The sequence below is a fragment of the Anolis sagrei genome, chromosome 3 (assembly GCF_037176765.1).
Source record: "Anolis sagrei isolate rAnoSag1 chromosome 3, rAnoSag1.mat, whole genome shotgun sequence".
NCBI classification, from domain to species: domain Eukaryota; kingdom Metazoa; phylum Chordata; class Lepidosauria; order Squamata; family Dactyloidae; genus Anolis; species Anolis sagrei.
In genome coordinates this window covers 163,251,714-163,323,802 of record NC_090023.1, presented here as the reverse complement: position 1 = coordinate 163,323,802, position 72,089 = coordinate 163,251,714, and positions in this window count along the sequence as shown.

Below are 72,089 nucleotides of genomic sequence, written 5' to 3'. Positions count from 1 at the left end.
ATGCTTTACCGCAATGAGTAGGCTGAGAATTGCGGTATATAAGCGAAGTAAATAAATAAATAAATAAATAAATTTAGGTTCAGATTGTAACAATAAAAATACATTCTGCACATCAGATATTTACATTGCGATTCATAACAGTAGCAAAATAAGACATGTGCAGTGTGCATAAGAATTTGGTCATCTTTTTTAAAGAAACTATAGTCCAGCCCTCCAACGGTCTGAGGGACAGTAATCTGGCCCCCCGTTTAAAAAGTTTGAGGACCCCTGGTCTGGAGGAATGTCATTTTCCAGGTTTTGGTTACTTTCCTTAATAGTTATAGGTCAGAATTATTTTTTCTCTGTGCCATTTTGATTTGTAGTTTACCATTTTGTCTGGCTGAGGCTTTTCATGAGAGGTTAAGGCAATGTAATACTCTTTCTTGCAGCGTAAAGCTCTTCTCTTTGCAACTTGAGGCCTGGCTGTTAAAATTAGCATGCCTTTGCAATGGGGATGAGTAACATATTTGCTTCCAGAAGTTGTTGCACTGCAGTTCCCATTAGCCCTAGTCAGTTCTAAATGGTGATGAATGAGATGAATGATAGGAATTGTAATATATTTAGTCTTGCTTTCCACATCCTATCCAATTTACCTGATTATTAAAACTCTCCCCTTTTCTGTACATATCATATAATTTGTTGATTTGTGGAAAACTAGTATTGTGTAGTTGTTGGAGCCTTTAACTGGGAACCAGAAGTTCCAGATTCTAGCAATCACCGAGCCACAAAACTGGTTGAATTTGTACCAGGCATGCTTCTCTGATAGGATTGTTGTGAGAAAGAAGTGAGGCATATATGCCCTTTTGATCATTCTTGAGCAAAAATTGGATACACATGTAATTAAAACATAAAACTTTTTCCTTCTTCTCTGACAATGCAAAAAGTTCCATTTAATCATGCACAGGAATGTCTATGTATGAGATACTGGCAGGTGAGCAAACTTATGTGCTACACTTATGTTTTTAACACATATGTGGTTTTTTAAGATCTTTAGACCTGGGGAGGGGGGGAGTTGAGGTCAAGCATGCATAGTCTGTGTGTGTATCACACACATTATGCCAAACAGGGAGGAAGCACATCAATAAAAACTAGCACTGCTATTGCTGTAAATTCAAATTTTGAAATTCAGTTGGCCCTCAACCTTCATGCAGATTAGGTGTGCAGCATCCCCATGAAAGTGGAAACAAACATGAATCTAAATCTAGTTTTTTTTTAACCAAGAAGACATTTCTCTAGGTCCCAAGTATGATAAAATATTATCAATGTCTGCCAGAAGCTGACTGAAGAATTGATTACCAAGAAATTCCCAGAGAAGTGTTATCTCTAAGCATTTCTAGGTTCTCCAGCATGATTCTATGATCAACCTTTAGCAGATGTTGGACATAGATACAAGCTAAAGGACCTAGAAATGACAAGAGATAATGTATTTAGTTTAGGTTCAAATCAAAGCAAATCATAGACCTGCCCAGGAAAGAGAAGTCACAGTTTCATACAAACTTGGTACGTTTAGTACATTAAAAATATAAATATAAATACTGAAGTACATTAGGGGTGAGGGAGCGGAAGGGGAAACAGGGTAAAAACATACAATGCACAGGTTCATCAGCAAATTATAGATTTGGGAAAGATGATTACTGGATACACAGTTAATTTTTGGGACTAGTCATCCCCTGATGGATTTTGTATGCTGCTGCACAGAACTTTGTAACATTGTAGGTTGTAGCTGAATTAGTATCTACTAGGGCTGGGCGGTTTCGTTTCGTTAATTCGTAATTTGTTAATAATTCGTTAATTTTTTTGATTACGAAGCGATAACGAACCATTCTGGAGCAATTTTTTTAAAAAACAAATTTTTAAATACGTTTTGTAAATGCTTCGTATTTCGTTATGTATTAGTTTCGTTATCGTTTTGAGGTCGTTTCGTTATTATTTCCGCATGTCTGGGGCAAGTTTTATAGTTGTTTTTTGTTTAATTAGTAAAAAAAAATTATAATATCACACCAACAGTCAACAACAGAGGGAGAGGGAAGCTTCAGAAGTTCCCCCTGTTCCATTTGGAGGTTTTTTAGCGTATTTCGCGGTCGCGTCCGCCATTAACGAATCGATTCGTTATTGTTTCGGAAATCGATTCGTTATTGTTTTGTAATTTTTTCACATTTACGAAATTTCGTAAATATCGAACTTTTTTAAAGGAAAATTTTGTAATTATTTTAAATAACGAAACGCAAAACCCCCCAAAAAACGAATCGATTTTAGAAACAAATTTTTCTGTTGTTACCCAGGCCTAGTATCTACAAGTAGCATGGAGGTATAACATTGTCCTGAATGGCCTGGGTGCTTGTATATCAGAGGTAAGATAAGCCTGGCATGGATATCCCTGTCGAACGGTCACTGAAGGAGCACATGTTCTATTGTTTCTATATGACTCAAGTCACAAGGGCAGAATCTATCTGGGAAAGGGATCTTTCGGTAGCGGCCTTTGAGTACAGCTGATGGGAGAGCGTGGCATCGAGCCAGGGTGAAAGCTCTTCGATGGATAGGAACCTCTAAGTTTGTTAAATATGCCATAGGGGAGGCAAGATATCTGCTGTCTTCATTGATAAGGAAGGTTGGAACCAAGGCCAGATCTAATTGGTGCACTGTGTCTGTGATACATTTTTTAATAAATGCTTTGGCTTGATTGTAATCCATAGTGAATAGTAGACCTGGAGAAAATCCCAATGAGGAGATTTTTGGATGTTACCGCCTGCTTCCATGTGGATTGGAAGTCTGAGCCAGAGGCTCTCCAGCATGATTCAATGGTCAACCTTTAGGAGATGTTGGACATAGATACAAATTGAAGGACCTAGAAATGACAAGAGATAATGTATTAGTTTAGGTTGTGTTTAGGGCAGAAGGGAGGTTGCCTGCCTGGTATAGATGAGCTTGTTGCATCTTCCACTTCTGTCTTGGAGGAGGAGTTGGAAAAGGGGAAGGCTGAAGAGGAAGGGGCTGGAGATTTTGGGCAGATGGTCAGGCTGGGTGACCTAGCCAATTCCTAGATATACCCATTTAGGAGTTTTTAGGTTCCTCAAAGGAGATACTTAATAGGGCTTGCCATTATATATGTTTCCCGCTTTCATGATCAGTCCACATAGGCATCCCCCATGAATAAGGGAGCTGTATCGCTTTTGTGATTTAAAAGCATTTTCAAAACTAATGTATCTGACTTGTGTTGAAGTATGTAATGCTAGCTGGTGAATTTGGCTTCGCTTCCTCCTCCTGCTTTAAATATCAGAACCATTAAACATACTACAGTGTGTCCTTTTTAATGCAAGCTAATTTGATTATTATTAGAGGAACAGGGATAGGGAAATCAGTTAAAAAAGGGTTAAGCATTTATGTAGTCTTTAATAAACATAAACTATCTGATTCAGATGAATTTACATTTGAATCCCTTCATTTTATTGATTTCCATGGGGTTCCCAAAATATTAAAATATTCAAAATTCAGGAACCATCTTGATTGGAAAAATGACCACTTCCCTTCAAAATGCTGTCAGGAGTGACTTGAGAAATTGCAAGTTGGTTTTGGTGTGAGAGAATTGGCCGTCTGCAAGGACACCAGGGGATGCCCACATGTTTTGATGTATTACCATCCTTGCGGGAGGCTTCTCGCATGGGGAGCTGGAGCTGACAGAGGGAGCTCATCCCTGCTCTCCCCGGATTCGAACCTAAGACCAGTTGGTCCTCAGTCCTGCCAGCACAAGGGCTCCTTACACAAACTATCATATTCAAAAAATGAACTAATATGAGTGCTTTGGGTCTTGTGGCATAGATCTTATCTTTCCCTAACCCTGCAGGATTAACAAAAAGCAAGATGTCGTTTTACAAACATCTGGCTTTTGAAAAGCACTCCCTCACGTTCAGTTAACTGATAACTTAAAGAATAACTTAATTCTGGAATTAAGTTCATGCTGCCATTACAAATTAAGTCAATCAAGTTCAAACAAATGACATTTAATTAAGTTGTCCTTTTCTGTTATAAGATCCCCATGTTATCAGATTATGTCATTGATTCTAACTATTACAATCCTATTTAGGAGAGGAATGTTAACACAATTAAACTAAATTGTAGGAAAACAAAGGCAAAATAAGAAGAAGTCGAGTCTCCAGGCCTGAGCCTCATGTCCTTCAACATAAAGGAGACCAGATTGTTTTCTCAAGCTGGTAAATACTTTGTTCCCAGTTTGAGTCCAAAAGGGACAGGAAAATGTTTTGTATTATATCACCATTTTCCATGTTTGGTTAAACATGCATATAAGAAAACAAGGAAGAGTTGCGAAATTTATTTCATTTAAGTGGGTTGTTGTAGGTTTTTTCGGGCTATATGGCCATGCTCTAGAGGCATTCTCTCCTGACGCTTCGCCTTCATCTATGGCAAGCATCCTCAGAGGTAGTGAGATCTGTTGGAACTAGGAAAATGGGTTTATATATCTGTGGAATGACCAGGGTCAGACAAAGGACTCTTGTCTGGTGGAGCTAGGTGTGAATGTTTCAACTGACCACCTTGATTAGCATATAATGACCTGACAGTACCTAGAGCAAAACTTTGTTGAGAGGTGATTAGATGTCCTTGTTTGTTTCATCTCTGTTGTTGTGCTGTTTTTTCCTCGTTCCAACAGACCTCACTACCTCTGAGGATGCTTGCCAAAGATGCAGGCGAAACGCCAGGAGAGAATGCCTCTAGAACAGGGCCATATAGCCCGAAAAAACCTACAACAACACAGTGATTCCGGCCATGAAAGCCGGAATCACTGCTTGAAAATACTGTATTATTATCAGTAATGTGATTACTAAAGTGCAAATCTAATCTTTTATCACTAGATGGCACCAGCAGTATTTCAGATCTTAGCTACTTGTTCTTGGCTGACTTTTGCTGTAAATGACTTTTCTGTCTTCAAAATGCAAATTGCTGTCTAGAAAACAGAATCTAAAAATATTAGGGTAAAACATCATTGTTTCAGAACTTTTGCTTTTGTGTCTTTCTTCTGATTGTTTCGTCTTATACAACCAGAAGGAAATAGTTGCATGTAGCGTACAAGGTTCCCTTTGCTGATTTGAAATGGAAGATGAGTCAGAAAAATGTGTATTGAAAAAAAGTTTGGATTTTTACAAAATGGTGGCTTTATATATGTGAAGTATTATATTGAAGGGACAGGTATTATGGCATTTCCTTTTTAAATACTGCAACATCCTTTTGGTATGTAAATGCAGAGATCATATTCCATTCATAGAGATGATAATAATAATAATAATAATAATAATAATAATAATAATAATAATCCTTTATTTATACCCCGCTAGCTTCTCCTGAAGGACTCGGTGCAGCTTACAAGAGGCCGAGCCCAAATACATCAGTAAAAAAGCAGCAACAACAATACAGACAATAAATAAACTCATAAACAAAGCAATAAACAGTAACAATAACACCATGACGCATTAAAAACCTATGGCAGGGCCAAATGTAATAATTCAAAATTCAAAAATGCTGGGCAAGACAAGGTGACATATAACTAGGATAGGTATTTGGAGAGACATGGAGTGAGCAGAGATGTGTATGATAGATCAAAACTCCCATTAGAGCAAATGCAATGCCTAAAAGTTACTTTTTAAGATAAATAAAACTGATGAACTTGCTCAGTGTTTCTCAACCTGAGGGTCAGGACCCCTTGGGGGGTCATGAGGGGGATTTCAGAGGGGTCACCAAAGACCATCAGAAAACACATATTTCAGATGGTCTTAGGAACCCCTTTGTCAGAGAAGGCTGAAGATCTTTCAACCTTTTTGGAAACAGATGGCTAATCCTCCTACCAAAAGCCCTTCTCCTGCTCCCTGGATGTAGATGAACTACAACTCCCAAACTCAAGGTATTTTCTGGATAATACTTCCAGTATTTTCTGTTGGTTGTGGGAGTTCTGTGTGCCACGTTTGGTTCAATTCCATCATTGGTGGAGTTCAGAATGCTCTTTGATTGTAGGTGAACTATAAATCCCGGCAACTACAACTCCCAAATATCAAGATCTATTTTTTTCCCAAACTCCACCAGTGTTCAGATTTGGACATGTTGAGTATCCGTGCCAAGTTTGGTCCAGATCTATCATTGTTTGAGTCCTCGGTGCTCTCTGGATATAGATTAACTACAACTCCCAAACTCAAGGTCAATGCCCACTACACCCTTCCAATATTATCCGTTGGTCATGGGAGTTCTGTGTGCCAAGTTTGGTTCAATTCCATCATTGGTGGAGTTGAGAATGCTCTTTGAATGTAGGTGAACTATAAATCCCAGCAACTACAACTCCCAAATGTCAAGATGTATTTTCCCAAACTCCACCAGTGTTCAGATTTGGACATGTTGAGTATCCGTGCCAAGTTTGGTCCAGATCTATCATTGTTTGAGTCCTCGGTGCTCTCTGGATATAGATTAACTACAACCCCCAAACTCAAGGTCAATGCCCACTACACTCTTCCAGTATTTTCTGTTGGTCATGGGAGTTCTCTGTGCCAAGTTTGGTTCAATTCCATCATTGGTGGAGTTGAGAATACTCTTTGAATGTAGGTGAACTATAAATCCCAACAACTCTGTCAAGGGTGATCTGAATGCAATATTCCTGCTTCTTGGAAGGGGGTTGGACTGGATGGCCCATGAGGTCTCTTCCAACTCTTTGATTCTATGATTCTATGATTCTATGAACTACAACTCCCAAATGACAAAATCAATCCCCCTCCCAACCCCACCAGTACTCAAATTTGAGCGTATTGGATATTTGGGCCAAATTTGGTCCAGTGAATGAAAATATATTGGGCATATCAGATGTTTACATTGAGATTCATGACAGTAGCAAAATTACAGTTATGAAGAAGCAACAAAAATAATTTTATGGTGGGGGTCACCTCAGCATGAGGAACTGTATTAAGGGGGTCATGGCATTAGGAAGGTTGAGAACCACTGTGCGAAATGAATATAAAGACACCCTTTGATAGCCTAGATAGGAACACATTTAACTTGTCACCATATTTATTTGTCATAAACATAAGATCTCCAAGCTCTGATTTGTCATAAATGTAAGCTTTCCAAGTTATTATGAGGACATGGGAGACTGACGTCAGAGACCAAGGGCAAGGAATCAATGGTGAAAACAGATTGTCCCATTGCCATGACATAAAGATACTGCTGCATCTGTTACAAAGTATGGTATTAGTATCTGGCACACGCTGAGGGTTTTCGCGAGGCAGAGTGAAGCAGCTGCCCAAGCAGCAGATTTTGGCTTTCATGAAAGGGCAGCAGATGATTTTAATGGATGCTTACTATATTTTCACTTCCAGGGATAGGGAGAGGAGCTTTTCCAATTTTCTGCCTCACATGCCAATCTAATGTGCCTGGTTTGAGGTGATATGTGCCTTGATGTAGGTGAAGGCATGGGTGCTATTTGCTGTTTTGCCTCGGCCAGACAAACTTCAAGGCCTCGAAGCATGTCTGTCTAGTTGCTCATAGATAAAGATTTTGAGTCTGAAGACCCATTGATATCCATCTTATTCAGCATTTCCCAGGAGAAGTTACACCATTAGAAATTGAACAACTTTGCCGTGGTGGTCCATGCCTTAGTTACCTCCAGATTGGACTATTGCAATGCACTCTACATGGGGCTGCCCTTGAAGACGGCCTGGAAATTTCAGTTGGTCCAATGGGTGGCAGCCAGACTACTAACTGGAGCGAATTACAGGGGTGAACCCCCCTGTTCAAGGAGCTCCATTGGCTGCCATTCATTTTCTGGTCTAAATAAGCTGAAGATCAATCCCGACAAGACAGAGGTCCTCCTGGTCGATCGTAAACCGGATTGGGGTATAGGGTGGCAACCTGTGCTGGACCGTGTTACACTCCCCCTGAAGTCACAGGTCCGCAGTTTGGGAGTCCTCCTGGATTCATCACTTACACTTGAGGCTCAGGTGTCGGCGGTGGCCGGGAGGACTTTTGCACAACTGAGACTCGTGCGCCAACTGCGACCGTACCTCGTGAAGGCGGATCTGGCCAGGATGGTCCACGCCTTAGTCACTTCCAGATTGGATTACTGTAATGCACTCTACGTGGGGCTGCCCTTGAAAATGGCCCAGAAATTTCAATTGGTCCAACGGGCGGCGGCCAGGCTGTTAACTGGTGCCCCTTACAGGGAGAGGTCAACCCTTCTGTTTAAGGAGCTCCACTGGCTGCCATTCATTTTCTGGTCCCAATTCAAGGTGCAGGTGCTTACCTACAAAGCCCTAAACTGTTTGGGACCCGCCTACCTTCGTGACCGCATTTCAGTGTATGAACCCACACGATCCCTTTGATCATCTGGAGAGGCCCTGCTCACGATCTCACCGGCATCGCAGGCGCGATTGGTGGGGACAAGGGATAGGGCTTTCTCGGTAGTGGCCCCTCGACTCTGGAAGTCTCTCCCTAAGGACATTAGGCAGGCCCTGTTGCTAGCAATCTTTAGGAGGAGCTTGAAAACATGGATGTTCCGGTGTGCCTTTCCAGAATAAGGAATCTCCTAGCATTATGTCCCAACGCACTTTATTCAGAGATCTAGAATATCTGCATGCCCACCCCCCTTCAAACACCCCACCTGTCATGCTCAGCACTTTTTAATTTTAATTTTAATTATTACATTTGGCCCGGCCATTGTTTTTAACTGCGTCATTACATGTTGTTGATGTTATTGCTTGTTTTTGCTTTATTTTGCTGTATCATTGTTGTTGTTGTTTTATTGTTGTTTTTGGGCTCGGCCCCTTGTAAGTCGCACTGAGTCCTTCGGTGGTACAAATAAAGGATTATTATTATTATTATTATTATTATTATTATTATTATTATTATTATTATGATTGGCTGTTCTAGTGCACCTTCAATGAATGAATGAACTATAATACCCTGACATGACCTACGTTTTGTAAAAATGCCCTCAGTAGCACTTTATTTTACCTGCTGTGCAATCTCACCCTACTCTATTTTGTCGGATCCCCTGTCCAGATACATTACACTACTGTTTCACCCAGTGTTTTTAAATCCATTGAAATTGGCCCATCCAATATGACCAATCTCTGTGTTTTAAATGTTGTGATTTTATATTGTTGATGTGTTCTTAAAATGGTTTTGTATTGTACTTTATTTTATTTTTATATTTTTGCTGTGTTCTGTTGTATATTGTTTTACTGTATTGCTGGGCTTGGCCTCATGTAAGCCACCCTGAGTCCCCTTGGGGAGATGGTGGTGGAGTATAAATAAAGGTTATCATTAGGTTCTTGTGGGTTTTTTCGGGCTATAGAGCCATGTTCTAGAGGCATTTCTCCTGACGTTTCGCCTGCATCTATGGCAAGCATCCTCAGAGGTATGAGGATGCTTGCCATAGATGCAGGCGAAACGTCAGGAGAAATGCCTCTAGAACATGGCTCTATAGCCCGAAAAAAACCCACAAGAACCTAGTGATTCCAGCCATGAAAGCCTTCGACAATACAAAGGTTATCATCATCATCATCATCATCAACAACAACAACATCATCATCATCATGTTCCTGAAGCAAGGGGAGAAGCTATTTGTAAGCTACTATCCACAAAACTCATGCCTTTGGATAAAAAGGATCTGCTTTTCCAGGAGTAGAGAACTCCTCAAAAATAGGAACAAATTCATAATTGGGTTGTTGTAAGTTTTTCTGGGCTATATGGTCATGTTCTAGAGGCATTTTCTCCTGACGCTTCACCTGCATCTATGGCAAGCATCTTCAGAGGTAGTGAGATAGATTGGCTCTGAAATCCCAGTTTATATAATCCTTCCATTCTGGTTCATCAACCACTGAAATAACACAGGTCCTAAACTCTCTATAACACAACTGCTCATGAAACAGATCACATAGCTACAAGGCATTTATCTTGTTTCAGAAAGCATAAAATGGTTTCATCTATTTAGATAATGACCTTGTTTTTGGATCGCAGCCTCCTTTTCATTTCCATTCCAGGTGTAAACCTTAACCTTTGTGTGAAACTCTGCATTTTAGATTGCTTTGTCTCCTAAGCCATCATGGTCTGTTGGGCCTAATGCCAATCTGAGAATTCAGTATAATCCATGGGGTGGGGTGACAAATATATATCTGAATGCTGAATGGTCAGCTGTTTTATTATGGGGGGAAATCAATGTATTTCAGCTTGTATGTATGCCAATGATATGCTTACATATTATCCTTTTAAATTATAGAATCATAGAGTTGGAAGAGACCTCATGGGCCATCCAGTCCAAGCCCCTGCCAAGAAGCAGGAATATTGCATTCAAATCACCCTTGACAGATGGCCATCCAGCCTCTGTTTAAAAGCTTCCAAAGAAGGAGCCTCCACCACACTCCGAGGCAGAGAGTTCCACTGCTGAACGGCTCTCACAGACAGGAAGTTCATGTTCAGATAGAATCTCCTTTCTTGTAGTTTGAAGCCATTGTTCCGTGTCCTAGTCTTCAAGGAAGCAGAAAACAAGCTTGCTCCCTCCTCCCTTTGACTGCCTCTCACATATTTATACATGGCTATCATATCTCAGCCTTCTCTTCTTCAGTCTTCAGGCTGTTAAATTTATATTTATTTTACAATTACATTGTTTTTATGTAGCCCCTGAACAGCCGATTTTACACACAGCTTTTTCCAAAATAAAACTGTCATCTGTTGAATACTTGGGTCATGTCTACACTTACCCAATAATCGGGAGTAAACTGCTCTGTGGCTGCCCTGATATAGCCCAGGAACATCACTGGAGCCCTTTTGGCTTCTTGGCCACGGTGGTACACGCTCTGGTTACATCCTGTACTGCAACGCTCTCTACATGGGGTTGCCTCTGAAGACTGCCCAGAAGCTACAACTAGTCCAACGAGCAGCAGCCAGACTACTAACAGGAGTGGGGTACAGGGAGCATATGACTCCTCTGTTGCGTCAGCTCCACTGGCTGCCAATCAGCTTCCGAGCACAATTCAAAGTGCTGGTGTTGACCTATAAATCCCTAAACGGTTCTGGCCCAATTTACCTGTCCGAACGGATTCTCCCCTATGAACCATCAAGGTTGTTAAGATCTTCTGGAGGGGCCCTGCTCTCAGTCCCACCTCTTTCCCAATCGCGTTTGGCGGGAACGAGGGACAGGGCCTTCTCGGTGGTGGCCCCTTGGCTCTGGAACTCCCTCCCGATGGAGATTAGATCTGCCTCTTCCCTCCTAACCTTTAGAAAGCTGGTAAAATCGTGGCTTTGGGACACTGCATTTGCATATTGATGACTGAGTCAATAACTGTTGACCTACTGGCGGATGGCGATGAATTTGTCATTTGTGATTTCACTCTGACAAACTGATTTTTTTGTAAATGGTATGAATTGTATTTTAATGTGTTTTATATTGAAGAGGAATAATTGCTTTATCTTATTGTATTGAATCCTCTGTTGTTAGCCGGCCTGAGTCCCTCTCCGGAGGTTGAGAAGACCGGGTTATAAAAACTCTAAATAAATAAATAATAAATAAATAGATGATTGGCCAGGCCATGAGCACATTGAAGCTGCCACCACTGTTGTGTCACCGGCCATAAGCTGCTCCTTTCCTGACAACATTGGCTTTCCTGATTACATGGCAGAGTTCTTATTGTGACATCACCAGAAGAGACATCACCAGCAAGCATATGGCCAGCCACACAGTGGTGGATTTAAGGGACATGTGGACAATGGATCAGACCAGATCCATGCTGGAAGCTCCAGAGTAAATCCTGTTTCCCTGTTTTATGGCTAGATGTAGCACTTCTGCTCTGAATTCAGCTGCACATTGTGTGGACTCTCCACAACAGATGGCAGGTGAATCCACATTATATGGTCCATTTAGAAATGGCCTAAGTAATATGTCTCTTAATTACTGTGCATCCTGGATACCTGCTAATGCATCAACAAGATCCATGGGGCTTTCCCTCTGGTACTATATCTCCAAGCAATATTGGGCTTAGCTTCCAGGAATATTTATAATACACCCCCCCCCCCCAGATATAACATGCCTCGGAATCATTGTATGGATTTGAAATGGTATGTAGACTTGGTCAGCTAGCATTGCTCAGTTATAAATCTGCTAGAACCAGTTGGTGAAGGTTTCCATTAGAGGTTGTCCTTAGTCTGCCACTGCCACCTATTTTACAACAGGTGACAGACTACTGTAGTCTTTATGACCAGGATGTACTCAGAATGTGGATCTGGCCAAAGTGGTCCACACCTTAGTCACCTCTAAACTGGATTACTGCAATGCACTTTACGTGGGGCTGTCCTTGAAAACGGTCTGGAAATTTCAGATGATCCAACAGGCAGCAGCCAGGTTGTTAACTGGGGCTCCTTACAGGGAGCGGTCATCCCTCCTGTTCAAGGAGCTCCACTGGCTGCCATTCATCTACTGGACCCAATTCAAGGTGCAGGTTCTTACTTACAAAGCCCTGAACAGTTTGGGACCCGCCTACCTGCGTGACCGCATCTCCGTATACGAACCCACACGATCCCTTCGATTATCCGGAGAGGCCCTGCTCTCGATCCCACCAGCATCGCAGGCGTGATTGGTGGGGACGAGAGAGAGGGCCTTCTCGGTGGTGGCCCCTCGACTCTGGAACTCACTCCCTAAAGACATCAGACAGGCCCCAACTTTGGCAGTCTTCAGGAGGAGCTTGAAGACATGGCTGTTCCAGTGTACCTTCCCGGAATAATGATCCCATAGCACTTTGTCCTCTGAAGCACTTTACATTTCTCTAGGTCTGCTCATATGCCCTTTCACAAACACCACTATCTCCTTTCGTCCATGTCCCAACATTATTTCCAATTTAACTTTACATTTGGCCTTCCCACTGTTTTTTTATTGTGTGTTGTCTTAATGATAATGTTGTATTTTAATTGTTTGTGTTTTTATTTTTAATTGCTTGTATTGTTGTTAAATGCCTGTATTGTGTTTTCGGGCTCGGCCTTATGTAAGCCGCACCGAGTCCCTTGGGGAGATGGTAGCGGGGTATAAATAAAGTGTAATAATAATAATAATAATAATAATAATAATAATAATGTATATTTATCTGCGCCCCCCCCCCCCCTCCTTGGAGCTTGTGATTTTAGGAATTGTCAAGGTAGAAGAGCTGTTGCTAAGATAGCTGCTCAAGTCACGAGTCTGGACTTGGGTCCAGATTCATGTTATCAACTAAATAGTTGCCCCCTCTTAGCTTGTGGGCTGGGTACACAGGTGCTATGGTAAGGCGACGTTGGTTATAACCTATAAAACCACTCATTTTCTGAAAGGTTTATAATAATTAACACTAATGCCAGGCTCATTGATTAAGTGACTAACCTGGGGACTCAGCAGAAGTGACCTTCCAACCTTATTATTAAATTTCCCGTTTCTTGTTTGTTCTCCTTTCTTTTCTTCCTTCCCTTCTTTTTTTGGGTCATTGTCTTAAATTCAAAAATCAATTCCTGTCAGAGAACTGCATTATGTGATGGGTATTATCTTTAGAATAAATAAATAAAATAAAATAAAACGGAGCAGATGCATTAATCAAAGGAGCAGAGTACTGAAGGAAATGTCAGAGCTAATAGCTGGTATTGACGCAGTCATCGGTGACAGAAAAGCTGCTTTCAGCTAATTTGCATGGTTTCGGTGACACTAATTAAAAGACCTGATACCTTTTATAATGTAATAAAAGGGAAAATCACTCAATGGGTGGGAATTATGCTCAGGGAGGAGGGAAGAGATCCTGAGATAATGGCTACTCCGGGATCCTGAATACACAAGGTCCATTGTGTACATTGTAGAATTAACGTAGGTTACCCCATTTCAGTGACTATGGCTGTCTATGGGATGCTGGGATTTCTCTCCCTCTTCGTCACACTTCCCACACCAGCAGTTGCTTCTGATGGTTCAAGCTCAACAGTGCCTGTGAAAATAACAGAAATATGCCCCATTTGCTCAGTGACATAGGAAGAATCATGAGCTGTTTTGTTTTTGGGTCTTGTGAGTGATTAGGGAAGCCAATCCTTGGAGAGCGTCATCCATCATGGAGTCTTCCTTTTAATTCACTATTTAAATGAGATGTCCAATCTACTGAGTTTCTGAGTATTCATGAAAACATTGGCAATGCAGCTATGAAGAAGATTTTTATAAAAGGGGGGGGGGGGGAATCGGAGGCATTTAAATCTCAATGAAACGAAATTCTATATTCTATATTTTATGAAGACAACAAGGCTGCAGATCATGTATGCTGAAACCATTTTGTCTCTTTTTTTTCAAATATTTTATTGGTTTTCTTAGAATACATCAATACATCAATACCTTCAATAATCTTATATTCCATCCTCAATCCATCAACCAAAGTGTATTTATTTATTTATTTATTTATTTATTTATTTATTTTGCTTATATACCGCTGTATCTCAAGCCCGAAGGCGACTCACAGCGGTTCACAAACAGTAAAAACAGTAGAAACAGCAGTGGTTCCATACAACATATAACAATTGACTTAACACATTATCCATAAATTACCAATAAGCAATTACAATGCACAATTATTACAAAAAACAACCGTACCCAATCTTCTCATCATCCAAGGTTCGTCGTCCATTGTTCCATTCCTATGTTCCATTACCATATATATATCTTGTATATTTTCCCCCCACCTCTGTGCCCCACCCCCCTTCCAAGCCACTTCAATTTGCATTCTCTTTCCAAAATACCATTTCTTCTTGTGGAGGTAATTTCCCATCTGCTTCTTTTAAGCTGGAGCCCCCGGTGGCACAGTGGATTAAAGCACTGAGCTGCTGAGCTTGTTGATCAAAAGGTCACAGGTTCGATTCCGGGGAGCGGCGTGAGCTTCCGCTGTCAGCCCTAGCTTCTGCCAACCTAGCAGTTCGAAAACATGCAAATGTGAGTAGATCAATAGGTACCGCTCCGGCGGGAAGGTAACGGCACTCCATGCAGTCATGCCGGCCACATGAACTTGGAGGTGTCTACAGACAACGCTGGCTCTTCGGCTTAGAAATGGAGATGAGCACCACACCCCAGAGTCAGACATGACTGGACTTAATGTCAGGGGACTACCTTTATCTTTACCTTTACCTCTTTTAAGCCATTCTCAATAAATTTTCCCCAAACTTTATCAAAATCATTTTTCTTCCATACCCCTTTCCTGACTCAACCTACATGTCAATTTATCATTTATTGCTATTTTCCATAATTCTTTATACCATTCTTCAATTGATATATTTATTTTACCTTTCCAATTCTTCACTATCAGTAATCTTGCTGCAGTTAACATGTTATCTATTGCATCTTTCTCTGGGTTTTTTTTCAATTTCTTAACATTATATAGTGACAACAATGCAATACTTGCACTTTTCCCTATCTTCATATCCATTATAGCTTCTATCTCTCCAAATACCTTCCTCCAAAATTCATTTACATATTTACATTGCCACCACATATGTATATATGTACCCACCTCCTGGCAACCTCTCCAACAATTTTTTGTGGAATTCTTATTAATATTTGCAATTTTTACTGGTGTTAAGTACCATTTACAAACCAATTTGTAATAATTTTCTTTAACATGTATCGATAAGTTCTTTAAATATCTTTGATCCCATAATTGTACCCAATCCGCTTCTTTTATTCTAATCCCTAGATCTTCCTCCCATATCTCTCTTAATGTTACGTCCTTTATTTTTCCCCCCTTAATATCAATTATTATCTTACACAATTTGCTAGTTACTCCTTTCAGCTTGTGGTATCCTCCCGTAGCTCTTTCTTTTTGTATCATTTGTTCAACTTGTGTACGTTTGCCTCCTTCCCCATTTTTTTATCCTATTCTTGAACCATTGCTCTAACTGTAGACAATGGAACCATGAGAGTTTAATACCTCTAAATTCTCTCAATATAGTTTCCTTCCTCATGATTGCTTTTAGCAAATCTCCATTTTGTCTCAATTTCACTGTATTACTCTCAAAACTACCTACATTATCTTTTCCTCCTTGTTTCATAATTGGTGCAAAAAGATGCAGATAGAAAGTGAAAGAAAGAATGAGAGAGGTTGAGAACTAGTCTTTTGACAAAGTAGTATGAAGGCACAATGTTTTGAAAATGACCAAGAGCTGTACAAATGTCAATATATGCCTTATTTTTAAAATATAAATATAATTTTTTTATTCTGAAGGAAAAAAAAATTGTAGTGATACAATAAAAGAGGGGGAACATTTCATGAGTATAGAAAAGTGAGAAATAAAGTGAGAAATGAAGAAATAAAACTAATTTCTAAAAGAAGAAGAGAAAAAGAAGAAAAAAGGAAAAGAAAAAAAATCCCTAAAATAGAGCAAGAGTGGAACAAAAATTTGGTACTTCCTATCTTCACCTTGAATAATTATTATCTAAGGTAAAGGTAAAAAAGAGTTATTTATATATTACTAGTCCTTTTAAAGTTTGAATTCAATCGTTCCATGTGTTTCATATAAAAATTTCTTCTATTATTTCCAGATTTTTGTTTTTTGAAAAACGTTTCAGGGGTGTCCAGTCCGTTTTCTTTTTGGGATTTGGGGAGTGATATGAGATTTGATACGTTAATATGTCCATATTCATTATATCTAATAATCTTAGTACCCATAGTGTTCTGGTTGGAGTGATTTCTTGTTTCCATAGTTTTGCATATGTTAGTCTTGCTGCTGTCATCATGTAGGTCAAAAGTTTGCCTTGGTTTTGATCTAAAACAAAGTCAAACATACCTAATAAAAAGTGGTTTGTACTTAAATCTTATTTTCAAAACTTGTTGTAATGGTTTATGAATATCCTTCCAGAAATATCTAGCTTTTACACAGTTCCACCACACATGTAGAAAGAAACCAGTGTGTGCTTTGCATTTCCAGCATCAGCTGTCACTATTTTTTTTTAATTTAGACAATTGTTGTGGGGTTAAATACCACTAGTAGAACATTTTTATCCAGTTTTCTTTTAAGTCATAGTTTTTTGCTCCATATTTCTTCCCACTTGTCTAGTTGTATAGTATAGGTAAAGGTAGTCCCCTGACATTAAGTCCAGTCATGTCTGACTCTGGGGTGTGGTGCTCATCTCCATTTCTAAGCCGAAGAGCCAGCGTTGTCCGTAGACAACTCCAAGGTCATGTGGCCGGCATGACTGCATGGAGCATCATTACCTTCCCGCCGGGGCGGTACCTATTGATCTACTCACATTTGCATGTTTTCGAACTGCTAGGTTGGCAGAAGCTAGGGCTGACAGCGGAAGCTCACGCTGCTCCCCGGAATCGAACCTGCGACCTTTCGATCAACAAGCTCGGCAGCTCAGTACTTTAACCCACTGCGCCACCGGGGGCTCCGGTTGTATAGTATATGCCTTATTTATTTTGAAAAGAGACCGTGGTACAAAGATGGGCAATGCCAAGAAGACTATATGTGTGTGTGTGTAATTTCTACTCCCAGAGATTGTACAGCTGCACACTCAAAAATGGCCAAGGGGGCTGAAAATAGTCTTTAAACTGTGTTTACCCATCTCTTTTCTGGCCTGTCCACCCTTTTCCTAGAGAAGTGGGACATGGAGAATTAGATGATGAAAGCTCAGGAGACAGAGAGTGTGTGTGCATGTGTATGTGAGAAATACCGTATGTAAGGATCTTGCTGGGAAAATAAGCCAGAGTGAAGAATTATAGAGAGAAAGGTTCTGTCTTTTGTATGAATGAGAGTGGTAAAATTAAACGCTTATACTTCCCATCTTAGTAGAGAGCCGAGACATCACACTGGCAACAAAGATCCGCCTAGTCAAAGCCATGGTATTCCCTGTAGTAACCTACGGATGTGAGAGCTGGACCTTAGGGAAGGCTGAGCGAAGGAAGATAGATGCTTTTGAGCTGTGGTGTTGGAGGAAAGTTCTGAGAGTGCCTTGGACTGCGAGAAGATCCAACCAGTCCATCCTCCAGGAAATAAAGCCCGACTGCTCACTGGAGGGAAGGATAGTAGAGACAAAGTTGTATTTTGGCCACATCATGAGGAGACAGCAAAGCCTAGAGAAGACAATTATGCTGCGGAAAGTAGAAGGTAAAAGGAAGAGGGGCCAACCAAGGGCAAGATGGATGGATGGCATCCTTGAAGTGACTGCACTGACCTTGAAGGAGCTGGGGGTGGTGACAGCCGACAGGGAGCTCTGGCGTGGGCTGGTCCATGAGGTCACGAAGAGTCGGAGACGACTGAACGAATGAACAACAACAACACTTCCCATCTGGATTATTACCTAGTTTGCTGTGCTACAGTCGTTGTTATTTCCGTCACAGCAATACTGTACAAACTTACCAAAGGAAATGGAGGAAACGGAAGAAACAAATTCCACGCACAAGTCTACTATTTGGCAGAAAAGGTTAAAGACCTTATGAAATTACAACTCCATAGCATTGAGCCATGGCAGTACAAGTGGTGTCAAACTTTATTAATTTGACAGTGTAGATACATCCTTAGCACTTGGGCGGTTTGGTCATCATGAGTCATGGTGGGGAACTAACTCTTCTTAATTACCATAGTAAGTTGCAAATCTGGAATGATAAATTCCGATGACAGCTCAGTGTTATTACAATTGTTCTAATTATCCTTGAATATTTGCATATACACATCACTGAAGTCAGGCATGTAGCTGGGGGGGGGGGGCTTGGGGGGCTTCAGACCCCCCCCCCCCCCGAAATTCTCATGGTAGTTCGCGAAAAGGCCTTACCGGTGCATTATTTAAACTGTTATGTTTATTCATATCATGATCTGATCATGTGTTCAATATATCCCATATGCATGGGGGTATTGGGGTAACAATACAAAAGGTTTGCTAGGGTAGACCCTCTTTCACTCGGACTCAGCCCCCATTGAATCGAAATCCTGGCTACGGGCCTGACTGAAGTGTATAATGAAAACAAGGGTGTGCCACATTGCAATGTTTATTTCTGCCCCACACATATGTCATAATGCATCACAACATCTTTCTCTTGCTGGCTGTTGCTACGTTAGCTTTTCTCTTTTTTATATCAATCAGGACTGGAACTTGAATGAAAAGTGGCAGAGTTTGCTACTTCATCCTGCAAAATGTGGATGCAAATGTCTGGATTAATTCACAATCAATCTCAATTTGGCTTATTCAAATATTAAAGTTTGTTGTAAGGGAGTCAGGTCTCCCAGTGTGTTCAAGATTTGATTGACAAGCCAACTGATTTCAAGCTCTGGCAGTATCAGTGACGGCGAGAATTAACTAAAGGAGTTATTTATAATACATTTACAACATAAATTCCGAACAGAATTCTGTCAAAGTCAATATTCTTTGCTATGAAAGAGTAAAGTATCCTCACACAGGACAAAAACAGTCTGAACATCAAGAGAAATTACTTTTTCTGATTTGATTGTCCACAAAGAAGGGAGTGATCTCTCCCTACATCGACATCACTTCAAACTGTTTTAGCAAACAATAGCATATTGACAAAATGTAGGCCTGTGACTCTAACATTGGAGTTTATCACAGGAGGCAAACAAATTGCAGTGACAGTAGGAGACAGTAAGAAGGCATTTCTTTAAAAAAAAGGGAGTCATTAACAGGTTATTTCTGTTAGTAAAAACAACAACATTGTTTTGTACCAGGAGGGCAGTTGCAATGGAATGACATTATGAGATAAATTGAAGGCAAAATTGTTGTTGTCCTGCTGTAATTGTGATTTGCCTGTCTTGTGTAATAAACTCTATTGTAACTTTTCTTCTCCTGTAGAATTTATAATACCTTTCCCTAATGAAGAGCTCCAAAAGCTTCCATGATGCATTTTTTGGTTTTTTTATAGTTTTTATTGAATTTATGTGCTTTACAACAAAAACAGGGGAAGGGAGAGTGGGGGCAGGAATGGAGAGTGAAATGGGGGGGGGGGGGGGTAAAAGGGGAAAATTGGAGAAAAGAAAGAAAAGGAAAAAAAAAGAAAAGGAGGAGAGGAGGGGGAGGGTCTTTCACCCGTGGTTGTTTCCTCACACCCCAAGTCCTATCGTGCCCATACCCGACTTCCCAAAATCCTCTGAGAGTATCACACAAATAAAAGAAGAGCGATGCCTTCTTCTTGTATTCTTCTTTTGTTGTTCTCCGGTCCTTTCTCCGGCTTAGCTTCCTTTATTGATGTTCTTTAAATGTTGGACTGTTCTATAAATAAAGGAACTTCCCTTTTTGAAATAAAGTCTTTAAATCCTGACCAGTCCGTCTTTTTGGGTATTCCTTTTAATCTTTGGGATAGGCCTTCCATTTGAATAATGTCAAATGATTTCAGAATCCAATCTTCGATATTTGGTATCTCTCTTTGTTTCCATAGCCTTGCCAGTACTATTCTTGCTGCAGTGCTTAATAAGAATAAAATTTTGTCCTGATTTTTATTTAACTTTTGTGGGGTTATGCCTAGTAGGTATGTCTCTGGTGTTTGAGGGAAGTTGGGTTTTAGTATTTTTTGGACTGCCTGGTGAATATTATTCCAGTATTTTTTGGTTTTTTTTACAGGACCACCATAAGTGGAAGAAGGATCCCTTCTCCTTACCACATTTCCAACAGCTGCTTGAGATATTTTTATTAAATTTTGCCAATTTTTCTAGTGTATAATACCACCAGTAAAACATTTTGTACCAGTTCTTGCGTAGATCACTCGCGATTGTATATTTTAGTTTGGTGTTCCATATTTCTTCCCATTGTTTTATCAATATACTTTGTTTTATGTCCTTAGCCCATTTTATTTGACATTCTTTTACTTGTTCTTCTTCCGTGTACCAGCCTAGTAGCATTTGATTTAGGATTTTGAATAACTTTTTATTTTTCCATTAAGATTAAATCCCAAATGCCTTTGTCCTGACTGAATCCATTTTTCTCATCTTCTTTAAATCCCTGTAAAATTTGGTAATATTGCAGCCATGTTGTTTTGGTCTCTAGCTGTTTAATTTCTTCTAAAGATTTTAATTCACATTTCCCATCCTTTTTCTTATTTAAAATTTGGTGGTAGGTTAGCCAATTATCTTCTCCCAATTCCCTTTTATGCCTTGCCTCCATTGGTGATATCCATAATGGTGTTCTGTTATATAGTCTAGATTTATATTTTTCCCAGGTTTTTATTAATGATGCTCTAATAAAATGATGGCTGAATTTTTTCCCCGTTTTTCTTTTATTATACCACATGTAACCATGCCACCCACTCCTCAGGTCGTGGCCTTTGAGAGTTAATAACTTTGTATTTTTTAGAGTTGCCCATTCTTTTTTCCCAACCAAATTGCACGCTTCATAATATGCCTTATAGTTGGGGAGGCCTAGACCTCCTCTTTTTTTTTTCATCTGTTAGAATTTTAGTACTGATTCTTGGCTTTCCATTTTTCCAAATGAATTTAATAGTGTCCAAATTCCATTTTTAAAAAGAAAATCGTTCCTAATAATTGGAAGAGTTTGGAAGAGAAATAAGAGTTGCGGGAGTATGGTCATTTTTATTATTGCAATTCTTCCCAGCAATGAGATGCTTTGGTTTTTCCACCTTTCTAAGTCTTTTTGTGTCTTTTTCCATAGGGCCTCGTAATTATTTTTTTTATGCATTTTGTGCAATTTTGGTTGCTATTTTATGTATTTCGGATTGTTGTGTATTTTGCTGTAAGGCTAGCACAGCTATTAGGCCTGGGCGGTTTCGTTTCGTTAATTTGTAATTCGTTAATAATTCGTTAATTTTTCCAATTATAAAACGATAACGAACCATTCTGGAGCAATTATTAAAAAAAAACGAATTTTTAAACACGTTTTGTAAATGCTTCGTATTTCGTTATTGTATTTGTTTCGTTATTGTTCTGAGGTCGTTTTGTTATTATTTCCGCATGTCTGGGCCAGTTTTATGGTTTAATTAGTGAAAAAAAATTATAATATCACACCAACAGTCAAGAACAGAGGGAGAGGGAAGCTTCAGAAGTTTTTGGAGGTTTTTTAGCGTATTTCGCGGTCGCGTCCGCCATTAACGAATCGATTCGTTATTGTTTCGGAAATCGATTCATTAATTTTTTACCATTTACGAAATTTCGTAAATATCGAACTTTTTAAAAGGAAAATTTTGTAATTATTTTAAATATCGAAACAAAAAAAAAAACCCAAATACAAATCGATTTTAGAAACAAATTTTTCCATTGTTACCCAGGCCTAACAGTTATCTCTAGATATACTTTATGTGATTCTCTGTTAATTTTATATTGTGTTCTTTAGATACTATATACTATATACTTCATTGCGTTCTCAAGAAGTTCAGGAAGTTTTTTACCTTAAAGGATTATACATTTCCATGTTTAACCTCCTCTGAACTCTTTGAATTGGGTCTCTTTAGGTTCAGGCTCTTGCTATGGCACTGTAAACAGATAGTGAATTCCTTTGAGCCCAAGCAGGAGGATGGAAAAGACACACCATTACTGACTGATCCACTTAACATGATGTGATGAAAAGGCTGAATCTCAGAATATGTAATGGAAAGTTTTTACTTTACCATCTTGCCCAAATTTATGGAAATAAACTTTTAAATATATCTACACCTTGAGATTGAGTCTATCCTCCTCCAGAGGTGATGTTTCCAGTTCCTTCTGCTTTCGGTCTACTGAACAGGAGGTTGCCTAGCTGTTGCTCCTAATACTTAGCAGCTTCAAAAACTTTGGGAGGCATCAAGGTCAAGGAAACTGTTAACAGCTTGAGGTCACTCTCTAAATGCATGACAGGAAAATATAGCTTAGAAAGATGGGGATCTTTTTAATGCATCTGCTTATATAAGGAGTGATTAAAAGCTTCTGACATGCAAGTCTGCATACCTTTCAGCTCATAATGTAAATTTAGTCCATTAGAAGTATGATGATAGCAGGGATGGGGATGGGGCTCTCAAATCAACCTGTTTCTTCTATGACCTTATCAAACAGGAGAGCCCCCTTCCCGGTGATATTTCACCAGTAGAAGTAATCCCTCGCACTGTAGCAATGCTTTCCCCACCATGCAGGGAAGGTATTGCCCAAACAGGGCAGAAGTTGGCTCCACTGGAGGCAGTACAACACGGGAAGCCTCCCGTATTGTGGGGAAAGTATCTGACCACAGCCAAAAAACCGCCATGAGTCTCCCTCGGGCTGAGAATGGTGGTATAGAAGCATATTATTATTATTATTATTATTATTATTATTATTTATTTATTTACTACATTTGTAGACCACCCTTCTCAGCCCTAGGGCGACTCACGGCGGTGTACAACATATAAAACCAGGTACAATTTCAACAAAGCAATTACATAACAACAATAAACAACAACACTATCAATAATACATTTATACTAAAGCATTCACCACGTCTCATCGTTGAATCATAATCCGAATCTCATTGTCCATGTTCCATTCTAATCGTCATTGCCAATTGTTGCAGCACTTACACAAACGCTTTCTCAAAGAGCCACGTCTTTAGTTTCTTGCGGAATGTCATGAGGGAGGGCGCCACTCTGATGTCCACAGGGAGGGTGTTCCACAGCCGGGGGGCCACCACCGAGAAGGCCCTATCCCTAGTCCCTGCCAGGCGTGCCTGAGAGGCGGGCGGGATCGAGAGAAGGGCCTCCCCGGACGATCTCAAAGTCCTCGTGGGTTCATAGGCCGAGATGCGGACGGACAGGTATTTTGGGCAGGTATTTATTTACTTTATTTGTATACCGCTCTTCTCAGCCCTTAGGCGACTCAGAGCAGTTTACAACAGTTTAGATATACAAAATACAACATCATTAGGCATTTAAAAGCAATAGCATCACAAGTCATGAAACATCAGCATCAATACATCAATACATCAATATAACAAATGCATCAGGTCTCATCAATGAAGTCAGAATCCAAACCCGTTATCCATTATTCCGTGTTCCGATAATCAGTCAATCAATCACACTGCTTAGTCGAATGCCTGTTCAAACAGCCAGGTCTTTACTTTCCTCCAGAATGCCAGCAAGGAGGGGGTCGATCTAATATCTGCAGGAAGGGCGTTCCACAGCCGAGGGGCCACCACTGAGAAGACCCTGTCTCTCGTCCCCGCCAGGCGTGCTTGTGAAGCCAGCAGGATCAAGAGCAGGGCCTCCCCAGACGATCTTAATGTCCTAGTAAATAAATAAATAAATAAATAAATAGATAGATAAATAATAAATAAATCTGCTTGGCACCTTGAAGTGACTGGGAAACCTCTCAAGGAGATAACAGGTTCAAGAAGAGGACTGTCCTATCTATAGTAGGATACATTTCTATTAGAGATTCATGCAAATGATTGTAGGTAGTAATGTTAGTCCGGCACAAACAACACAGACTCAGAGGTTTAAATCTGATTTCTTCTTCACAGTTTGGATAAAGGTAATGTTAAATAAATGTTACATAATGTTACATAAACCTCTGATTTTTCAGACTTTCCCATCATGCTCAGCTGCCTTTCTCTCCACTTTTCCTCATTGAGGCTTAAAATAGAGTTCCATTGCTACCCTTGTTGTTCAGGACTTTTCGAACTTCTGAGAGGAACACATTACCTCCAAGTCTTCCTAATGTGCCCAAAGAAGTGACATTGGATTTTTCAGTGCGAGTGCCATAATGAGATCCTCATCTCAGAACAGGAGATGATAGGTGAAGGGCAAAACTTCTACTTGGAAGTCCATCAGTAATATTTTGGGGAATCAGACTTGAAGGACCAGGAAATGAATAAATGATAACGTCACCTGGTGCTGTAAGAATATTACCTGACAGTTGCTAAATTAATACTTACTTTTAGCAAGGAGGAAATTGGCTATTCCTAAAAGTGTTTTATGCTTCCTTGAAAAAAATAATAACAATTCTGAGCTCTTTCAGTTGATGGAGTGAGAATGGGGGAAACAAGCCAAATGGTAAAATAACAAATCAAACATTTTAACAACTCCTTCAATATGTGTTGAAGTCTAATTGAACACCACAAAGGTATTTATAAAACCCATTAATGCATTCAGATTGCCCTTCAGGATCGTTGCTTTAGGTTAGTCCAGATTTACATAAAGAAGAGGGTCAATCTTAAAAAAGACCAAGGCACTAAATAATTTCTAGAAACGTCCATCAAATGAGCAATCTGGTCACTTTGGAACAAGTTTTCTCAATTGAGGCCTTTCTCCTTTACTCAAAGGACAAAAATATGTTCACTAAATAAACTTTTGTTTTCTCTTGCCTTTCCTGTGAGAAATGTAATGGATCTACTCTAAATACAAAAAATAAATTCATTGCAAAAATTTTGGTGCTAAATGTGTAGTACTTATCAATGCAAAATGAGAAAAAATGGATAGGGTAAAGAGCAAGGAAAACAAACTATCTCTATAAGGGACCCAGCATGAAGGCAGTAAAAAGAGGCACAGGTAGGAAGAGCCTCTTAGCACAGCCCTACTGCCTCTCCCTTGCCCAAATGGGGTTGAAGACTAGGCTTGAGCCCAGATGTGTTTTTAGCCATTTTCTTCGGCCAATCTGATTTCTTCCGTTTGTTTGAGTGCCAGTAATAGCAACAACTGCTCATTGGAGGGAAGGATACTAGAGACAAAGTTGAAGTACTTTGGCCACATCATGAGGAGACAGCAAAGTCTGGAGAAGACAATTATGCTGGGGAAGGTGGAAGGTAAAAGGAAGAGGGGCCGACCAAGGGCAAGATGGATGGGTGGCATCCTTGAAGTGACTGGACTGACCTTGAAGGAGCTGGGGGTGGTGACGGCCGACAGGGAGCTCTGGCGTGGGCTGGTCCATGAGGTCACGAAGAGTCGGAGACGACTGAACGAATGAACAACAATAGCAATGGACCAGCCGTCACAGATTCCTGTCTGAAACAGGATCACTTGGCAGCCAATCTTGGCTCTTCTTCCTCTATTTGGAACCATTGTTGTTGTTCATTCGTTCAGTCGTCTCCGACTCTTCGTGACCTCATGGACCAGCCTACGCCAGAGCTCCCTGTCGGCCGTTACCACCCCCAGCTCCCTCAAGGTCAGTCCAGTCACTTCAAGGATGCCATCCATCCATCTTGCCCTTGGTCGGCCCCTCTTCCTTTTGCCTTCCACTTTCTCCAGCATAATTGTCTTCTCTAGGCTTTCCTGTCTCCTCATGATGTGACCAAAGTACTTCAACTTTGTCTCTAGTATCTTTCCCTCCAGTGAGCAGTCGGGCTTTATTTCCTGGAGGATGGACTGGTTGGATCTTCTCGCAGTCCAAGGCACTCTCAGCACTTTGGAACCATAGTTTAATCTTTTTTATTTTCCTTGATTTTTAAATTCTTTTTATTGATCGGGAGTTGGGGATGTGCGGAGATGTGTGGGTGGGGGGCTTGGGAGAGTCACCCTTTTAGCTTTTTCCTCTCCTTCCTCTCCTTCAAATACTTCTAAAAGATAAGAATAATTATTAATCCCAGAAAACAAAAAGAAAAACTTCATTTTCTGAAAACAGCTACCACCTGGTTACCTCTCCTCTAGATGAGAACATAAAACCAGCTTTAAAGGAAGCATTAAACCCGGAGATTGAAGAGTGCCCACTTCAGATAGGGCCTGCAGAAGAGCAAAAAGAGGGTTTTTTTAAAGGAAGCCCAGAGAGATAGCTACAGTTTGATTGATCTTTCTTCCCTGGGAAGTGGGAAGCCTCCTTAAATGCCTTGGAAAGCTGTATGCAGGAAGAGAGCATGCATGCCTGTAGCCTGTCTCCTCTAGAATAGAAAGAAACAGCTTTAACGAAGCATCAAACTTGGTCTCCTCTACAGAAAGAAGGGAAACAATCACAGAAAGAGTGTTGTCTTAACTCTGATTCTTTTAATCCAGGTCTCAATGAAGGATATGGAAGGGGAGCCTGTGGGAAGTCCCTCCCCCAAAGTAAGTTGTATAGGGTGCTTTCTTAACCCTCTTGCTGACAGCCTCCCTTGAAGGAAAAAAGGAAAGGATCCCAGGAATGGAAACAAGTGCCTTGTAAGTTCCCCAGTGCCGCCAATGGGTTGGATCTAGCCACATTTTTTGGCTGAGGACCGAAAATGGCTATCCTGTTACCCACCCATTTTCAGGAGTCATAAAAAAATGGGTATGGGCATCTACGGGTATCTGGCCAGCAGAAATGGATTGAGGTTTAGCCAGAATGCACAAGGCTATTGAAGCTCTTGTCTTTTTAAAAATATTTTATTAGAATATTATAAAGTTGCAGCGAAAGAGGGGGAATATATAAAACAAGATAGAAAAGTAGGAAATAAAGAGAAAAAAAGAGAATAAAAAAGAAGCAAAATCACCCACATCCCACCAACCAGGCATGTAGCCGGGGAGGGGGGGGGGGCTCGAGGGGCTTCAGCCCCCCCCCCCCACCAAATTCTCATGGTGGTTCACGAAAAGACCTTACTGGTGCATTATTTAAACTGTTATGTTTATTCATATCATGATCTGATCACCATACTCAAAATATCCCTTATGCATGGGGGTATTGGGGTAACAATACAAAAGGTTGGCTAGGTTAGACCCTCTTTCACTCAGACTCTCCCCCCCCCCGAATCAAACTCAGCCCCCCCCCCAAATCGAAATCCTGGCTACGGGCTGCCACCAACAGTCCTACCCCCAAAAAAGAAAAAAAAACACAGAGACACAAAATATCAAAAATAATAAAAAAATGACTTCCATCTTGTCCTCAGGTTTTTAGTCTCATTTAGTTATCCATTTTTTTCAAAACAAAAACCATTTCCTCTTATTCTTTTCTTTCTTTCTCATATTCACCAAAGAGAGACCAATCTGTCCTCTTTATCGATTTCCTGGTATTTTTCTTCAAGAAAAAAGTTAGTTCATCCATTTCTCTTATATCTCTAATTTTTCACAACCATTCATCCATGGTTGGAATACTGTCTTGCTTCCAAAATTTTGCTAAAGATATTCTCGCCGCAGTCGTAAAGTATGTAAATAATTTGTCCTCATTTTCATTTAATTGTAATTCCAAATCTGTAAAACCTAATAAGTGATATTCTGGTTTCTTTTTAGATGTTCTCTTCAGAATTTTTTGTGTTTTTGTGAAGTTCTTGTTAATATCAGCCCTGGAAAATCATTTTGCCGATAACTGAGATGAGATGGACCTTGTTCCTCTAGTAATCACTCTGCTCATGTTCAAGCACCCAAAATGGTGGGGAGCACAAAGCTCATCAAACCATCTTCATTATCATCTGTTTCCAAAATCGGCCCATTGAAAAGTTTTTTGGCTAAATTTTTAGACTCATTTTTTCAACTTACTGTTGAATTTACACAGCAGTTAATAAAAGGGAAAAAAGGGACTTCAGATGTGATGGGAAAGTGCTTTAGCTTTTCCAAGATGTTGTTGTTGTTCATTCGTTCAATCGTCTCTGACTCTTCGTGACCTCATGGACCAGCCCACACCAGAGCTCCCTGTTGGCCGTCACCACCCCCAGCTCCTTCAAGGTCAGTCCAGTCACTTCAAGGATGTCATCCATCCATCTTGCCGTTGGTCGGCCCCTCTTCCTTTTGCCTTCCACTTTCCCCAGCATAATTGTCTTCTCTAGGCTTTGCTGTCTCCTCATGATGTGGCCAAAGTACTTCAACTTTGTCTCTAGTATCCTTTAGTTTTCTTGGCAAGGATACTGGGGTGGTTTGCTATTGCCTTTCCCAGGGATCACGCTTGGTCTGACCTCTCTGCCACGACTTTCCCGTCTTGGGTGGCCCTTCACGGTTTCCAAGATGAGCTAAGTTCAAAAACTGAACATATCTATCTAAAGATTAATTTTTAAAATTAATGCCCTCAATAGTCTAGAACCAGATTAGGTAGAAAAAGTCTTGAAGTCTTGAATCTGTCATCTATATATCATAGTTATCTACATCCTTTCAATAACAGCATATTTCTTTGTTTTATCAAATGCCTTTTACTTCCACTCTGGGATCCAATGCTGACAGGTATCTTGTGAAAGGAGTTGAAAGCCAGAATGGAATTTACAACATTAGAATTGCAAATGGGGGGTCTTGATGTTTTATAGAAGAGGGTCTCTCTCTAAATCTTTGGTTGATTTATTGTATGACAAGCAAATATAATTCTTTGGAATGAAATGTAGATTCTACGAAAATTGTCTTCATTCTACACAACCATTAAAAATATCTGGGCCTCACAGCAGAATGATTTGTATTGTTGCACATTCTTCAACATAAATGCTAAGTGTGCATAGTTTCAATAGAAAAAAACAGCTTTCAGTTCTAGTTTATGGTATGAACCAATGTACTGACATTCAGCTCTAAGAAGTAAATGCAAGGGACCAGCCATCAGGGAAATGTCATCATTTTTGGTACTATAAAAAGTATTAGATCCAAAGCCAGAATCAATGCAGTGTGACCATCACTTTAACTGCTAGCACTCAATGCTATGGAATCATGGGAGTTAAACCTCTGTGCCGACAGGAGTGAAGACCTACAGGTCGCTGGTTCGAATCCGGGGAGAGGCGGATGAGCTCCCTCTATCAGCTCCAGCTCCTCATACGGGGACATGAGAGAAGCCTCCCACAAGGATGATAAAAACATCAAATCATCCAGGCGTCCCCTGGGCAACGTCCTTGCAGACTGCCAATTCTCTCACACCAGAAGTGACTTGCAGTTTCTCAAGTCGCTCCTGACACAAAAAAAGGGAGTTATTGTTTGCTGAAGCACCAGCACTATTTGGGAGTTATCATTTGCTGAAGCTAAAGACTTTGTAAAGCTACAACATCCATAGCATTGAACCATGGCAGCTAAAGAGATATCAAATTGTATTAATTCTATAGTGTAGAATTGCTCAAATGAGGTATGTATGTGTTTATTTCAGTTTATTTTTACTATTTTTTCAATTCTTTAATTTTCCAACATTTGGGAAGATTTTGCAGTTGTTACTTATATTTTTCAGTAAAAAGCTACAAAATCTTTAAATACGCCACTGCATACATTTGTCCTGGTGTTTCCACATTACTGGAAAAGTAAATCTGTTCTGCCTTCATGAGAGATAGATTAGATATATATTCAGGGACAGGGATCAGCAGAAGAGGTATCTTTTATAAAGTTTGTACTAAAACCCAGATGACATTCTACTATATACATCAATTACTGCCTAACATACAGATTTTTTGCAAGTAGTTTCCCCTTATGTTAGAACTGGAAATCCTTTTTGGTCCAATGGTTGAATTACCATTCAGAAGAACAAATGGGGGTCCAAGCCGAGTGGGAAGATTCAAAAGTAATTCTGATTCATTTCCTCAACAAGCATATTACCTGCAGTTCAGCTCTATGCATGTCTATTTGTGTCTGACCCAGTAAAGCCACATTCATTCTTGCAAAACTCATCTCATTTCTATGTAACAGTTTTCCTGCCTGTAATGTTTTGTTCTAAGCAATGTATTTATAGGTTTTATAGGCCTATGATGTATTTATAGGCCCAATTCAAGGTGCAGGTGCTTACCTACAAAGCCCTAAACGGTTTGGGACACATCTACCTGTATGACCGCATTTCTGTATACGAATCCACACGATCTCTTTGTTCATCTGGAGAGGCCCTGCTCACAATCCCACCTGCTTTGCAAACTCGATTGGTGGGGACGAGAGACAGGGTCTTCTCTGTGGTGGCCCCACAACTCTGGAACTCCCTCCCCAAGGACATCAGGCAGGCCCCAACGTTGGCAGTCTTTGGAAGGAGCTTGAAGACGTGGATGTTCCAGTGTGCCTTCCCAGAATAAGGAACCCTAAGCAATACGTCCTAAATGCACTTTACGAGAGACTTCGAATTGTCTGCACGCCCACCTATCCCAAAATATCCCTCCTATTTCCCTTGGACATGCCCAGCATTTTAACTTTTTAAATTCTTACATTTGGCCCTGCCACAGGTTTTTAAAATGTGTCATGTTATTATTGTATTGTTTTTGCTTTTATGAGTTATTTATTGTTGTTTTGTTGTTGTTATGTTTTATGATGTATTTGGGCTCGGCCTCTTGTAAGCCGCACCGAGTCCTGCGGGAGATGGTAGCGGGATATTATTATTATTATTATTATTATTTTCATTAAATTCAGCTCTAACATCCTGCACCCTTATCCTAGGGTTTCTTATCAAGATATATTCAGAAGAGGTTTTGGACTGTGACCTGTAACCTCATCACAACTTTTCGGCGGCATACTTTTGTAACGGAGCTCACTGGCTCCCATCTCATGACACAGAGCAAATTTTGGTGGAGCTCAGAAGCAAACACAGAATAACTGGTGCTTGCTGCCACGGTGGCAACATCAGAAGCTTTCATGCCACAGGTAGCACCCATGAGGTTCCCCATCCTTGCTTGATTTGATGCTTTCAGGCACGTCCCTCTGATGTATATGTTTTCATGTGCCTTTTTCCCATTTATATATTTTTTTGTTTACTTGGAGAAACATATTAGAAAATTCTAATGAGTGCAAATACCTAGTGATAAATCTACTCCTATTTGCAAATTGATTTAGAAAGTAAACATTTTATTAGCTTGTGTCAAAATGCAAACTGAAAAAAATCCTCCCTCTGCCCCTGCATGTGGAGCTTGAGATAGAGCAGCATATGGTGCTTCGTTTACATTCCAAGAGTCAGGTGTAGAATGCCACTAGCCATTGAAGTTATCTTGGTACATGTGGCCAAAAATCTCTCATGGACCTTTCCCTTTGCTAGCAATATTTATTTATCGTATCAGGAGTGAACCAATGTTTTGCTAGCAATAAGAATATAAGGATCATAAATTAAAGAATAGTTTCCTTCTCTTTCAAGATACCTCAAATCAAATGTTGGTAACTGGCTCATCCTACCTACAGTTGGATGACTTAGATGAAGGGCTAGAAGGCAGGATCATCAAGTTTACAGACGACACCAAATTGGGAGGGATAGCCAATACTCCAGAGGACAGGAGCAGGATTCAAAACGATCTTGACAGATTAGAGAAATGGGCCAAAACTAACAAAATGAAGTTCAACAGTGACAAATGCAAGATACTCCACTTTGGCAGGAAAAATGAAATGAAAAGATACAGAATGGGGGACAATGCCTGGCTCGAAAGCAGTATGTGTGAAAAGGATCTTGGAGTCCTCGTGGACAACAAGTTAAACATGAGCCAACAATGTGATTTGGCGGCAAAAAAAGCCAATGGGATTTTGGCCTGCATCAATAGGAGCATAGTATCTAGATCTAGGGAAGGATTGCTACCCCTCTATTCTGCTTTGGTTAGACCACACCTGGAATAATGTGTCCAATTCTGGGCACCACAATTCAAGAGAAATAGTTACAAGCTGGAATGTGTCCAGAGGAGGGTGACTAAAATGATCAAGGGTCTGGAGAACAAGCCCTATGAGGAGCGGCTTAAGGAGCTGGGCATGTTTAGCCTGAAGAATAGAAGGCTGAGAGGAGATGTGATAGCCATGTATAAATATATGAGAGGAAGCCACAGGGAGGAGGGAGCAAGCTTGTTTTCTGCTTCCCTGGAGACTAGGACGCGAAACAATGGCTTCAAACTACAAGAAAGGAGATTCCATCTGAACATGAGGAAAAACTTCCTGACTTTGAGAGTGTTCAGCAGTGGAACTCTCTGCCCTGAAGTGTGGTGGAGGCTCCTTCTTTGGAAGCTTTTAAACAGAGGCTGGATGGCCATCTTTCAGGGGTGATTTGAATGCAAAATTCCTGCTTCTTGGCAGGGGGTTGGACTGGATGGCCCATGAGGTCTCTTCCAACTCTTTGATTCTATGATTCTATGGAACCAGTCAGAATTGGATCCTATCTTCCAGCAAATCTTAGATGAGAGGAGGAATCCTGTATCCCTTTGGAGTACTCCAACTTTGGATAGGATGTGGCACAGTAATTTTAAATGAAAAATATGTTTTGTTATTACGGTTTTGCAGCCACACAAAAATGAAGAAAAGAAAAACGGTGAAGAAAACAAAGCAAACTCCAATGTAATGGACAAGAATTGAACAAGCTGTCAATGGTTTGCCTTCTATTGGTTACTTCTAACTAAAGTACATCCATTAAATTAATTGTTGTATAGTAAATTAAATACATAGGGAGTAATGGGTTTATTATAGTAAGGAGTAACAAAAGGAATCAAGGTCATACATCTAAAAACCCTCGTCCACATAGAAATGATACCAATAAGACATACATTTAAAAAGAAATGAAACTGAAATCTCAGACTGTTCAATGATTTATGGTGGGTTTAAAAAAATTGTCCTTGAACTATAAGTCATTTGCAACTGTAAAAGTTTAGAAAGTCCATTTGCACTGCCCTTCTGTTAGACTCTACTTTACAGGAATGCAATTTAGCAGCACATGAACATCGCCAAATGTCAAAAGACAAAATGAATACAGATCATAACTTTCAACCAACAGGAAGTCACCAGAAGGAAGTCTACATCATATGCCTCAAAGAGACACGATCCGCATTATATGACTAACATCTGGCTAGACTAGACAACTTCTTCCAACTTCTTCCAGTATGCCCAAAACATCTATTTGACCTAAACTAATTTCAATTTGAAATGCAGAGAACTAGTGCTAAAGTAAATTTCCATTGGTTATTTATTCATTTACTACTAGTCGTCCTCTGCCACACATTGCTGTGGCCCACATGGGGGTTTTGTGTGGGAGGGTTGGCCCAGTTTTATTGTTGGTGAGGTTCAGAATGCTTTGTGATTGTAGGTGAACTATAAATCCCAGCAAAAAAGCCAATGGGATTTTGGCCTGCATCAAGAGGAGCATAGTGTCTAGATCTAGGGAAGTCATGCTACCCCTCTATTCCACTTTGGTTAGACCACACCTGGAATATTGTGTCCAATTCTGGGCACCACAATTCAAGAGAGATATTGACAAGCTGGAATGTGTCCAGAGGAGGGCGACTAAAATGATCAACGGTCTGGAGAACAAACCCTATAAGGAGCGGCTTAAGGAGCTGGGCATGTTTAGCCTGAAGAAGAGAAGGCTGAGAGGAGATATGATAGCCATGTATAAATATGTGAGAGGAAGCCACAGGGAGGAGGGAGCAAGCTTGTTTTCTGCTTCCTTGGAGACTAGGACGTGGAACAATGGCTTCAAACTACAAGAGAGGAGATTCCATCTGAACATGAGGAAGAACTTCCTGACTGTGAGAGCCGTTCAGCAGTGGAACTCTCTGCCCCAGAGTGTGGTGGAGGCTCCTTCTTTGGAAGCTTTTAAACAGAGGCTGGATGACCATCTGTCAGGGGTGATTTGAATGCAGTATTCCTGCTCCTTGGCAGGGGGTTGGACTGGATGGCCCATGAGGTCTCTTCCAACTCTTTGATTCTATGATTCTATGATTCTATGATAATTACATCTCCCAAATGTCAAGATTCTATTTTCCCCAAACTTCACCATTTAATTTCAAAACAGGGCTTTGTGAATCTTAATAAGGGAAAAATGGCAATCCCAAATGACTTACTTATCCTGTGGGATGAAGTCCTTGGGCAGGGGAAAATGATATGGACACTATAAATTCCTGGATCTTCCACATACCTTTTTGAACTAGGATAAATCCAGTAGAAGTGGAACATTCTGAAAAGCAGAACTTTCCAAGTTGTGAATGTTTTGTTTATTAATTTTAACTGGGAAGCTCTCCCCTTTACATGTAGCTTAAAGCAAGCTATGATTGTATTTTCACAGACCAGCTAGTGTGAAATTGGGGTCCTTGGCAGGTATCTGAACAGTGAGTGAAACCACTCAGCTCTTTTGCTAGCAAACAACTGCAAATTTTATGAAGTGCTCCAAAATTGAAAGAAATCCTCTCAGTCTCACTGTATGGTTTTGAAGCTTTTAGCAGTTTCCAAAGAAAATAGCACTCTTGTCTCTTGATATTGCCAAATGTTGAGTGTTCAGTTTCTTTTTTGCTTTTGCTGGGCAATACTGCTAGGGATGTGTGACCCTCCAAGCTTAATTTTGAAGTGGCTCATTAGAAAGCAGCAATGCAATTCTCACATTGCTTTTAATGGCTTAGTGTACCATTTTGCAACTGGAACTTCTCCAGGTTTGTTGGGGAAAAATAGGAAAGGCCAAATCATGAGCACGTTTGAAGCCTCCTCCATTTACTCAAATTCTGAATGCCTTATTTTGTGACACTGATTTTGCTGTCAATCATGTTTGTAAGCATATATTATTCCCAGTTATACCTTTTCTCCTACATTTCTGATACAAAGCACTTACGTGCATAGCTTTGCTGAATAAACACTGATATAGACTGCCGCCATAATATCTTACTTACTTACTTAGGCGATCCCTCGTTGGACGAGTAAGATGGTCTTCCATGATGGGTTTCCTTGTGGATTCGTAGGTGGCTGTGGAGCCCTATTCTTGACCCGCATCTTCTCCCACAGTGAAGGCATTGGTTTCCAGGTGGAAGGCGGTCCTGGTCGGGGTTGGCTTGACGCACCTTCCTCCTGGCATGTTTCTCTCTTTCACCCTCCACTCGTGCCTCCTCGAATTCTGCAGCACTGCTGGTCACAGCTGACCTCCAGCTGAAGTGCTCAAGGGCCAGGGCTTCCCAGTTCTCAGTGTCTATGCCAGAGATTTTAAGGTTGGCTTTGAGGCCATCTTTGAATCTCATTTCCTGTCCACCAACATTCGGTTTTCCGTTCTTAAGTTCAGAGTAGAACAAGTGCTTTGGGAGATGGTGGTCAGGCATCTGGACAAGGTGGCCGGCCCAGTGGAGTTGATGGCGTAGGACCATCGCTTCAATGCTGGTGGTCTTTGCTTCTTCCAGCACGCTGACGTTTGTCTGCTTGTCTTCCCAAGAGATTTGCAGGATTTTCCGGAGGCAGCGCTGATGGAATCGTTCCAGGAGTTGCATGTGACGTCTGTAGACAGTCCACATTTTGCAGGCATATAGCAGGGTTGGGAGGACAATAGCTTTATAGACAAGCACTTTGGTATCCCAACGGATGTCCTGGTCCTCAAACACTCTCTGCTTCATTTGGGAAAATGTTGCACTTACAGAGCTCAGGCAGTGTTGTATTTCGGTGTCGATGTTGACTTTGGTGGACATCTCTCCTCTCTTTTAGAAGGAAATTAAAAACGTGAATATGGGACCAAGCAATGACAAGCAGAATTAATAGGATTTGACAATGTGGAATGAATTTACGGACTTTGAGTTGGCAAATGTTGAGCATAAGATTGGTTTTATTGATTGTGATGTATAATTTATTGTTTTAATTGTTTATAATTGCTGTTATATATGTTTTTATCTTATTGTCTGTGTTGGCATCGAATTGTGCCTTTTGTAAGCCGTCCTGAGTTCCCCCTCGGGGGTTGAGAAGGACGGGGTAGAAATGTGCAAAATAAATAAAATAAATAATAAATATTCCTTTCACATGTACTATTTTCAAGCCAAGTGTAACCCCTCCTATACATGTGTATTTCACTTTTATTGCCTAAGTAGTACAGTACATTTATTTCTGTTAAAATCCATTTTGTTAGTTTTGGCTCAACTCTCTAATCATTTGCAGTCATTTTCTGTTCTGATCCTGTCCTCTGGGGATAAGCATGCACTTTATTTCTTCATTCAAGTCATTAATAAAGTTGTTGAATAGTACTGGGCCCAGGAAAGGACCTTGTGGCACTAATCAGTCACTGTTCTCCAAGATGAAGAAGAGTCATTGGTAAGAACTGTTTGGGTTTGGTTTGGGTTGGTTAATCAACTAATTAGTAATCCACCTAAAAAAAGGATTGGCTAGCATACATTTACTAGCTTATTTGTCAGAATATCATGGGGGACTTTTTGTAGACCTTGCTAAAGTCAAGATGTGCTATATCCAAAGTATTCAATACAACTTTCAGGCCTGTACCTCTATTAAAAACAAACAAACAATTTATATATTTCCTCTATTTATACCCCACCCTTCTCACCCCCAAGGGGAACTCAGGGTGGCAATGAAATTAGTAAGGTTTGATTTGTTTTTGAGAAACCCATGTTGACTTTTAGTGAACATGGTGTTCCATTCTAACTGCTTACAGACCATTTGTTTCATGATTTGCTATAGCAGCGTTTCTCAACCTGGGGGTCGGGACCCCTGGGGGGGGGTCGCCAGGGGGGTATCAGAGGGGTCACCAAAGATGATCAAAAAACACAGTATTTTCTATGGGTCATAGGGGTTCTATGTGGGAAGTCTGGCTCACTTCTATAGTTAGTGGGGTTCAGAATGCTCTTTGAATGTAGGTGAACTATAAATCCCAGCAACTACAACTCCCAAATGTCAAGGTCTAATTTTCCCCAAACTCCACCAGTGGTCACATTTCAGCATATTGAGTATTTGTTCAAAGTTTTGTCCAGATCCATCATGGTTTGAGTCCACAGTGCTCTCTGGAGGTAGGTGAACTACAACTTCAAAACTCGAGGTCAATGTCCACCAAACCCTTCCAGTATTTTCCATTGGTCATGGGAGTTCTGTGTGTCAAGTTAGTTCAATTCCATCGTTGGTGGAGTTCAGAATGCTCTTTGATTGTAGGTGAACTATAAATCCCAGAACTACAACTTCTAAATGAAAAATCAATCCCCCCAGCCCCACCAGTATTCAAATTTGGGTGTATTGGGTATTTGTGCCAAATTTTGTACAGTGAATGAAAATACATCCTGCATATCTGATAGGTGTTGGGGTTCAGCCTGAGTTTGAACTTGAACCTGATTCTCTGTTTGTACCTCCTGATGCTAATGAAAATATATTTACTGATGCTAATGAAAATGTACTTCTTGATGTCAATGATCCTGAAATTAGTGACAATGCTCCTGAAATTAGTGAGGAAGAAACTTCTGTAGATTTGGAAAATGAAAGTACCAGTGTTCATGAGAATGTTTCAGAGGGAAGCCATGACCTTTCACTCCCTTCTGCACCTGGGAACCTTAATGAGAATAGAAGGGGCCAGATCTGGCAAGACAGGAGTAAATCACTCAGCTTGCGAAGGTCTTCCAGATTAAAAGAAATACAAACAACAGCTTCAAAGCAGGGAGGCGTTTCATGAAACCAATTCCTCGGCTTTAAGTGCCTTCCGCCAGGCTGACTTTCTAAGTTCAGGCATCGTTTTAGATTGATGAAGACCTTGGCAGTTCTCCCGGTTTCCCTGGCCACTGTCTTGAAAGATTTCTAGGACACCAAGTACGGTTAGTGGATTGCTAACAGGTTCCAGTATTTTACAGTGTGGCTTTGGGTTTTGATCTTGTTCATGGAAATTCATGTTTGCTGATTTTGCTGTGGCTTTTGACTTTGTATTTTTCCTTTATTTTGTAACCATTTTTCTTCAATAAAAAATGATTGTTTTTTCACAGTCAAGTGTGGTGGATAGTTATCTTAGGTTATCTATTGTTGCTTTGGATTGCAACAATAGGATTATGATTTGTAACAGAAGCAAAATTACATTTATGAAGTAGCAACAAAAATAATGTTATGGTTGGGGGTCACCACAACATGAGGAACTATAGTAAGGGTTCGCACCATTTGGAAGGTTGAGAACCACTGTGCTATAGGATCTTTCCTTGTATAGATGACAGAGTGTTGGGGTGGTAATTGTTTGGGTCCTCTTTTTTTCCCTTTTTGAAGATGGGGTCAATTATCTTTTCCCAGTCTGCTGGAACTTTAGTTCTCTAGGAAATCTCAAAAATAATTGCCCAGTGGTTCTGAAATTAAACCTTCCTGTTACTTCTATTGCCCTTGGGTGTGATTTATTTATTTATTTATTTATTTACAGTTCTTATATTCCTCCCTTCTCACCCCGCAGGGGACTCAGGGCGGATTACAGTAACCACATATATGGCAAACATTCAATGCCAGTTTGACAAACAACATTTAACACACAAATACACCGAGGCTATTTAACTTTTTTCTGGCCGCCAGGGGAGCTGCTGCTTTTCATCATCCATCAACGACACCGATGAAGTTCTTCCGCATTCCACATTGCCCGGAGTCTTTTTTCTTTATGGCCTCATATATTAGTTAAATTTAGCCTCCCACACAAGGTGGTACCTTATTTTCCTACTTGACAGATGCAACTGTCTTTCGGGTTGCAAAGGTCGACAACGGGCTACACAATGGCTGGACACCCACTCCAGCCCGGGCTGGCTTCAAACTCATGACCTTTTGGTCAGAGTGATCTTAATGCAGCTGACACTCAGCCAACTGCGCCACAATCCCGGTGTTTCATCTGCCCCTAGTTATTTGCTTGCATTTTCTTTGGTGATTTCCCCCTTTTCCATTTCTTGTACATGCTCCTGCTAAAACTTAGCTCTTAATTGTACTGCCTCCTCCTCCCAGCATCTCTTGCCTTAAGCAGCTGCCTTATTCTACTAAGTTACAGAGCCAACTCTATCTGAATTTCCCTTATATTTGACAGCATCCAGTTATGGGAACTCCGTTATTGCTTTTTCATTGAATTAGTATTCAGACTGAGGATAATCTGTAGTTGTCTCTGAGACAAATGCATTTTTTTGTTTCTAATTAGAACCAAAACAAATTAAAAACTGTATTTCTCTTTAATAAAAAGAGGCACTTGATGGATTAGGGAAAAAAACCCATGAGTAACCACCATTGCTATGCTTGAAAAATAGTTTTGTTTTCTTACTTCAGCAGTCGGTAGATCTCCCTGATTAGTGACAGATTCGGTTTTAGCCACTTTCTCCCTGAAAGGGGAAAAAGTGTTCAACTGTAGTCTTTGGGGGTTGAATCGATCATAGAAAAGATGATGATGCCAGCCTGTGACAAATAGCCTGTTGTATAGTAAAATGTCTGTTCTGGGAACCTTGATGTTGTGATCTAGCCTATACTGCTATTTCCCAAAGCCGTTTGCTTCTGCTGCCACCAGAAAACACTTATTATCATGTCATTTTTCATGGGTCTGAATGGCCAAGGCAATTAAGATATTATACCCAAAGGAAGATGTGCCTGTTCAACTCAAGCAGCTGCAAAAGTTTTTTTGAATCTTTGTCTAAAGTGTAACCTGAAAATATTTTTCTCCTTTATCTGGCCCTATAGCAGGCCATAGCGATGTGTCCAAACCAACAGGTCTCTCAAGAGATATCCTCACAACAGCTTCTCATGATGTGCAAGGAGTATTTATCTAACTTTGGCAGTTGCTCTCTGAGACTAAACTAGGAATGGAAATACTATTTGGAAATATTGGGAAAAAAATGTGAAAAACACATTTCTCAGTGCGTGGAAAACACTGACAAAAGAAAGCCTGGAACCCCAGGTCTCGGCGGTGGTCAGGGGAGCTTTGGCACAATTAAAACTTGTGCACCAGCTGCGCCCATACCTTGGGAAGTCTGATCATCCACAGTGGTCCACACTCTGGTTACATCCCGTATACACTATTGCAAGGCTCTCTAAGTGGGGTTGCCTTTGAAGACTGCCCGGAAGCTACAACTAGTCCAACAAGCAGCAGCCAGACTACTACCAGGAGCGGGGTACAGGGAGCATACTAATCCTCTGTTGCGTCAGCTCCACTGGCTGCCAATCAGTTTCCGAGCACAATTCAAAGTGCTGGTGTTGACCTATAAAGCCCTAAACAACTCTGGCCCAATTTACCTGTCCGAACGGATTCTCCCCTATGAACCATCAAGGTTATTAAGATCTTCTGGAGAGGTCCTGCTCTCGGTCCCTCCTCTTTCGCAATCGCGATTGGTGGGGACAAGGGACAGGGCCTCCTCGGTGGTGGCCCCTCGGCTCTGGAACTCCCTCCCGATGGAGATTAGATCTGCCCCTTCCCTCTTCACTTTTAGAAAGCTGGTAAAAACATGGCTTTAGAATACTGCATTTGCAGTTATTGACTGAGTCAATAACTGCTGACCACAAGGGCGGATGACGATAAATTTATGATTTATTCTGATGAACTGACCTTTTGTAGGTTGTATAATTGTATTTTAATGTATTTTTGTACTGCTGTATTATGATGTTTACTGTGGTTTATCTTATTGTATTTTAATCCTATGCTGTTAGCCGGCCTGAATCCCTCTTCGGAGGTTGAGAAGACCGGGTTATAAAAGCTCAAAAAAATAAATGCTAGACTTGGTAATTCAAGTCTTATTTTGCACAAAAAAATCTCATTATTTGCATAGAAGATATCATTTTCTACACAGAAAATAAGCAGAACCACAAAGCTGAATTTTGCACAAAGTTGGGCTCAAACTCCAACTAGTCTATGGGCCTCATCAGAAGTGGCAATTTTAGCACTCTAAGACACTTCCACCCTGTTTTTGGGATGGAGCCCCATGCCAGCCATCAGATGACATTGTGTGACTTCAGGTGGAGGCCATGTCTCCAACCAGGGTTGAAGCATCCTTGAATGCTTCTATCTCAGCATGGGAACCTGCCTGTGTTGTGCTCACTTCAATGGATCCTCACTTCAATGGATCCCTTCCTATTAGGCCTGGGCGGTTTCGTTCGTTGATTTCGTAATTCGTTATTAATTCGTTATTTTTTTTGATAACGAAGCGATATTGAACCATTCAGGAGCAACTAAAAATCTAAACAAATTTTTCAATTCGTTTCGTAATTGTTTCGTAATTGATTCGTAATTGTTTCGTAATTGATTCGTTATTATTTCCGCATGTCTGGTGCAAGTTTTATAGTTGTTGTTTGTTTTATCAGTGATAAAAAATAAATTATCACACCAACAGTCAACAACAGAGGGAGAGGGAAGCTTCAGAAGTTCCCCCTGTCCCATTTGGAGGTTTTTTAGTGTATTGCGCAATTGCGTCCGCCATTAACGAATCGATTCATAATTGTTTCGTAATTGTTTCGTAATTTACAAAATTTTGTAAATATCGAACTTTTTTAAAGAAAAATTTCGGAATTCTTTTAAATAACAAAACGCAAAAACCCCCTAAAAATGAATCGAGTTTAGAAACAAATTTTTCCATGGTTGCCCAGCCCTACTTCCTATGTGTGATGAGGAAAGCGTTGGCACAAGGGAGTGGCATACGGGGCCACAGATTTGCCCTGCTGCCCATTCTGTCCAGTGGCAAAGCCGGGCAAAGAGGGATATTTGGCCTCACCTTTGTGATGAAGTTGTATGAAAACTGCAGTTTTTGAACATTTTCTTGCGGTGGGAAAAATAATACTTGGTGCTTTCTTGGAGTTTGGAATTGTCAGGGCATTGCATCTCTGGACTGAAAGGAAATAAGATTGGAGGTTGGAAAAAGAGTGGTTCACAATGGGGGTGAGAGGAGGAAGAAAATGTCTTCATTAGAAGAAATAAGATTTTGGAATGGGGCCAAATTAGGCCCCTTCCAGGTGTTGAGTGAAACATACCTATAGGACACAGTGGCCTTACTAGCATTAGTTTCAGGCAAGATTCTCCTCTTCTGTTTCAGGAACGACTGTTTAGCTCCTAGGCTGTTTATATGTGGGTGTGTTTAGAGCAGGAGAAAGTTACTCTGGTCCATAAATCTAATCTACCCCACAGAGGTTCCAAGCGAAGTCTGTCTCCTGAGACAAGCCTCCCTTTCCACTGCTGCTTAGAAAGAGAATCCCTTCAATCACTGATGTGTGGACATAACAGTATTCTGCACCTCTCCTTCACGCCACAATGAAAGGTCCAGGGTAATGTCTGCTATGGTGAATGGCAAAGGGAATCTACTGTTCTCTCTGCCTACCGATCAGAGAGATTCACTTCTGAGTCAACATTCTCCCATATTTATCAAAAACAAGTCATGCCAGACTCTTTTTTCAACAGAGTTACAGGCTGGATAGATGCGGGGAATGCCGTGGCTGTAGCGTACCTGGATTTCAGTAAGGCCTTCGACAAGGTTCCCCCATGACCTTCTGGCAAACAAACTAGTCCAATGTGGGCTAGGCAAAACTACGGTGAGGTGGATCAGTAATTGGTTAAACAGATGAACCCAGAGGGTGCTCACCAATGCTTCCTCTTCATCCTGGAAATGAGTGACAAGTAGAGTGCTGCAGGGTTCTGTCCTGGGCCCGGTCCTGTTCAACATCTTTATTAATGACTTAGATGAAGGGTTAGAAGGCAGGATCATCAAGTTTGCAGATGACACCAAATTTGGAGGGATAGCCAATATTCCAGAGCACAGGAGTGGAATTCAAAATGATATTGACAGATTAGAGAGATGGGCCAAAACTAACAAAATGAAATTCAACAGTGATAAATGTAAGATACTCCACTTAGGCAGAAAAAATGAAATGCAAAGATACAGAATGGGGGACAATGCCTGGCTCGAGAACAGTACATGTGAAAAAGATCTTGGAGTCCTCGTGGACAACAAGTTAAACATGAGCCAACAATGTGATGTGGTGGCAAAAAAAGCCAATGGGATTTTGGCCTGCATCAATAGGAGCATAGTGTCTAGATCTAGGGAAGTCATGCTACCCCTCTATTCTGCTTTGGTTAGACCACACCTGGAATATTGTGTGCAATTCTGGATACCACAATTCAAGAGAGATGTTGACAAGCTGGAATGTGTCCAGAAAAGGGCGACTAAAATGATCAAGGGTCTGGAGAACAATCCCTATGAGGAGTGGCTTAAGGAGCTGGGCATGTTTAGCCTGAAGAAGAGAAGGCTGAGAGGAGATATGACAGCCATGTATAAAATATGTGAGAGAAAGCCACAGGGAGGAAGGAGCAAGCTTGTTTTCTGCTTCACTGGAGACTAGGACACAAAACAATGGCTTCAAACTACAAGAAAGGAGATTCCATCTGAACATGAGGAAGAACTTCCTGACCGTTCAGCAGTGGAATTCTCTGCCCCGGAGTGTGGTGGAGGCTCATTCTTTGGAAACTTTTAAACAGAGCCTGGATGGCCATCTGTCAGGGGTGATTTGAATGCAATATTCCAGCTTCTTGGCAGGGGGTTGGACTGGATGGCCCATGATGTCTCTTCCAACACTTTGATTCTATGATATGTTTGACTGGTGCTTTCTGGCAATGCTTCCCTTCTTTCATATGTAGAAATAGAAAGGAGAGCTAAGCTAGCATAGGTTTCCATCTGAAGCACATTGTGCATCAAGGACCCATGGGCCCATGACACCATCTGACCTGTGAGTTGTGTGAGAATCTACCAGTTATAATTGTCCACTGCTGCCTTAGAGCTAGGGTTACATGGCCCCAGGGCTTCCACAAAAATGAATATTGGGGTGCATGGCATTCCAATACATCCCAACTGTGTTATTTGCCACAGAACCAAATAACAAAGCCAAATAATCATTCTTGCCACAGAGCCAAATATAATATAATATTGATTTGTGGAACTCATTGTAGATCTAGTGTCTGAGATTGTACATCTTGAAAAGATAGCATCATTGCTTGGAGAGTTTATTCAAAATGAAAACCTTTTATTTTGCAGTGTTATTTATCATTATTGGAATTTCTAAAGTCATCCACATCATTGCTGCTTTTAATAAGTTTTCCTTCCTTTTACTTCGGCGTTAAGTCATTTGCTCTGTGAGATTATTTTGCAAATCATTGTTCGCGAGAAAACTATAAAAAATATTATTTCTGCTGGGGATCATTTATGTGCGTGGAAATTAATTTCAACAGCAATACTGTGTAAATTCAGCAAGATGTCCTAGAACTCTCTCATGGGGGATTTAGTTATTTTATAGCAAGCAGGTTCTCATACAAAAAACTACCTTGCTTGCTGTATGAGACCAAAGGTCTATTTAATTCTATCTTTTCTTCCCAGAAGAATCCCAACAAGATGCTTCTGGGAAGATTACAAAAATAGTATGGTAACTATCTTCTATTTGTTCTGAACATCTGTCAGATCTTTAGTTTCTGAATGTGAAGGATCTATATTTTGCTTTCCAGTTGTGCAACAAGGTCTTGTATCAGATTTATTTGTTGTGTCAGGGCAACCAGTCAATTGTATTACAGTTCTAACAGAACAGAACAAAACAAACAAACAAACAGACAGACAAAATACAAAATTTGCAAGCTTGGTAGTTGATTAAATGGCCTTTGACCAGTAGCTGGCCACTTGGAGTGCTTCTGGTGTTGCTGCAAGAAGGTCCTCCATTGTGCATGTGGCACAGCTCAGGTTGCATTGCAGCAGGTGGTCAGTGGGTTGCTCCTCTCCACAATCACATGTCATGGATTCCACTTTGTAGCCCCATTTCTTGAGGTTGGCTCTGCATCTCGTAGTGCCAGAGCACAGTCTGTTCAGTGCCTTCCAAGTTGCCCAGTTTTCTGTGTGCCCAGGGGGGAGTCTCTCCTTTGGTATCAGCCATTGGTTAAGGTGCTGGGTTTGAGCCTGCCACTTTTGGACTCTCGCTTGCTGAAGTGTTCCAGCGAGTATCTCTGTAGATCTTAGAAAACTATTTCTAGATTTAACTCATTGACGTGCTAGCTGATACCCAAACAGGGAATGAGCTGGAGATGCCTCTGCCTTGGTCCTTTCACTATTGGCTGCTACTTCCCGGCGGATGTCAGGTGGTGCAATACCGGCTAAGCAGTGTAATTTCTCCAGTGGTGTAGGGCACAGACACCCCGTGATAATGTGGCATGTCTCATTAAGAGCCACATCTACTGTTTTAGTGTGGTGGGATGTTTTCCACACTGGGCATGCATACTCAGCAGCAGAGTAGCATAGCGCAAGGGCAGATGTCTTCACTGTGCCTGGTTGTGATCCCCAGGTTGTGCCAGTCAGCTTTCGTATGATATTGTTTCTAGCACCCACTTTTTGCTTGATGTTCAGGCAGTGCTTCTTGTAGGTAAGAGCACGGTCCAGAGTGACTCCCAGGTATTTGGGTGTGTTGCAATGCTCCAGTGGGATTCCTTCCCAGGTGATCCTCAGAACTCAGGATGCTTCTCTGTTCTTGAGATGAAAAGCACATGTCTGTGTTTTAGATGGGTTGGGGATCAGCTGGTTTTCCCTGTAATAAGCAGTAAGAGCACCTATAGCTTTGGAGAGCTTCTGTTCTGCCATCTCAAAGCTCCCTGCTTGAGCAGTAATGGCACGATCATCAGCATAGATGAAACTCTCTGTCCCTTCTGGCAGTGGCTGGTCATTTGTGTAGATGTTGAATATGGATGGAGCAAGCACGCTCCTCTGAGGCAGGCCGTTCTGTTTCCGCCATCTGCTTCTCTGGCCCTGGAACTCAACAAAAAGCTCCTGCTCCGTAGCAGGTTTCCTATGAGGCGGGTGAGGTGGTAGTCCTTTATGGTATTATACATTTTTCTCAGGAGGAGGCGGTGGTTGTATCAGATGAAGAAGAAGAAGAAGAAGAAGAAGAAGAAGAAGAACTTAATTTTTCTACGCCGCCTCCATCTCCCTGAAGGGACTCGTGGTGGCTTACATGGTGCCAAGCCCAGAGCAAAATACAATTAAAACAAAACAATAACCTGTTAAAAAAGCATAAAAACAGCATAAACAATAATTCCAAACTCTGAATTAAGATTTTAGGTCCTATGGTGGTGCACAAATGGGATAACATCCCATTTCTTTCCTCCCACAATCCAAACCAGCCACTTTGTCATAATCTGAGTTGCCTCCATGCTTGTGGATAGGCCAGTAAATAGTCATAGAAGTTATCTGCCCCAGGAATGAAAAGGATATATAGAATGCATGAATATAAAGAATTCAAATGTTCTCATCTTTGAAAAGCATTATTTTAATATATTGAGACACCCTACTGATGAAACCATCTATTGCTATGTGTTTTGATTCTATGACCTTTCTTGATTCCTCCCCCCCCCCCCCCCACTTCCATCAAACTATTGTGAGCATTTTGCACAAAATATGTTGATTTTCGTGTGAAAATGTTGTTAGTCAGCAAACTCGGGGTGGGGTGGGGGGTTGCCTTATAAAACACATATGTTGAAATAGCAAACTCAAAATCCCAGAGTTCTTGCTTTGAATGGCACTATGAGAAGAAGCAGGAAGGCTTCAGGATGAATTATATTGTTATCGTGATGGAAAGTTGTACATGAAGATACTATTTTATTTTGCAAAAAAAGTTTCTTAATATGTGGGGCAGGGCTGTCTCTGAAGGCTTACCTATTATTTATTTATTTAGAGCTTTTATAACCCGGTCTTCTCGACCTCCGAGGAGGGACTCAGGCCGGCTAACAACAGAGAATCAATATACAAATAAACTAAAGCATAATAACATCGTAGTACATTAATACATTAAAACACATTAAAATACAGATCAAGAATTACATAAAGCCAATTCGTCAAGGTAAATCACAAATTCACCACCATCCGCCTTGTGGTCAACAGTTATTGATTCGATCATCAATCTGAGAATGCTAAGTTCCAGAGCCAAGATTTTACCATCTTTCTGAAAGTCAGGAGGGAGGGGGCAGATCTGATCTCTATCGGGAGAGAGTTCCACAGCCGAGGGGCCACCACTGAGAAGGCCCTGTCTCTTGTCCCCACCAGGCGCGATTGTGAAGGTTGTGGGAATGATAGCAGGGCCCCTCCAGAAGATCTTAACAATTTTAATGGTTCGTAGGGGAGAATCTGTTTGGACAGGTAAACTGAGCCGGAATCGTTTAGGGCTTTATAGGTCAAAACCAGCACTTTGAATTGTGCTCGGAAGCCGATTGGCAGCCAGTGGAGCTGGCGCAACAGAGGAGTAGTATGCTCCCTGTACCCCGCTCCTGTTAGTAATCTGGCTGCCGCACGTTGGACTAGTTGTAGCTTCCGAGCAGTCTTCAGAGGCAACCCCACGTAGAGAGTGTTGCAGTAGTCTATATGGGATGTAACCAGAGCATGGACCACCGTGGCCAAGTCAGACTTCCCAAGGTATGGGTGCAGCTGGCACACAAGTTTTAATTGTGCAAAAGCTCGCCTGACCACTGCCGAGACCTGTGGTTCCAGGCTCAGCGATGAGTCCAGGATCACTCCCAAACTGCGAACCTGCACCTTCAGGGGGAGTGTAACCCCGTCAAGCACAGGTTGTAACCCTATACCCTGTTCTACACTGTAATATGTAAAGTGAGTTGCCACTGAAAGTTAACCAAAGCAAAAGTCATTTGATTTCTGAGAGGCTATGTTGTCTCCTGGCCATTAGTGGCTACTTCCATCATCCACACCAAATAATACCATCTCTAGTGAGGTTACTGGGCATTCAGCCTTGTATCATTTCAAAAATAAGTTATTGAATCTTGCTAGGATTCTTACACCCTCCCCCCAACACTGAAAAATCCATAGTTCTTTCTGAAGTTACGATATTATTAAAGCCTTAAAGCCATTCAAAGCTGTTAGTTTCCGATTTTCATGAAAATGACAGCTAAGTTTATAATGGATGACTTGCCCACAAGCTCTAAATAGTTAGATGTTGTACGTGTCATTTTAAGCAAGTGCTAGCGCAATTACAAAATGCAGCGCCTGCACTTTCCCACTGCATACCCAGCTCCCCAATGGAGTCATATGTAATATCTGTTACATTCAATTAGGAGCCGTATGTAATGCACTATGTGTAACTGTCAGTGTTTAATTGAAATAATGGGAAGGTTTGGTTTCTTGTATGAAAAATCAATGCCATTTTCTAAACAAAACTAAATACTAGGCATGTCAGTGAGTTAAACAGATGCATTTTTGGCTAAGATAATTCTAGACAATCTTATCTTCTGGGACTGGATATTTTGAGGACTATAAGTTAGGAGGTTGCTCCTGGTCACATTCTCTCATTTTCAAAGGAAGGCAAAGACCCCCTACAAATAAACATGACCAACTAAATCCTGTGATAGGGTCCATGACCCCAGGACCCCATTTATCCCTATATGTGCAATACACATATAGGGATAAAGATAGTATCAAAGAATATAAGGTATGCAGAAAGTTGAAAGGCTATATATATATATATATATATATATATATATATATATAGTAGGCTTGGGCAGTTTCGTTCGTTAATTTTGTAATTTGTATTTAAATTAGCTTACGATCCAATATTGAGCCATGCAGGAATAGTGTGAGGAGTAATTAAGATTCGAAACAATTTTTTCAATTTATTTCATAATTATTTCATAATTATTTCGTAATTATTTCGTAATTATTTTCGCATGTCTGGTGCAAGTTTTATAGTTGTTGTTTGTTTTATCACACCAACTGTCAATAACAGAGGGAGAGGGAAGCTTCAGAAGTTCCTCCTGTCCCATTTGGAGGTTTTTTTAAGCATATTGCGCAATCTCGTCTGCCATTAACGAATCGATTCGTAATTTTACGAAATTTCGTAAATTTCAAAATTTTTAAAAGGAAAATTTCAGAATTATTAAAAAAAACGAAACGCAAGGGCCCCCTAAAAACAAAATGAGTTTAGAACCAAATTTTTCCGTGGTTACCCAAGCCTAATATATAGTCTTTGTGGGGGAGTTGCTGCTGGTGGTCAGCTGTCGGTATTTTTCTTTACTGCAATTGTGGAAGTACAGAGAAGTATTTTAAAAAGAAATAGAAATTATGTTTTTATTCTGATGCCCTTGGGAAACTATAAATCATTGAAGGGTGGAATCACATTTGACAGCAGATTCACCCGCTCACTTCCTGAGGATGTCTTTGGTTTTCTGTGCTTTGCAGAAAAACATACATTTTCCTCTAGAAACTGGGAGACTCCTTTGCGATCTAGCAGATCACCCAAATCGATGAGGGAACCAGATGGAGAGATGGCAGACCATGTTTTGTCTCTGTTGTTGTTGTTCATTCGTTCAGTCGTCTCCGACTCTTCGTGACCTCATGGACCAGCCCACGCCAGAGCTCACTGTCAGCCGTCACCACCCCCAGCTCCTTCAAGGTCAGTCCAGTCACTTCAAGGATGCCATCCATCCATCTTGCCCTTGGTCGGCCCCTCTTCCTTTTACCTTCCACCTTCCCCAGCATAATTGTATTTTCCAGGCTTTGCTGTCTCCTCATGATGTGGCCAAAGTACTTCAACTTTGTCTCTGGTATCCTTCCCTCCAATGAGCAGTCGGGCTTTATTTCCTGGAGGATGGACTGGTTGGATCTTCTCGCAGTCCAAGGCACTCTCAGAACTTTCCTCCAACACCACAGTTCAAAAGCATCTATCTTCCTTCGCTCGGCCTTCCCTAAGGTCCAGCTCTCACATCCGTAGGTGACTACAGGGAATACCATGGCTTTGACTAGGCGGATCTTTGTTGCCAATCTGATGTCTCTACTCTTTACGATTTTATCGAGACTGGACATTGCTCTCCTCCCAAGAAGTAAACGTCTTCTGATTTCCTGGCCACAGTCTGCATCTGCAGTAATCTTTGCACCTAGAAATACAAAGTCTGTCACGGCCTCCCCATTTTCTCCCTCTCTATGCCTGTTAAAATAACTCATTTGTGAGTGGAACTGATGAAGCCATCCAAATAATCCACCAGTGGCTGCTCATGGATACATGTAGCAGAAGGAAACAGAGAGCACTGCACACTCATCAGCTTTTCTGAGAAGTCTTAGAAGTAAGAACGGGGGCGCTTTGCTCACAGCAATGCATACCAATGAGTGATTTAAAACTCTTTTGATCACAGTGCATGTACTCATTCCCTCAAGCAAGAGCAGAATTCTGATTAGAAGCCGCGGCTCCTGATAGGCTCCCATGTGGTTGCATTTGATGATGATTTCCTGCATCTTTTAAAATGGAGCTTCTCTTTTTCATTTCAAGTTATGTTGGAATCAGAGATTGCAAAGGTGGAGGATGTATCACTAAGAAGAAACAGCAGGCAGGTGACTGCCTGCTGTTTCACATCCTCCCCACATAGATGTGTCTCAAATGGCTAGAAGGGCACCTTATGATTATGGTGATGAGATATCAATCATTTACTGAAGGGAGCTGATCGTGAGGTGACAGCCTTACGGCACTCTTGACTTTATTTTGATCTAGCAATGTCTGACTTTTTAAAAATAATGACTAGCAAAATTGCAGTCACTATGGCAGACAGATGTCTACTTCTGCATGTGTATATATGTATGTACATCCATATATAGGGAAGGTTTTCAGCAAGTCCTGACAAACAAAGGTCAAAAGAAGAACATTGCCCCTTAATTTGTTTTGACATGATAACATTGTTTATTATGCTATAAACACAAACCAACAAACCAAATTCCAGGTGTTACACATATAAATCTTGAATAATTCAACAAATACGAGGGGTATTTTTAAAGTAAGGTCCATTTTGTTGTAGACACTAGTTGTTCGTGCGCATGCGTCATGTACCGGCATGCCTTGGGAACAACTGTGCTCAGTTTCCACTCTGTAGCTAACCTGTACGGTTCTGTTCTGTGCTTTAAAAATGTTTAAGACTATCAACTCACCCGCCGCATGTGGTGAGTGATACGGTTTTTGTCAGCAAGGAACCTGCCTGCTGCAGAAATTCATCGACAGATTTGTGAAGTGTATGGTGATACTGTTATGAGTGAAAGCAAAGTGCGTAAGTGGGTATGACAATTCAAAGATGGCCGTGACAACGTCCATGATGAGGACCACTCCGGTCACTCTTCTTTGATTACAGACGATTTGGTTATCAGAGCAGGCGGGAAGTTTTTATGAAGAGGGTATTTTAAAATTGGTTCAGAGGTATGATAAGTGTTTGAACAAACTTGGCAACTATGTTGAAAAATAGAGTGAAGTATGTATGTACTTTCTGAAAATAAATTTACTTTTTTGAAATAAACTTTTGTTGTGTACTTATGTTCCAACGGACCTTACTTAAAAATACCCCTCGTATTAAAGACATTATGGTAATTTACACTGGTGTAGATTACATTTTTTCCCACCCTCCCTCCTCAACTACAGTATATTTCTACCAATCTTGCAGATCCAGCCACTGGTAAAGTCTTTGTATTTTTTCTTTGATGTGATCGTTGGCTCCTCCATTTTTCACCCAGTTGAAGTAGACCTTCCATTTATTTGTAATGACTTTTTCTTTGTCCATTCTTGGTGCTTGCTTAGTCGTAATTCCCATAATGTCTAACAGCACTTGATCATACATATAATCATTCCAATTACTTAATGTCCATTTCCATTTATCTTTCCATCCATTTATCCTAGCAAACATCACATGGGCTGCTCTTATTGTTACCTTAAATAACTCCTGGCAATTGGTTTTTATACTCTGATGATCCAACACTCCCCATAGTAGCAAATCATTATTAATTTGAATTTTTATCTGGAATATGTCCTGAATTTTTCCTTGTATCATTTTTCAGAATTTTTTTAATTTCAGAACACTCCCACCACATATGAGAATAAGTACCCTAAATAAGAATTCTGCCCTCCCCATGAATTTTCTTGTCATTCTCAAATTTGGACAGTTGGACTTTCAAGCTCATTCATACCTACCACTCCTATATTGGATGTGTTTGCATTCCCTTTGTAATGCTTTATGTCCCTATTTTGTTTTGGTTTTTTGGATGACTAAACTGTAATTATAATGCTCAAATAAAATGTTGAGATATTAAAATCCCATAAATTTGTTGAGTGAACTAGAATATCATAAGGGTCGGATTTGGGGGGGGGGTATCTTTATTTTATATCCTCTGTTCTCAGAGGTGTCCCTGGATAATTTTTAACAGTAAGCAAACAGTATTTTTGCGCCCCCCCCCCCCCAACAAATCACTGATATATATTTTCTGTTCATCATGGGAATTCTGTGTGCCATATTTGGTTCACTTCCATCATTGGTGGAGTTCAGAATGTTCTTTGACTGTAGGTGAACTATACATCCCAGTAACTACAACTCACATATGTCAAGGTCTATATTCCCCCAAGAGCACTTCAAGAGCGCCCCTGGGCAAAATCAACTATACTGCAAAGGCTTACTTTGCGTAATGGGTTAGCCGCCTCTGTCTGTACTTACACCTGAGAAGAAGGGGTTTCTTGTATATTTATATCCTTTGCTCACATCATAATTCATCTTGGCAGGATCCCTCTCACTAAAAGACAGCCCACAAAGTATGAATGGGGTGGGAGAAGGGATATTTGCTTTTTCTTGAGTAACAGTATGTTACCAAACATAAACAGTATGTTACCAAACATACATTGTTTCTTCAGCAATGAGCATTTCTAACTGCTATGTGTGTATGTATGAGATTTGCTGATGAAACTCTTGGGAGGGTTTAGCTTTGGATTTGATCTGCTTCAGCAGAGCCTGCTGATATTTGTAGCAAACTACTCTAAGAAAGAAATGCGAGAAATAACAATAATATCTGAATTAACTCATATGGAGACTTTAAGATAGTTATTTTGATAGAATCTTCAGTTCATTTGGAGTTCTGTCTTCAGACACACTTCTAGTTCCCCAAGGCACATAAAACAATACTGGAGGGCATACACAGGTGACAAAGAGGTGAAAGACATGCCATGTGTCTGGCTGATGTAAATTTGACTTGTCTCACTGTGTTTATTTAAACTCTATATAGAATCCATTGTCATAAAGAATCCACAAAAGAAGAGAATAATACAATGTGATGGACTGAGGTTATGGAGGCACCTAAGATGTGTAGAACCAGTTCCTCAGAGACTATGGAGGGAGTCTAATGACTTCTCAATGTGAACAGGAATTCAGACTGGGCATGGAGTCTCGCATCCAAAGCTCCCTTTGAGCAAAATGGAGGTACATGATAAAACATTTGGCTACTGTGCTAAGCCTGACTGCCAGGGAAGCCTTAGGGCACTGTTGGGTATGGCAGTAGTGCCTAGGCATAGTGGTTCTGAAATTACTGTTAAGAGATAATTATTATCCCAAATCCCTTCAAAGTAATGCTTTAGAAGTTGACCTTTATGTCCCTATTTCTTTTTTTACTTTAATTACTTTTTAAAAAAAACTGTTGGCTGGCTTATAGTACAAAAATGTACTTCTCTTACCCGCATCATTGGCTACTCAGCATGCACAGCAGAGCCTGAGGTAGCAGCATGAGGAAAAGCATAAGTTAGAACTTAACCATCCAGTATTCTATACTTCCACTTAGGAAATCTAAACCTAAGTGGAAGTAACTAAAAGCAATTTAGTTTCCAAGAGACCTCACAACCTCTGAGCATGCCTGTCATAGACGCAGGTGAAATGTCGGGAGAGAATACTTCTAGAACATGGACATACAGACCTAGAACAACCCAGTGATTCCAGCCATGAAAGCCTTCGACAATACAAGTTAAGTTATATTCATAACCAAGTTACAATTTGTTATTTCTAATCTCTCTATATAAAAATGCTCTGTGAATAATGAGTACCTTAAAAACAAAAGAAGCAATGAACAAAATCACACCAAATTTGGCAGCAAAACATCTCACAATACAAGGAGTGACCATCACTCAAAAAATATGATTTTGTCATTTGGGAGTTGTAGTTGCTGGGATTTATAGTTCACCTACAATCAAAAAGCATTCTGAACTCCGTCAATGATGGAATTGAATCATAAAATCATAGAGTTGGAGGAGATCTCATGGGCCATCCAGTCCAACCCCCTGCCTAGAAGCAGGAAAATCGCATTCAAAGCACCCCCGACAGATGGCCATCCAACCTCTGTTTAAAAGCTTCCAAAGAAGGAGCCTCCACCACACACAGAACTCCCATGACCAACAGAAAATACTGGAAGGGTTTGGTGGGCATTGACATTGAGTTTGGGAGTTGTAGCACACATATATACAGAGAGCACTGTGGACTCAAACAATGATGGATCTGGACCAAACTTGGCACAAATATTCCATATGCCCAAATATGAACACAGATGAAGTTTGGGGGAAATAGACCTTGACATTTGGGATTTGTAGTTATTGGGATTTATAGTTCACCTACAATCAAAGAGCATTCTGAATCCCACAAACGACAGAATTGAGGCAAATTTCCCACACTGAACCCCCATGACCAACAGAAAATACTTAAGGCCATCCAATCCAACTCCCTTCATCAGGGCAAGAAAACGTAATCAGAGCCCTCCTGACAAAGAGCCATCCAGCCACAGATATAGATACATAGATAGTAGGGCTGGGCAACCACGGAAAAATTTGTTTCTAAACTCGATTCGTTTTTAGGGGGTTTTTGCTTTTCGATTTTTAAAAGAATTCTGAAATTTTCCTTAAAAAAAGTTCGAAATTTATGAAATTTCGGAAATTACGAAACAATTACGAAACAATTATGAATCGATTCGTTAATTGCGGGCGCGATCGCGCAATACGCTAAAAAAACCTTCTCCCTCTGTTGTTGACTGTTGGTGTGATAATTATATATTTTTTTCACTGATAAAACAAACAACAACCCTAAAACTTGCACCAGACATGCGGAAATAATAACGAAACGATTTCGAAACGATTTCGAAACAATTACGAAACAATTACGAAACGAATTGGAAAAATTCGTTTTGTTTTTTAGTTGCTCCTGAATGGTTCAATATCGCTTTGTTATAAAAAAAACGAATTAATAACGAATTACGAAATTAACGAACGAAACTGCCCAGCCCTAATAGATAGATATGATTCACACACAGAGAGAGATATAGTATCATAGATTTGAAAGGGGCCCCTAAAGAAGGACAATTATATGTTGCATGTTCCAGAATAGGAAACCCAGACAATCTCTACATCAACACTGACAAAGAAACAAGAAGAAATACTGTTTACCCACAAGCATCATGAAATTACATACATTAGAAACCAACACTTTCTCATTACTTTATTTTCCAGATCACCAAACTGGGCCACAGCAACACGTGGCAGGGTCAGCTAGTGTATGTATAAATCAATTTTACATATAAGTAAAAGGCAGGTTTGGGGGCCATAATCATGAATTTTGATATGATAATTTAATTTGATGGTCATTCAAAGGATAGGCAAAAGCATCAGGGGAGCAGCCCCCTCCCCTCCGGCCATTATTACTACCATTTTACCATCCAGTCTTAAAAATATTGGATGCAGCATAGTGGCAGAGAGAGTTGGGAGAGTGGGCTTATTAACAAAAGACCCTCCTCATAAATGCACAGCAGAGTAATTTATTAGCAGCAGCGTGACCTGGCACCAGTAGCCAAAAGTGATAAAAAGAACAAAAATACACAGACCAATGTTATCTCTTCCATAGGAGACTTTTCTTTATAGTTTAAATAATATGATTGCACCATTTACAAGAACAAGGTTCCATAGCACGAACAAAGTTCTTTATACTTCCTTGTTTGTTTCCATACTGGGCTTCTTTCTGATACAGATAAGCAGCTTTGGTCTCACGGAGCCCCCTCTTACTCCAAAGTTACACAGGAGCTTCACACAGTAGCTTTACACACAGCAGCCTTCACACATGATGACCTTCAATCTGGGGATTCTCTCATATCAGGCCTACTCACACTGAGGCCTACCTCACATTGAGACCTTTCTCCCACTGAGGCCTTTCACACTGAGGGCTCTCTCAGACCGAGACCTTTCTCCCACTGAGGTGAAGTAACACTGAGGCCTGTAAAAACAAAATCCTCAGGCTCACATCAGGGATATGCTCCTTTCCCTGCTCCAGGTCACAGGACCTAAAGAGGAAGTTCTTCACCAAAAGACTGCCACTACCTGTTAAGTTACCAGCTATAGAGGTTACATACAGGTACTATAGATATCTGTATTGAAAACATGAGGACAAGGCATAGTGTCTAGATCTAGGGAAGTAATGCTACTCCTCTATTCCGCTTTGGTTAGACCACATCTGGAATATTGTGTCCAATTCTGGGCACCACAATTCAAGAGAGATATTGACAAGCTGGAATGTGTCCAGAGGAGGATGACTAAAATGATCAAGGGTCTGGAGAACAAGCCCTATGAGGAGCGGCTTAGGGAACTGGGCATGTTTAGCCTGAAGAAGAGAAGGCTGAGAGGAGATATGATAGCCATGTATAAATATGTGAGAGGAAGCCACAGGGAGGAAGGAGTAAGCTTGTTTTCTGCTTCCCTGGAGACTAGGACACAAAACAATGGCTTCAAACTACAAGAAAGGAGATTCCATCTGAACACAAGGAAGAACTTCCTGACTGTGAGAGCCGTTCAGCAGTGGAACTCTCTGCCCCGGAGTGTGGTGGAGGCTCCTTCTTTGGAAGCTTTTAAACAGAGGCTGAATGGCCATCTGTCAGGGGTGATTTAAATGCAATATTCCTGCTTCTTGGCAGGGGGTTGGACTGGATGGCCCATGAGGTCTCTTCCAACTCTTTGATTCTATGATTATATGATTCTATAAGGACCAAATTAATAATGGGAAGGGGGATGAAGGTATCATTTGCTATTCTCCTTGCTGTTTATTTGCATTTTCCCAGGAGTTGTACACCTTAGTCCACTTGTGTCGGGTTAATCATTTTTATTTACTTTTTAATTTTTTGTTGGCCACTGAACAGCACTTCCATGGGCATGCACTATCTCTGTTAATTTAATACCCAGTTTTTCAGGGAAGAAATAGATTTCCTGTCAAAGCTGTTATTCTATATTCAAGAAAAAAAACCCTTCTTTCTCTAATGGATGATGCCCACATTTGTCTGCATAATGCATTTTTTTTCAAAGTTGTCACTGTTTTATGAGTGAAGTGCCTTTCAGAGAGGAAAAAAAATGAAAACTATGGATTATCACACTATGTATGTTGGTGTTTTATTGCTTCAGTCAAGCAAAGGATCAAAACCAAGACAAGGCCATCTCCTCACCTCTAAAAGCAACAAAGCAGGAACATATGATAATCTGGTTTTCCAGTCTGTTAGCATTTTATCCCCTCTCTTCATTTACTAGCCGCTCACTCAAGTGAATTAGAAATAGACTGTAAGTTCTGGGTTTTTTCCCCAACATGATTGGTAATGAAATAGTAATTGATGACCATTTTAAAGCAACTAGTTGAAGTGATAACAAGGCCTACAAAATTTCCTTTTTTTGTGACAAGCTAATCCAGTGGAAAGTAGAGGAAATCATTCATTTGTTGGAGAGCCTTCTTCATTAACTCCAGCAGCTGATGAAAAAACCATCCATATTAGCTCTAACTTCCAATTTAACTGCCATAGCTCAATACTATGGAATCCTTAGAATTATAGGTTTGCAAGGTCTTTAGCTTTTTCTGCCAAAGTGTGTTGATGCCTCAACTAACTGCAAATTACAGGATTCCATAGTATTGAGCCATAGAAACTAAAGTGGTATCAAACTGCATCAATTCTGTAGGAAAGACCAGGGATTCTCAAACCTTTTTTTACTGTGGAACCCTAAGGACTCCATGGAGCACACTTTGAGAACCACTGGTATAGCTAATCTGTTAGATTTAATCTGCTACCACACCGCCAAAACCTTTTCCTTATGTGTCTTTTCTTTTTAGACCTTAAAACCAAGTGCAGGAAATTATTATTATTATTATTATTATTATTATTATTATTAACTTTATTTGTACCCCGCTAACATCTCCCGAAGGACTCGATGCGGCTTACAAGGCCAAGGCCTCAATAAAACAACAATACAACAATACACATAAACCATAAAGCAAATAAAAAACAATTAAAGCAATAAACAGTAAACAGTAAAAACAGTATACCATAGCACAATAAAACTAAGGCCGGGCCTTGAAGAAGGGGAATGAAGAAGGAAATGATTATGAAAGAGTTTAAAGAAATAAAATTGACATGGTTCCATTGTATACAATTAGAACAATGGTTTAAAAATTGGGAAAAAAATAATAAAAATGGAAGCAAACTTAATCAATTTGAGCAAATAATACAGAATGGAAGGGCTGTAGAGAGCATGAAAATTTGAGAGGAACAATTAGTAAAATATATAAGATAATAATTGAAATGAAGGAAGGCAACACAAAAATAATACCCTTAAAGAGGTTTGGGAAGAAGATTTAGGGATAAAAATAAACGAAACAGAGTGGCAACAATTATGGAGACAAAGACATTAAAAAAATCTATCAATATGAGTTAAAGAAAATTATTATAAGCTAATATGGAAGTGGTACCTGACACCAGTAAGAATAGCATATATAAATAAAAATAATTCAAAAAATTGCTGGAGAGGGTGTCAAGAACCAGGAACATATATACATATGTGATGGCAATGTAAATATGTAAATAATTTTTGGAGAAAGTATTTAGAGAAATAGAGGTTATAATGAATATGAAAATTGAGAAAAGTCCTAGTATAGCTTTATTATCATTATATAATAATAAACAATTGAAAAAGGAGGATAAAGAAGCGATAACAAACTTATTAACAATAGCAAGATTGCTCATAGCAAGGAACTGGAAAAAAGAAATAAATATACAAATAGAGGAGTGGTACAAGGAAGCATGGAAACTGGCAATAAATGATAAGCTTACATGTATATTAAAGGTTAAAAAAGGTATATGGAAACAAAGTGATTTTGATGTTGTATGGGGAAAATTTGTTGTATATGGTTTAAAAAACAAAGAAGGAAGGTTACCGTCACAAGAAGAAATGAGATTTTGGACGGATGATATGTAATAGCTGTGGCTTGAGACGGGGGGAGGGGAGCACAGTGGTGGAAAAAAAAAAAGGGGGGGGGAAATGTTCAAGTAGACTAATAAGACTATATGTTAAAGAGTGTGTTGAATAATATGTAATTGGTATAAACAAATGTATAACAAATGTAATAACTATGATAAAACAAGTGTAAATGGGTACAGATTAAAAGTGCTGAGTATGACAGTTGAAATATAAGGATTTTTGGGTAAGTGCAACGTGCTGACAATCTTAGGTCTCTAGTAAAGTGCTTCTAGGACATGTTGCTGGAGTTTCCTATTCTGGAAAGGCATACCGGAATAGCCAAGTCTTCAAGTTCTTCCTAAAGACTGCCAACGTAGGAGCCTGTCTAATGTCCTTGGGGAGGGCATTCCAGAGTCGGGAGGCTACCACAGAGAAGCAGATTAGCAGATTATAAGATTAGTAACTGTAAATTTCTCATGTAAAGTCACATGGACCCTGATGGTACAAACTAAGCTAACTAACTACTACCTAAATAAGAAGGAAGCGAAGGAAGATACTTTGCACTTTTACTTAAAAGATAAACACTGCATTACAACTTAAAATCATTTGTCAAAGCTCAATATCTTTTGCAAATTCAGATGATACATTGAAAAGTAAGTACCCCTGAGTTCAGAGAAGGTTTCTTTCAGTTAACAATACATGTGATTGCAATTATGCCCTGGAGACTGAATTGTGAGATTACATAAAATTGTTCATATGTTTGTTCATAAATCTGGATGGAGCTTGTAACTGATATGACTTAAAACAGAATTTTTAAAGTAAGGTCCGTTTTGTTGTAGACACTAGTAGTTCGCGCGCATACCGCAACGAGCGCGTGCGTCGTGTACCGGCATGCCTCGGGAACAACTGTGCTCAGTTTCCGTTCTGTAGCTAACCTGTACGGTTCTGTTCTGTGCTTTAAAAATGTTTGAGACTATCAACTCACCCTCCACATGTGAGGTTCGCTCAGTGATACGGTTTTGTCAGCAAGGAACCTGACTGCTGCAGAAATTCATCGACAGATTTGTGAAGTGTACGGTGATACTGTTATGAGTGAAAGCAAAGTGTGTAAGTGGGTACGACAATTCAAAGATGGCCGTGACAACGTCCATGATGAGGACAGCTCCGGTCACCCTTCTTTGATTACAGTGAACTCTTGGTTTTCGGAGAAGGCAAGTCTTTATGAAGAGGGTATTTTAAAATTGGTTCGGAGGTATCATAAGTATTTGAACAAACTTGGCAACTATGTCGAAAAAATAGAGTGAAGTATGTACTTTCTGAAAATAAATTTACTTTTTTGAAATAAACTTTCATTGTGCACTTATGTTCAAACGGACCTTACTTAAAAAATACACCTTGGAGTGTAAAAACAATGAAAATGCAAGATGAATCTGCCTCCCTCCTGGAACATGACTATAGATTTTCCTTAGAGGATGTGCAGGTTGATGTGATGAGCCCTATCACTGCTGCCAACTCGTGAAGACAAGAGGAGGGTTATGTATTAGGAGATGCAGCTATCTTTAGAGCACAATGGTGGTGAATCCATCCATGCTTTCATCAAAATACTAAGGCTCCTATCTAAGTATTTGAAACAATTTTGCAGAAAAGATTCAGAACCTTGGATAGCAGTAGATTTACTAACCAATGTTATTAGAGTCATATGTCTCCACTGCCAACCCCAGTAAAACCTAGTATAAATTTCAGGATTTAATTTCAGGCCTTCTTGATGCTAAAGAAGGAACGGACAAACCGCCCCTGATTATTCCTTGCTTAAGAAAACCTTATGAAGTTTATGGGGTTGCCATCATTCAATAGGCAACTTGAAGCCACCCATGAATAAATACTTTTGATTGGGGATTTATTGATATTCCATAGAAAAGAACTTCATCTTCCTGAATTTCTTATTCCTTTACAAAGAACATTCAGTCTAACAAGTCAATTAATATTCTTAGAGCTATACCAGAAACACCTCTTTGGTGAGCACACATTCTTGTTTTCCCACACATAATTTTCAGAAATCAATTATAATGCATAACACTGGAAAAGAAGTCTCTTGTATCAAAGACACCCTTTCTGCTTAATAAGGCATGGAGAGACCAAGCTTTGGATAATAGATATTGACGGGTGATTTGCAAATGGTTAATTAGTGATAGAATTGATAACAAAGAATGTATAGGGAAAATATTTTCCAGCATCCAGTGCTATTTCAGTGGGGGTACTTACTTACTTACGTGATCCCTCGTTTTCCGAGGAGGATTGTCTTCCAGTATTCTTGTGGGTCCGTATGTGGCTGTGGAGCCCTATTCTTGCTCTATATCTTCTCCCACAGTGAGGGCATTGGTTTCCAGGTGGAAGGCGGTCTCGGCCGGAGTTGGCTTGACTTGCCTTCCTCTTGGCACGCTTCTCCCTTTTGCCCTCCATTCATGCCTCTTCACATTCTGCAGCACTGCTGGTAACAGCTGACCTCCAGCTGGAGCGCTCAAGGGCCAGGGCTTCCAGTTCTCAGTGTCTATGCCAGAGTTTTTAAGGTTGGCTTTGAGCCCATCTTTAAATCTCTTTTCCTGTCCACCAACATTCCATTTTCTGTTCTTGAGTTCAGAGTAGAGCAACTGCTTTGGGAGACAGTGGTCGGGCATCCAGACAACGTGGCCGGTCCAACGGAGTTGATGGTGGAGGACCATCGCTTCAGTGCTGGTGGTCTTTGCTTCTTCCAGCACGCTGACGTTGTCTGCCTGTTTTCCCAAGAGATTTGCAGGATTTTCTGGAGGCAGCGCTGATGGAATTGTTCCAGGAGTTGCATGTGACGTCTGTAGATAGTCCACGTCTCAGCGGCATATAGTAGGGTTGGGAGGACAATAGCTCTATAAACAAGCACCTTGGTATCCCTACGGATGTCCCGGTCCTCAAACACTCTCTGCTTCATTCGTAAAAATGCTGCGCTCGCAGAGCTCAGGCAGTGTTGTATTTCGGTGTCGATGTTGACTTTGGTGGAGAGGTAGCTGCCAAGGTAGCAGAAATGATCAACATTTTCTAATGTTACACCATTAAGCTGCATCGCTGGCATTGGAGAGGGGTTGGCTGGTATCTGCTGGAACAGCACCTTGGTATTTTCAATGTTCAATGACAGGCCAAGCTTCTCGTATTCTTCTGCGAAGGTGTTTAGAGTGGCTTGTAGATCTTCTTTTGAATGCGCACAGACGACGTTGTCATCAGCATACTGGAGTTCTATAACAGATGTTGTTGTAACATTGGTTTTGGCTTTCAGTCTGCTGAGGTTGAATAGCTTGCCATCTGTCTGATAGATGATTTCCACTCCAGTGGGAAGCTTCCCATCAACAAGGTGAAGTATCATAGTGATGAAGATGGAGAATAAAGTTGGGGCAATAACACATCCTTGTTTGACACCAGATTCCACTTTAAACGGGTCACTTTGGGAGCCATTGCTGTCCAAAACTGTTGCAATCATGTCATCATGGAGGAGCCGCAGGAAGTGGGGGTACTACCATCATCCTTTTGAGCAATCACTCTCCATGTATTTGCATGTGAGGAGGAAGGCAAATGTCACAAGGCAGTTATTATCTGAAGAGGTGGCTTGGATGGGTGGTTTTGGCCAGAATCCAAGCACTGGGCACTTATGAATGCAAAAACAACATAGCTATACAATGAAACCTACACAACATAGCTACACAATGAAACCTAGCCAGGAAGCAGCCAATGTGATTGATAAGGGTCTATTCTCCTGCCATTTGGGCAGCAGCTAACTAACATTCTCCACTCCCACCTCCCATGAGTGATACCTGTTGTGACAGGCAGAAGGCATGGCCTTGCCCCAATTTCCCCTCTTCAAGTTAGAGGTGGTAGTGACAAGGTTATTCTTTTGTGTCCCAAGGAACAACAGGATGGACCTTCATTGATAACAAAACCCAATAATAAAACATTTTTGGCATCTTAATATTTAGGCAAGTTCCTAGAATGATTTAGGTCACTGATTCAGAAAATTGCATTGAATAGACTGCATCAGCTCTAGTTTCTTAGATATGGCTATCACGATTTTCTATGGGCGAGCAGATGATGAATGATAGATGCCATATATTCTGTATTTCAAAAATTAGAGCTGATAGAGGTACTGTCAAGACCCAGAAGCCTTAAAGAAGCCCAACACATTGAAAAAGGGTCCAAGCACAAGTTCATTGATAACAAAAAAGACTTGGAGACACTTACTTCAGTGTCCCAAGTAAGAACTAAGAGTCTGTAGCAAAAACAAGGGGAAAAACAAAATTTAAATATAATCCGGATTATCCTGGTATATAATCCGGTATAACAAAAACATGTAGCAAACTGCTTGAAACTCACAGAGTACAATAATAGTCCAAAAACACGTTGGGTAAAGGCGAAAGCATAGTCCAAAAACATTCCAGAGTCAAGGCACAATGTAAACAAGAGGAATTAGTCCAGGAAGCAAAAGCGTTGTCCAAAACGGTCCGGAGTCGATAGCAGTAGAGTAGAAGTCGTCGGTCATGGTTACACAAGAGGAAAACACAGGAACACAGGAATCTGTAGTCCAAGGACCCAAGCTCAAGAATTGTGGCAGGAACAAAGATTCACACTCCAAAAGAGACACTTTGCCTTCTGCAAAGATCCATTGAAACAATACCCACTTTTATCCTAAAGTTCCTCATCAGAAGATGAGGTGCTCCCCACCCTTTCATCATCGCTCTCAGCTGCCCCATTCCCTGCAGCTGAATCCAGATGCCCATCCCTCCACCTCTGCCATTGTCTGTCAAGACTTAGATCTTGCCAAGTGCTCCCCGATTGCCATTCTTCAGTGAAGTCTTTGCTGGAGGTGGGTTGAGTACAGATATCCCTAATCTCCTGTACACGGGTCCAATCAAGCCCATCCTCCTCTCCCATGTCACTCCCAGTCCCATCACTCCCTTCAAAGCCCATGAAGTCTTCGTCCTCTGTAGGAGCGTTAAGTATATCACGGATACGCTTCCTTTGAGTTTCCTCGTCAGACTCTTGTTCACGAGTAACCCACTTGACTCCACTGCTTTACTCCCCATCCCCCATCTCACAGTCGGAGAAGGCTTCAAAGGTTTCAGCATCACTCAGGGCCATGATTTTCTCTCTAATCCGCTTTCGCTGCTGCTCTTCTTCCAACACCTGCGCAGACCTCTTCTCCCTCCTACCAGTAGTAGCAACGTTACCATCACACTGAACTACAACAGGAACTTTTGTGCCATTTTTGAAATTGGCATGTTAAATATACCCAGAAAGAGGTCTAACATTTATTAATAATCTTTATTAAATTTCCAGTTTACATATAAAAACAAAGTGTGAAGTATAAAACGAGTGAGATTAGTATTTAATAGAATTGAGAGGCTCCCGACAGAATGTGATGGGTGATAGAGTAGGAAAAGAGAGTAAGAGTAGGGGACAGGGGGAAGAGATGGGAATACAAAGGATAGAGTAAAAGCCCACCACCATTTAAAATACAGAGTAGAAAGTATTGTTGACTTCCCAGGGTCTTCTTAAGGTCTAGTCAGTTATCTTTTCTTGCTTTTATTTTATTTCTCTTCTCCCCAACTTCTTTTATCTTTATCTTCTTTCTCTATCCCTTTCGTTCCTCTAGGTCAGAATCTTCTTATTTTTTTGTCTGAAGTAGTCCGTCACTTCTTCCCAATGTGTTTCTTTCATATTAGTCCCTTTGCTTCTTGCTATCAGAAAAGTGAGTCTATCCATGTTTTTTATTTCCAAGATTTTTGTTAGTCTTTCATTCTCGTCCGGTATCTCACTTTGTTTCCACCTCCTAGCGTAACAAATTCTTGCAGCCGTTGTCATCAGAAATAGAATTTTATCAGTGTTTTTCTCTATTTTTAGCTCATGTATGCCCAATAAGAATAGTTCTGCCTTCCATGGTATGTTAATTTTTAGGATTTCTTGCAGTTCTTTTTGTACCTTTCTCCAATATTCTTTGGCCCTTTTACAGGTCCACCAGGTATGGAAATATGTCCCTTCTTCTTCCTTACATTTCCAGCAATTTGTGCTGATGTTTTTATTCCCTTTTCCAATTTTTTTTGGGGTCATATACCAGCGATGTGCTGTTTTTAACCAATTTTCTTTCAAATCCGATGCGTGGCAATACTTTAGCTTTTCTCTCCAGACTTTCTCCCATTCCTCCTGCCTGATGTTTCTCCTGATGTTCTCGTTCCATCTTCTTTTATAATTCTTCTCTCCTTTGTTTTCTAATTTCCATTCCAGCAATTTTCTATATATCTTTGTGACTAATTTGTTTTTGGTATCCAATATCTTATCCCAGAAATTCTTTTCTTGGTTAAAGCCAATTTTTTTATCTTTTTTGTACCTTTCTTTTATAGTCCAGTATTCTAGCCATGATATCTTTTGTTCCGCCATAATCAATTCTTCCTGTGTTTTAAGGATCATGTCTCCCCCCTCTTTTTTTTAATATATCTTTATACTTTGGCCAATCGTGCCATCCTGTACACCTTCTTTGCCCTGCTTCCAAAGGAGAAACCCACATTGGAGTTTTGTTATACAACCTGCTTTTATATTTTTCCCATATCTTCAAAACCGTGGATCTTACAAAATGATTCCCGAAATTCTTTTCGTTCTTCTTCCCCTTGTACCATATATAAGTATGCCACCCTTCTCTTAGACCTGATCCCTCCAAAATTAATAGCTTTTTCTTTTCTAATTTTGCCCAATCCTTAGCCCATATTAGCGCATTTGCTTCCATATATAATTCCAGATCTGGTACTGCAAATCCTCCGTTTTCTTTCCTTTCTGTTAGGTTGTCAAAGCTAATTCTTGGTTTCCTATTCTCCCAGATGAATTTTTTAATATCTTTGTTCCATTCCTTTATTATTTTTAAATTCCGTATGATCGGTAAATTTTGAAATAAAAATTGTAATTTAGATAATATCATCATCTTGACCATAGCGATCCTCCCTAGTAGTGACAGATTTAAGTTCTTCCATTTTTCCAAATCCTTTTTTAGCTCCTTCCAATACTCTATATAGTTATTTTGCAGTAATTGTAGATTTTTCGACGTTAGTGTTATTCCTAAATACTTCAATTTATTAACTATTTGGATATTCCACTTATTTTTTATTTCTTCTTGCTCCTTTTTCCCTATGTTCTTCGTTATTGCCTTTGTTTTTTCCATATTGATTTTGAAACCCGTGACTTTCCCAAATTCTTTTATTGTTTTTATCCAATCTTCTAAATTATTTATGGGGTCCTCAATTATACAAATCACGTCATCCGCGTATGCCCGAAATTTATATTCCTGCCCTTGTATCTTTGCGCCAGCCAATTTCTTTTCTTCCCTGATTTTATTTAACAGTACTTCTAAGGTGAGTATAAAAATTAATGGTGACAGGGGGCAGCCCTGTCTCGTCCCCTTTTTTATCTCAATATTGTTTGTTTCCCTCCCATTTACCAATACTTTAGCCACTTGTTTTTCATAGATTGCTTCAATTGCGTTCTGAAAGTAGAATCCCAAATCCATTTCCTTCATTATAATTTTGAAAAACTTCCAATTTACATTGTCAAACGCTTTTTCGGCGTCTAATGCCAATAATAGAGCCTTTTTTTGATGTTTATCTTCGTAATGTTCTATCAGATCTACGATTATCCTTACGTTTTCACTCTGATGTCTATTTGGCAAAAAGCCCGCCTGTTCCTCTTTAATGTATTCCTTCAGTAAACCTTTTAACCTTTCTGCCATGATTAAACTAAATATTTTATAATCGACGTTTAATAACAAAATTGGTCTATAGTTCTTGGAAAGAGGTCTAACATTTGAGGCACCAAAATATGTGTTGCCAATGTAATAGATGCTGCTGCCTGTTGAGTAGGAACTGAAGGACTTTCATGGTCCTGACATGGCCTTCTAAAATAGGGAATAAGTACAAATTATTAATATCAAACAGTTACGAATGCATAACTCTAGGACTCACTAGCAGGATTCCGGCCCTTCTCCACCAATTTTGGGTTATCTCTCAGTTATTTTAGAAAGAAAAACCGTGACCTAGTAGTTATAACACCACACTATTTAAATTAGAAGTCTTAAATACTTGTGGAATGTTGATACTTGATCATCTAGCATCATCACCAGGGAAGAGAGAAAGCAGTCTCATTTTCCCCATGCAACCTTTACTACTCAGGGAATCTGATGTTCCAGTTTAGTACAGTATAGCATTGTATGACCACTATGGATGGAAAGAATGTTTGAATTTTTTTTTAAAAAAAAACAGTTGAAAAGGATGTTTCTTGGTTGCCAGGAAACCCTGACAAGGAGAACTGAAGACTGATGGGATCTGATAGTCGTGCCTCTGAAAACTGGCACATGGGATTTTTGTGTAGCCTTTTCTGTTCAGAAAAAATACTTAGGTACAGGGAATGCTGTTTTCTGTACCAAACATGGCATTTCCCTAGACAAAATCAAACAAAAAAAAAAACCAAAAAGACACTGAAAATGTTGTGCAGAATAGTTCTTGAAGTTTGAATACCATGAAGTAAAAATGAGAAGATTCTCTATCAGTGGAAAAAATGGTTGAACTTATTCCTTGCTTCTTATAAGAGTGAAAATGGTTAAGAGTTATACCCATACTAGACCTCGAGTTGTGGCTTGTCTTATATGTGCTCAACAGGGCATGCTTCTATTATTCATAATCCCACAATTGTAGCAGATTGGCGTGATAAAGTCCTAAAATAAAGTAAATAACTAATTTGGTCTTTTTGCAACATTTTTAATCTATGAGGGGTTTTTTTTTTAAAAAAGTAAGGTCCATTTGAACAGAAGTACACAACGAAAGTTTATTTCAAAAAAGTAAATTTATTTGCAGAAAGTACATACTTCACTCTATTTTTCGACATAGTTGCCAAGTTTGTTCAAACATACCTCTGAACCAATTTTAAAATACCCTCTTCATAAAAACTTGCCGCCTGCTCTGATAACCAAGAGTTCACTGTAATCAAAGAAAGGCGACAGGAGCGGTCATCATCATGGACGTTGTCACGGCCATCTTTGAATTGTCATACCCACTTACGCACTTTGCTTTCACTCATAACAGAATCACCGTACACTTCACAAATCTGTCGATGAATTTCTGCAGCAGGCAAGTTCCTTGCTGACAAAAACCGTATCACTGAGCGAACCTCACATGCAGAGGGTGAGTTGATAGTCTTAAACATTTTTAAAGCACAGAAGAGAACCGTACAGGTTAGCTACAGAGCGGAAACTGAGCACAGTTGTTCCCGAGGCATGCCAGTACACGACGCACACACTCGTTGTGGTATGCGCGTGAACTACTAGTGTCTACAACAAAACGGACCGTACTTAAAAAATACCCCTCGTATATTGCCAAATAATGTTTCAACAGCATTATATGGTCAGTGTAGATGCATATAAGGAGCCCCGGTTAAAGCGCTGAGCTGCTGAGCTTGTTGACCAAAAGGTCGCAGGTTCAAATCCAGGGAGCGGCGTGAGCTTCCGCTATCAGCCCCAGCTTCTGCCAACCTTGCAGTTTGAAAACATGCAAATGTGAGTAGATCAATAGGTACTGCTTCAGCAGGGAGGTAATGGCACTCCTTGTAGTCATGCTGGCCACATGACCTAGGAGGTGTCTACAGACAATGCTGGCTCTTTGGCTTAGAAATGGAGATGAGCACCACACCCCAGAGTCGGGCACAACTGGACTTAATGTCAGGGGGAAACCTTTACCTTTACCTAGATGCATATAATTCAGTTTAGTGCGGATCAAATACATTATAGGGATCTAACTGCACCGGGATTGTGGTGCAGCTGGCTGAGTGTCAGCTGCATTAAGATCACTCTGACCAAAAAGTTCATGAGTTTGAAGCCAGCCCGGGTTGGAGAGGGTTTCCAACCAATTGTGTGTAGCCTGTTGTCAACCTTTGCAACCCAAAAGACAGTTGCATCTGTCAAGTAGGAAAATAAGGTACCACCTTAAAGTGTGGGGAGGCTAAATTAACTGATTTATGAGGCCATAAAGAAGACTCTAGCAAAGCATTCCAGCTGGGAAGCATGCGGGGAATGCGGAAGTGCTTCATCAGCGTCGCAGATGGACGATGAAAGCGATAGCTCCCCTGGCGGCCAGAAAACAGTTAAATAGCCTCTGTGTATGTCTGTATATGTTTGTATGTCAAAAATTGGCATTGAATGTTTGCCATATATGTGTACACTGTAATCTGCCCTGAGTCCCCTGCGGGGTGAGAAGGGCGGAATATAAAAGCTGTAAATAAATAATAAATATAAATATTATTTTGGGAGTGTAGATCCAATCTGAAACCACTGCACCAGTTTGTCTAATAGTAGTGCTGGCCCTTCTGTTCTGTAAATCTTTCCCTTAACATTGAACTCATATGTCTGTTTCTCAGTTGATATCTACTTTGAGAATGCTGCTTATGCAAGTAGCAATTTGCTGCCAAAATGTGTGCAGGGACTTGTGCTTAAGAGCCCCAAACATCACCTCTTCACTTTGGCGTCCCTTACACTGTAGTTCACCATGAATAAGACATACACGGATGGGACTATTTGGGAAAATCTTTGCTCCCATCTTCTTGATTGCATGTGATGGGGTTGTCAGGTCTCCACTTCCATTACTGGCATGCTCACTTACTCCCTTTCAAAATCATACACTGAAAGGGATAGTAATTGGAGTATGCAATTATTATTTTAAAACCAGAGACTTTTAAGTGACACATTTTAATAAACTATCATGACAGGCAGGACTCCTGGGGCCTGGCACATCATGTTGAATGACAAAAAAAGATTTTGGAAGACAAAAAAAATCCCCTGAGTATGAAGACTGTACTTCTCCCAATGTGTCTCAAATAAATTAAGAATAAATGATTTGGGATTGTTTTTAAAATGTAGAAATGCTTCCACTGTTTTTAAACAATGTATCATAACTGATATACCAAGTGTTGAATGTAATCCATGGAATAGGCATAAATAAGACTCCAAACCGTATAAATATTTTAGTTTTGAGTTGTAGGGGCAAATTTAAAGACAGAGTGGGAAATTTTGAGAATGATTGTCACTGGATTCAGGGTAGGTTTGAGGAGAAAGAATATGGTAAGTACAAGAGAGAATACTGAGTGCTCCAGATACATTCTAAGAGATTGCACAATCTCTTCAATCTTCCAGATAGGCCCTTTTCTCGCTCTTGCCCCCATCGCATAAGCAACTTGTGGGGATGAGGGAGAAGGCCTTTTCCGTGGTGGCCCCTCAACTCTGGAACTTGCTTCCTAGAGATATTAGACAAGCCCCCACCCTCAGTCTTTAGGAAGACCTTGAAAACTTGGCTGTTCCAATTCGTCTTCAATGAATGAATGAACAATAATACCCTGACATGACATATCTCTGGAAAAATGCCCTCAGTAGCACTTTATTTTACCTGTTGTGCAATCTCACCCTACTCTATTTTTTTGGATCCTCTGTCCAGATACATTAGACTGCTGTCTCACCTAGTGTTTTTAAATTTTTAATCTATTGAAATTGGCCTGCCCAACATGAGCAATTTCTGTGTTTAAATGTTGTGATTTTATATTGTTGATATGTTCTTAAAATGGTTTTGTATTGTATTGTATTTTATTTTTATATTTTGCTTTGTTCACATACAAAAATGAAAAAAATATGGATTACATCCGAAGAGAAGGCAAACGATTTCCTAAAAACAATCTTAAAAGATAAAGAAGAGCAAGATTTTCAATACATACCCGGCCAAAAAATGCAAGTTAAAAGATATAGAACAGAATCCCCGGAAAAAGTTGATGTGAATCCAGACCCGCCTATCGCAAAATTAGACAAAATGACAGAAAAGCAGGAAAACTATGGAAAGAACGATTAAATGTTATTCTCAAAACGTTAACGGATTGAACTCGCCTAACAAATGCAGAAGAATATTAAACAGAATTAGACAAAGCAAGTATGATCTTATTGCATTTCAAGAAACCCATATTGCCCAAAAGCACTCAGCACAAAAATATTAGGTAAAGAATTTCATTCATTGGCGTCTGAAAAGAAGCGTGAAGTAGTCATCTATGTCAATCCCAACTTAGATCCGCATTTAGCATTCAGGGATGAGGAGGGGAGAATAGTAGCGGTCACTCTAAACGTAAACAATAAAAATAACTCTGGTTTGCAATATCTACGCCCCTAATGGACCGAAATAGAAGTTCACACAAAAACTCAAAAGAATGTTGTATATTGTCTTACTGAATTGCTGGGCTTCATGTAAGCCACCCCGAGTCCCCTTGGGGAGATGATAGCAGGGTATAAATAAAGATTATTATTATTATTATTATTATTATTATTATTATTATTATTATTATTGCATGGCTAAAACATGAGACCATGGGACAGGTTTTTGCAATATCATAAGGGTGTTCCATTGACATATAATAGGGCTGTGCTTTTATCATGTCACAGGTGAGGCTAGAAAGGATTGGGAGACAGACACTGTGGACCAATTTACACAAGGACAGTTTGGGTGAATGAGTACACAATTTAAG